General features: G+C 32.9%; 2 protein-coding genes and 1 pseudogene across 2 annotated transcripts; 1 reads left to right on the forward strand and 2 right to left on the reverse strand.

Moving 5' to 3' along the window:
* Positions 1-7,460: 7,460 nt before the first annotated feature.
* LOC148599689 (uncharacterized) lies at positions 7,461-22,670 on the reverse strand. Its single transcript, XM_088557118.1, has 3 exons — positions 16,340-22,670; positions 14,281-14,442; positions 7,461-8,577 (listed from the first exon to the last, which is right to left on the reverse strand). The coding sequence occupies exons 1-3, from the start codon at positions 22,668-22,670 to the stop codon at positions 8,450-8,452; spliced, it is 6,621 nt and encodes a 2,206-aa protein (XP_088413244.1). The 3' UTR covers positions 7,461-8,449.
* On the reverse strand, positions 22,670-34,627 carry LOC148599690 (uncharacterized). The gene is made up of 7 exons (XM_088557121.1): positions 34,530-34,627; positions 33,157-33,372; positions 26,556-26,716; positions 25,787-25,990; positions 24,816-24,997; positions 24,224-24,398; positions 22,670-23,157 (listed from the first exon to the last, which is right to left on the reverse strand). Exons 1-7 carry the CDS (start codon positions 34,625-34,627, stop codon positions 22,670-22,672), a joined length of 1,524 nt encoding a protein of 507 aa, XP_088413247.1.
* Positions 34,628-41,401: 6,774 nt separating this feature from the next.
* LOC148599691 (uncharacterized) lies at positions 41,402-43,562 on the forward strand (annotated as a pseudogene).
* Positions 43,563-72,089: the final 28,527 nt, after the last annotated feature.

Below are 72,089 nucleotides of genomic sequence, written 5' to 3' on the forward strand. Positions count from 1 at the left end.
TAGAACAAATTACTTGCATTTTATAACATTTTAAATATTATTGAGTATTGAAATTTTGTGTATCATGCACTAAGGCTGGCCAATCCACATACTTCACATGAATTAAACATTTTTTGTGATAACGATCATGTGCAATTACTGTAAATACTACTTAATGTTCTTCCAAAGAAAGTTTAGCGTTATGTCTATTGAATTTAATGTGAAAATAACATTAATAAATAACATGTGAAGGTCACGTGATCTCTAATTCGCAAACGTACATTAAACAATATTTCCGTGTGTACCATCCGATGAATTGACTACTTAAATATCTGATGGGTATATGTTGCTAAATTCTCTTGGTAATCATATGGTACCTGTAATCATAAAACAATCACAAGTTAGTTGTATGATATTCATATAATTCTCATATTTTAGTATAATAATCTTGCTATAATAATTATATGATAATTTAAATATATGATTATCTTATGACGCTCGTTTCGTAGTATTACTATGTGTTCCAAACCGAGTGGCATACAACTGACTTTAACTTGGTTGTCTCCATGCTGTAATTTGTCTATGTCGAAACTGTCCACCACTATATGCAACTTATGTGGTAGGTAGAAACAAATAGAAGCTGTTACAGTTACATGTAAAGGATGGGAAATAAAGACACAGACGATAAGATTGAAGATCAAGTTAAGATGATGTTATACTTTTCCTAAATATATGAGTTTGGGTAGTTGGTTTACACAGCTTTTATGAAATAAACAATGGATATAAGTGAACTGTGATGTGAGTATAATAACCTGATGTGTGTAAACAAGTAATGTATCTTTTAAATAGCCCCGTGCCCGTCCGGGTGTTGAAAGAATAGGCCTGCTGTAGCGCTAAGCTTGTCGTAAAAGGCGACTAAATAGTGCTCAAACCTTAGCCGGGGGTAGGGCGCTCTGCCCATAAAGCAACTGGGATGTGTGCCCCAGGTGGTGGAATGGGGTACCCCTGGTGTGTTACATGCTGGGGTTGTCAGGCTATAATACGGAAAACCTGACCACAAACCATAGTGGTGCACCGTGTTGGGAAAGATGCCACGTTCTTCGCACGTTAAAGAACTCTACTGTGGTATTTTCCCAGAGTAGGAACCATAGGGCTCCGCCACAGGAGGCTAAATTGCCCGACTCTACCCACCTCTCCCTATTTCCAGTGGCAATCAAAATTTGTCGACCCCATTGTTCTCGTGTCCCATCCCTTTTTCATTTCATCATCATTTCATGTTCATTTTATCATCAATTACATGTTCGTCGTCTGATTATAGCTGAAATATTGCTGCTCGGACGTTAAACCCCAACAAACAAAAAAACAACAAACATCTTTTAAATAGGTATTAATTCCATTTTTCGTCATTTTTTTATCAGTGATATACAAAATGTGACAAATGTTTAAGACGTTCTAAATACATTGCATATCCTGATTCAGTCAAGGTAAGTCGTTGGCACATTAAACAAATATTTTATATATATTTATATTATTTGTTCGTGACCGTCTTGCTGTGGGCCATTTGTTTTGGTTTCGTGTTACTTTTTATCATGGTCTTTATGTAGTTTAAATGGGCTTCCGTGTGCCAGTACTTCAAATGCAAGTTACATGTTATTATGCATTTAATTTTCTTTTAGTACATGAAGAACATATCAACGAAACCGTTAACTTTTAAACTGAATGATTTTAACAATACAATCACTAAATAAGATAAAACGGCGTACATACGTAATGTGTTTGATAAAGAATTGCTTGGCCAAAAGTTATTAATCAGTAGACAATGTTGACGACTTGTTTGTTAAAAACGGAACATGGTATCTGTTACATTCTGAGAGAAAAAAAAATTATATTCCAATGACGCATTTAAACGGTTCATATTCGATTTGTTTATTTGTTAACAGTTGGTGTTTAAAAGTGTTAATATATTTGATTATCAATATAGACACTTGATTACTCTTTCATAGAGATATGGCACTATCTTCTTTATTTCATCTAATCAATTAACTGATTACGCAATCACGAACAATCGGACATATTCTGTAACCAACAGTAAAGAACAACTTACAACAGTTTTTGTAAGAATCAGGCAGTAGGTGAAAGATGGTTACAAAAACATCATTTTAATAGAGTAATTTGACTATTTTCACCATCAGAATAAAGGAAAACTGAAAAGAATTTCCATATCATGCTAGACCTTTGAGTAACAGTTTCATTGAAATGCACGGAAAATAAACATTTCAATGGCAGATAATTCTGTAAAAAACCTCGTTGTTCTAACATTCTACTGAAAAAATTCTGAGCATTCTTGAGTGATATTTTATCATCAGATTGGTGAGGTTTTGACATCATGTTTCATTTTGCCTGATTCTTAAAAACACTTACACTTAATTGTTATGTCGATATACGTTATTAATCATAATAAAAGCTTTAAGTAATGGTTGTTGTTTTTTTTTGGTTTTTTTTATAAACAAAGACCATTTTGTAAAAAATTGCATTGTCTTATCCCAAGATTTATTTTCTTCAGATTTCCCAATTTTGCAATATTTCTGAAAACCTACACTTAACATTATCCAAAATAATTTTAAGATTAAAGCATGATATAAAACAGGTTGTATATAAAGATTACTTGCTGTTTTAAACTTTCTAAAGAAATATTGTTTGTCATTCATAAAAAGTAGAACGACTACTGTACTTAATTAAGGTAAATGAATTCATTAAATCAGCTTCGTAAAAGAATGATATATAGACATATCAAGTAAGTACATTCAGTGTACAAGAACTCAAGCTTGTAATGTTAATACAAAATGTAAATATGATTTTGGAAAAGGTTTTTGCACAAATATGAGGTAGAAAAATTCGCCACGACACTTTAATTCTAAATATCTGAAAGAACACATTAAATGCTCTGATAAATTCAACGAATTTAAAAATTCTAACGATTTAGTATGGTACAAACATATGCATATATGTTGTATCATATGTTCATTGTATACTATATCTGTTTCTACGATCATAACAATATCAAACAAATGCCTATTCTTTATAAATTGAAATATTTGTTTGTTTCGTAAGTTGTTTTAGCATGCTCAATATTATCAATCGGTAACATAAAAATATATTCATCAAATGAAAAGCTGACTAAGGTTATTTTTTTATTTGATTTCATTTTTTGTTTTGTGTGTGTGTGTGTGTGTGTGTGTGTGTGTGTGTGTTAGAAAGCCATGATCCCTCTTTCGACAGGCAAAAATCATATATTTGTTGCGATTGAAAGATGCATGATGATCTTATTACTCTAACGAACAACTTGCATTCAGTAGCATTAGATTCACTTTAACAATGTGACCAGAACAAAACAAACACAATACAAAAACAAAACAAAACATAACATAACAAAACCAAATAAAACATAACTACAACAACAACAACAAAAAAAGAAACCACGAACCTTCCTAAATATCCATCACTTGACTGTTGACGTCAAAATATAACATGCATACATATATTAACTTTTACATGTATAAATTGAGTATTTAGCTGTAGCTAAGCTGTACAAGGTAAAGTGTTTCCACTTTCTAAAAACACATTTTTTATACTAATTTTACATAATTGAGAAACTCAACCTATGAAATATTGACACAAAAAAAGACTTTTACACCATTTGTTTTAGACAGACAGGTTAGGTGAATATATGAAAGGGACATGAGGACGCTTAGCAAATCTAGTTTAACACATGCATGCACATTTCAGGTATATTTCACTATGTGAAAGTTTCCTTATCCACGAAATATCCGTTATAAGAATGGGGCTTTATTCATTCAAGACCCAAATTATCGCTGCATGTAGTTTGTTCCTAATAGGACAGACTAAAACATAATATTTTAAAATGATATGTATTTTTCATTTGACACATATTTAAAGCAAATGCAAATGTATTACCAATTTCAGTGACTGTGTATTGTAGTTTCGCTATGATTTGGTCGTTTTATGTACATCTTGAGCAGTTAGATATTTCCGCCATGGACGATATGATACGAACAAGTGATATGACATATTAATCGTTGAAATTAGTTGTTATATGATTTTAGGTAGTACTATACGGTTAGGTCAATCTGCATGTTGGTCTCATTTTGTTGAAATAAATCCGTATTATGGCAGAAATTTCATGTGTCATTTCATACAAAAATGCATATTTTTTCTTATTCTTATCTTTGGTGAATGTCGGTTCATGTAATTTATAAATAGTTTAGTGATTACTGTAATAAAATCCGATAGCCATAGTAACATACTGAAAAAAATATTACTGAGTTTTAGTACAAATCAGGCATGCTTTTCCTAAAATAACAGCCAAATACTATGTTTTATGAAATATCAGGCACGTAAACACTAGCCTAGTATGAAAGCATGACGGAATGAACTGGAAAAGGGGTATAGTTATAATATCCCTTTCGATTCATTTTCTCGCAATTTCAGTTCCAAACGTGCAAAATAAGGTATTTTGCAAATCATCCAGCTGATGCTGAGGAGAGAACCTAATACAACAGGGAACTGAAACGTTCCGAATATCATTCTTCATTTGAATTACACCTATTTACCATATCATAAATTACATCTGTTAATGCATAATTGCGTATTTAAATTTAAACAATATAGCCATCAAATTTCAAATTTTTAATTTTAAGTTTTACAAAGTTTTTAGCAGGTACATGTACACTTGGTGTGCGATGCAGTGCTCTTAAATGTAACAGTATAATGCATTCTTAAGGGTAGGATACTTTTTAAATTGTGTATGTTCTGTGTTTTCTTGGGAAGCTCTATTTGTATGAAATTAAAAAAAATACCAAGTTTATAAAAATTTAACATAGGATAGTGATTCTAGAGCAAATCTTATACTTGGTTTGCTCCCCCAGATTAGGGGTTATTCAGTCATGTGTTCAGCAACATGCATTTATATTATGAAGGTCTGTATACATGGCAAACATGAGAAATCTTTTTCACATACAGATTTTTAGTACACTCTGTGCACTGAAAAACAATATCTATTTGATGTTTTTTTTTTTTTTTTTTTTTTTTTTCCTAACTAATTCTCATAATTGGTTTCAATACCAAAACAAATTACATGTGGGGCTAGACAATCTTTAAAACTTCCCAAAACTTAAGGTCGGGTACTTAAAGGATTGTTTTCAATTTATTTTCTGCATAGCAATACTTATTTGAACAGAAAATGTTTGTTTGGTTAACTTTCTATTTCTTATGAGCCAAAGGACGAACATTTTTTCTTACTTTAAACTGATTAAAATAGCACATATTGCAAGAAGATACAAGAAAATCGTCCATGACGTCGCATTTGAAATTATATAAATTCAGCAAATTTGGTAGGTAAGGACTTATTTACACTAAACAAATAAATTTCTTTACACAAGTTACAATTTCTTACTCAGTGCACCTAAACACACATAAAACATTGTGGTTTCTATGGCAATATGTAGGGTTCCTGAGAACTAACCATAAGGTAGTACTATACGGTTAGGTCAATTCTGCAAATGTGGTCTTATTGTGTTGAAATAAAGCTGTTTTGAGGAAATCCGCACAAAAATACCATGTGTTTTTTTCATAAAAAGGTGAATGCTTTTATAATCCTTGGTGTGTGGAGTTTCAAGTAATTTATAAGTAGTTTAGTGATCATTGTCATACAATCTAGTAGCAATTTAAACATACTTAAAACAAATATTACTGAGATATTACAAATCAAAACTAACAACCAAACACAATGATTTATAAAATGTCAGGCACTTAGGCACTAGCACAGGATGAATGCATGCTTAGATGAACTGACAAAGGTAAAAACAATAACACCTTTTCGATTCGTTTTCGCGTTATTTTAGTTCTTAAGTTCGTTCGAAATAAGGTATTTTGCAAATCAGCCAGCTGATGCTGAAGAGAGAACCTTCGGAATACCATTCGTCATTTGAATTACACCTGATTCCTAATGCATATATCACATCTATCATGTATAAGTGAATAGTTACATTTAAACAATCTATCCCCCAAATTTCAACTTTAAAGTTTAAGTTTTACAAAAATAGAGCAGGTCACTTTGCTATGCGAAAGAGGGCGCCTTAATGTAAATGTGTAGTGCACCCTTATACCGTTTTCCACAAAGCGACGTTTTGACGTATCTTAAGCACAATAGGTGACGTAATTTAGGGACGATCGCTAGAATTTCCGCCATAAAAATGCCGCATGCTTAGCGGCAAAATTATGCATGTGGAATTATAGCGCAACATGTTTAATAATACATCACCTACTCTAGTTTGTAATTATGTTGAAATTAAACAACTTCAGTTGACATTTTGCGATAGAACACTTTCATTATGAAACGTTTAAGGAGGTAGACGTAGGGTAAGGGGCATAACTGATGAAATCAGAGATATGTTTGTATCATATTCAATTTCATCAAAGCCTCTCAAGCTTTCATTTGAAGCAGAACAAAATGAATTCAAGTTAATTAGATGGTTACATATGATTGAAATTAAATGTTGAATACAAACGTTTCAATGATTTTTAAGAGCTGTGTCTCTTACCCTAGGTCTAACTCCTGAAGTCGTCATCGATATTTTGAAGCTAATTCTTTGTTTTGTACATTATTTGACATCTTTTTCATGATTTTAAGATTAGAGAAACAAACTTTGAAACGTCAGTGCTTATTCCTTTAACGAAGAAAAAAATAAAATATAATAACATGTTGCTTGATAAATGATAGTTTTTACGCTTTCTGTAAAGTGTTTATATACCAATCATTTCCGAAGAACTTTTTTACATTCCCAGTTCAAAATCGTCGTATCTTTTTTTTGCATATCAAACTTTGAATTTTGTAAGGCATAGTGGAAACCCATGTAAATGTAAATGCAAGGCCTTTATTATGATGTAGTACAATTTATTATCATTTGCATTATTGCTTCTAAGTTATTACCGGATAATATTCATTTGCAATGAAGCGGGTGTCAATGGTGGGACAGGACTTTCCCTTCGGGGAACACATGGTGTTTTTTTTTTTTTCTTTTCTTTTTTTTTTACTGTAAGTGCTTTAGTGCTTTGTGTGACGTCCTCTCTCCCTTTTCGTCGGGTTGTATGTGTATATTTTTTTTTATTTGGTTCCCTACATTGGGTATGTATAACGTTTATGATTTATGTGTTTAGGTTTAGTCCATGTTTTTTTTTTTATTTGATTTTGACGTATTTGAATTATTCCACTGCTGACGCTTCGGTATTTTGCCGATATTATGAAATGGGTATGAGTTTACTTATCTCAAAACATATTTCGTTTTATTTTCTTTTTTTTTAATTTGGAATCAATACCAACCAATGAATGTATACCGTGCATCTTCATTTTTGCAGATACGCAACAATAAATCATAAATTTAATATAAATGAAACTACTAAAAACGTGTTTAGTACAAAAACTCTATTGACTTAGTGAATTTATCTTTATTTACAGTTGAACATTAAACAAAAGTATAATTGATTTATTTGAAAGTTCATTAAAAATAATATGAGAAAAACTACAATTAACATTATCATGAATAAAAAAGGGGCGTTTTATTCTGCGCTGTGGTAGTTTTTGAAAATAAATATTTTGGTCATTAAAGATTAAATAAAAAGTCTGGCTTCCACCTTCTTTTTAACTGAATACATTATACTACATCAGTCCATTAACATCATATTAAGTAAAGTGAAAATATATACGTTAGCTCTGGTGTGGTTGAAAATTTTCTGACAAAAGTTGTCAGGCAATTTCAGATTCAAATGTTGTCCCCTAAACAATGCATAAAAGTCAATCAAAATACATATGCATGCAACTTTACTTGTATCACGAATCAAAATGTGATTCACGGGTGAAAAGCCTACATATTTTTATTTTTGATATTTTGTTTAAATTGCCATAGTAAACAGAAATTAACTTTCAGTTTTTCATATAAGCCGTGTTTTTAGGAGATAAAAATTATATAGAATGCACTGTAATTTTCAAAGTTAAGGGAGATAACTCTGTAAATGACACTAAAATACAATAGAATCTATTGGATTTTCAATGATGATGATCTCCCAAGATCAGACAGATTGGAATGAATAATTACACATTTCATAGTATAGACTCATAAGAAGACTTAATTACAGAAATAAAAATATAGAGCCTTTTTTGGGGTGTATCACATTTTTTTTCAGATTTTGCATGATTCTTACAAAGATAGCTAATTTACAATAAGAAAAAACTTCCTGATGTATACAACACAACTTATTGACTAGCCAATAGCAGTTTTTTTTTTCAATGGGTTCACATTTACATAATATAGGTTATTCTCTTTGTGTCAAAAGCTTATCGAATAATGCATACATCAACCATTGTATACTCAAAAACATTACTATTCATTGTTACTCAGAGTTTAGTTTGTGTTTGGTCCATCATTTTCCGCAGTGTCATTCCCCATAGCAGAGCCTTGTTTTTGTCCGGAGTTTTGAAAATGTATTTTCTGTCCGACGTGTACAAGACAATAGCAGTGTCTTCTGTAAGAAAAGTAAACACAAGTTATTGAATAAGACAACAATTAAAAAAATCAACAACAACAAAAAACAATCAATAACAACAACAACAACAAAAAAAATAGGAAAAAACCGGCGTAATGTAGGGTAATATCACAATTACCAAATTGAGCAGTAGTCAAAAGGTATAGTCAGAAGGGAAGTCCGTATAACCAATGACAAAACCGGAAATTTGGAAACTACCAAATGATTTGGTACAGGCATTTTAATATGAAAGTGGGTTAAACCAACTTCTATTGCGTTAAACCTCACACTTCCATTACGGTTATTTTTTCCTGGTATAGTTCAACAATAATAAACTCGAGAACATAAAAAGAAGATAGTTGTCTAATAAAAATTAATAATTGGTCCTGTAATTCAGTTATTCAACGTCATTAAAATCAGATTTCTTTACCAGTAGTGGCACTTGAGAATATCTAATTTGCCTGAGTTTTGAATACCAATATAGTCAAATTGTATCATTTTGCTTGTTTTAGTCTGCGCAGAATTCTATTTTTTGTCGAAAACGAGGATATGTATATTTTGCTATCCGTACACGTATGGATCAAACTATCAATTGAAGAAAAAACTCACCACAATGAATTTACAACATGTACACATTAGCAAACTTGAACTTTGCACTGTGATCATTTACACAAGTGAATAAAATGGATAATTTTCCACCCGTATGTTAATTTACATTCATGCTCATACGAAAATTTGGTCATGAGAACGGTTTTTTTTAAACCCTTATGCGGACAAGAGAAAGGTACATTATTAACATTACGCTCAAACGCTCAAGCTAATATGCATGGATACTTAGTGATATTGCACAAGTGAATAAAATGAAAGACATTGACTAAAATTACCAATACAAGAGTACCAAGAAAAGAATTTTTAAATGTTTTTTTTAACTTCAAAAGGAGAACTCGATGACTAGCCCACAAGGGCACCGGGCAAATAAAGCGCAATAGGTGCACGGGAGGGAAGGGGGAGTTACTTACCAGATAAACAGGTACGGGTACATATATTTTGACAATGAAAAACTGACACCCATTTGTATACATGTAATGCATTTATGTAACCCATCCGCTAAGCAAGGGTTACGATCCTGCCCTTCCCATTGCCTGAAGGGAGGAAAGGGGGGCAAGACTGCATAAACTGGCTCACTTATTCATTCTTCATGTGAAGCAGACAGACGTGATTGGCTGACCAAAAACTAAAATTTTGACACTGTAAATGTTCAAAACAACAATGCTACCTTGTCAAAATATGACAACAGGTGTAAGGCAGAATTCAATGCACAAACCACTTACTGCTCTGTACATGTATGTTTACCCAGCAAAAAAAAGGTATGTTTATAACAACTTACTGACAGTCAGTAGCAAACGATAGATCGTATCCAATATTTGTAAAAAACCTGATCAGAGCCCCTCTTTTTTCTAATATTATTGATTCGCCCCTGTCCTGGAAAATGATGTTTCCTTTGAACTTATATTCTATAACAGTTATGTTACCATTGTGTCCTATATATACAGCTACTAAAACAGGAATCTTTTTGAGAGGTAAACAATTCTTAGAATTTTTTATTGCGTCTGAACTTCTTTCTCCTTTTTGTGTTAGAATTTGTACAAGGAATCTAGTTAGCGTTAATCAGCTCGATTAGTATAATCCGTTCAGAGCAGTGGAAGGGGTGCAGGGGTTTGGCAGCCCCTTTTTTGTAAAATTCGTCATTTTCATGTCTAAAATTGGAAAAAAAATGTAAATAATGTCCTAGCACACACACACCCTTTTCAGAGGAACCCCAGCTGGCACCCCTCCTTTCACAGTGTGGATCCGCCCTTGCAGAGGAAATTGCATTACAAGCTACAGCCTGGCACACATATACATGTAAACATAATAAAATATGAATATTGTGACAACATGCATTTACATGTACGTGTATGCACATGCTTCCATACTTCCCGAGTCGTATTTTTTTTGTTTTTGTTTTTTTTTTTTTTTTGTTTTGTTTTTCATGATTCATGGTTAAATTTGAAGTTCAAGAATATTAAGACAAGTACAATAAAAAATATGTAATTACAGCCAGTTTATGGCCCCTTCATTACATATTATAGATTATTTTTGGTAATGAGGCATATATGAAATAAGTTATATGTAATGCGATGTCAAATACTAGATTTTGAAATATTATTTATTGCTATAAGGCGTCATATATTTTTTTCCAAATTTAAATGAAATAAATGTAAAAAGAAGACATTTGGTGTACAGAGAGTATGGTTACTTATCGTGAAGTGCAAATATTTCTGAAATAATACGACCAGGTACCAAACCACCAAATAAAGACTGAGATTTCAAAAAGAAAAATATCTTGTTGGGTGTTAGAATGGGAAACTTTGCTCATTTTAAAGGCGACACTCATGAAAGTAGCTGTGATTTACGTTGCAACTTAAGAAAAATATTGTGCTTTTAATTAAAAGAATAGACATAACTAGATATTAAGAATTAAAGTTTGAACAGATACACCATCATATTGTTCTAGTTCAACACTTCCTTTTAATATATGGCGAAACTACATACACGAGTGTAGTCACATGCTTAAAACAACACTAAAATGAATTTATGTAAATGTTTCTGCATGGGCTCTGAGTTGCTAATAGTATCAGTATTCTAATTAAACTAAAACATGTATTGTACAGTGGCGGATTCATCAGGAGAGCGTCTCTTAAAATAATAATTATCACCATAAAATTAAGTCACAAGTGTCATATAACGTAATTCGTCTTATCTCGTACAACTATGGGTGAAATCAATCACCACCCAGAGTGTGTATATCTGGTGAAATATATGTCATCCCAACTCCCTAGAATGTTTACGACTACTGAAGGGAGTGTTTCGATAGATACGCATCTGTAAGTACAAATGTACCTTATAAACAGATAAATGCGGAGAAGACGTTCGCGCTCCCGTTTTATTGAAAAAAAAAAACATTCGCTCGACATTAAGGCAACAAACCTGAATTATTCGCCCCCTTGTTACACTTGTAAAAAGTAACCAAGTTCATAAAAAATCGGACATTTGGTCTGCTCCCCTAGCTGACCAACGTTTGGATACATTACTGTTGTATTATACCAATATAACGGCTTACGATTAAATATACATCTACATGTATTATATTTCCACATTAATGTCGGCGTGTATAATGAGGCAGAAAATAAGAAATGGTACGATATGAAAGATTAACGATTCACCAGAGAATAAATATTTCTAGTTATGATTCGATATGTCATGTACAGGGCAGATACCATAATTAATTCATATGCAAATGGGTGTTTCCGATCGAAAACTGTTTTTAAACAAAGAGGGGTGAGGTCAGATTATTATTGCCTAATTCCGCTCTAATTTTTCTGCATACCTTTTTTTTTCAACAGAAACTGCCCTTTGATATCCGCTATTTTTACGTGCATTTCTAAACGGCGGAATTTATGTAAATGAAACATTTCTTCGTCTCACACCGCGTTGAATTGTAGAGTAAGGCTAATATTCATAGCACGAAAAGTTGTTCTCCCTACATCCCTCTAAATGTGATTAATTGAGAGGTACATGTAATTCAAAAATTGTACATATCTGAAGTTCTATAATTTAGTTCATTTTTTGACTTAGCTGCATAGATCGAGTTCGATTTGAAACTGTAGAAACCAGAAAAGACTAAGGCTAGCAGTTCATCTAAACTAATTATCGAACAGAGGTGTTCATTGTAAATTGACAAAGATTTGGATAAGATTGTTTTCTGAAGATACATATATTGCCATTTTGTTAAAGATGTTCGAATCACAGTACATTTCAGGCAGTGTACGTACATGTATAGGTACACAGTGCAATTTGTTAAATATTTGTTTCATCCCACACGGTTCGTTGATATGATAAAAGAAACAAAGCAATATTGAATGAATGCTACTATAGAGTTTCAACCTTCAAGTGTGTGCGATGGCGGATCTAAAATACGGAAAGGGGGGAGGTGTCAGGGATTTTACAGAGAATTTCAATATGTTGTAGGGTGCGATTTGACGGACTGCCTACATATGCATCTGACTATAGTGTACATGCATGTGCATGTATTTGGCGAGAAGTTTCTGGAAATTTATTTAGCTATATTGTAGCGACGCCGTAAGGCGATATGCAACACCGTCGTGGTTACAGCTTTGTATTGTTCTAAAATAAGGCTATGTTATGATATCAAAAGAGAGTATAAGGGATAGTTGAATGATTAATTGTAATGATAGGAAAAGTTAGAAAGAAAGTAAATGACGTATTATTAAGTAAGCAACAAAACATAAAACACGAGATAAACCAGTATAAAAAAAGGAACGAATGACCGCAATATGAATTCATTCATTTATATACATGTATATTCGAATAAGCTTAAAATGTCTTATTAAACGCAAAATGAGTTAAGACGGTAAAAAAATGTCTGAATAAACGCAAAATGCTTTAGTCAGTTTCAAAGCGTCTGCTTAATTACAATGTAAGTTTAATCAGTCCAAATACGTCTGATTAAACGCAAAACACGTTTGATCAGTCCAAAAACGTTTGATTATACGTAAAATACGTTTTATCAATAAAAATATGTCTCATTAAATGCAAAATAAGTTTAGACAGTTAAGTGACTTACTAAGTCAATATTCCACTTAAACATTTACTACAAAAGACTGTACCAACAGTATCAGTCTAATTCAGTACTGTTGACAATCATTATCAGTTGCATATGGACTGTATCAGTTACATTATGACTTATCATGGTACGACCACTCAGTCGTTTTTTTTGTTTTTTTTTTTTTTTTTGTTTGTTTTTGTTGTTTTTTATTTTTGTTTTTTTTTAAAGTAGTGAAAGTAGCAGTATACAATTACCACCATTCACAATCAGTTAAATCTAAAGTCAAAACAGAGCAGAAAATATTAACAATAAAAAAATGAAAATAAAAAGAATTGTATCCAATAAAGATTATGTAAATCCAAGCAATGTGTCATGACTGTTGGGGAAAATAAGCAGGTTAAATAAAACTTATTAGCAATTGGGATTTTACTTAAATTGTCCTCAGGTTAAAGAGACAGTCAAGTAAACCTATTCAAAATAAAGAGAGAAATTATGTATATACAGTAACGAAAATAAGTCGCAAATAAAATTGAATTAAACATAATATATTTACATGACATCTTATACACACAAAACAGACAGAGAGCAAGTATTTATTCAATTTATAACAGGGAAACGAATTCGTTTCTAATATGTCTATTCATTTATCACCCATTGTTTATTGCAATGACATGTTGCAGATTTGGCTCGTAATATATCCAACTTCAAACCAATCAGTTCTAAGTAATTAGTCATTCCAAACATTAGTCTTATGTGAACTATCTCCGTACACACATTGTGTTTAATTCAAATTTAAATGATATGATACATCAGAAAAATTCAACATTCATTATGTTTTATTTTATTTTATTTTATTTTTATTTTTTTTTTTTCATTTCATGTACATTTGTATTTATTATCAATAAAAAAACATAAACAAAAAGAAGCAATAAAAAAAGAAAATTTAAATGCGAAACATAACGAGTTTAAGCTGTAAATAGAAATCAGTTGATAGAGCAGACTTTTCATTAATGTCGACAAATACTTATGCTTACCATTGAGTTTTATGGTTTCAATGTCTTGGATGCGGTTTAAGGGTATACTTTTGTTCATGCTATTTAGATGTGATCCCCACTTCAGATGTTTCTTCCCATTTGTGTCTATTGCCAGAAACACATCCCTGTCCCATCCAGTACGTGTGGACTTCGTAAAATAGTCTACAAAGAGTAATCAAGGGAACCAAGGTTATAGCGGTAATCAAAAGAATGTAATCCAGGGACAAAGACCAGACATGGAAAACAGACATACACAACAAAGAACATAAAGTAACTAACATCATACATACAAAGTAACAAAAGAAATGAGCACTTAAAACTGGGAGCATGCACCAGGTGCACCGGTAGGATAAGCGTCCTCTGCTTTACTAGAAACACCCGCCGAGTTGCTCATAAAAAGTCAAGTCCGATTTCTAAGTGTAGGTCAAGATATGAGGCTGACTTCACAGTGTCTGTAGTATCCTTTATCTCAAGTTCTTTTGGGTAGATGCGATGTATCAAATCCCAGAAATTAGGATTGTTTAAAGATAATACGTCATCTATATAGCGGAATCTGAGATTGAAGGATCTAACCAAACGATATTCTTCCTTTGTGATCAGATTAGCTAAAAAGTCAGCCTCATAAGAGTGAAGGAATAGGTCAGCAAGTAAAGGAGCACAATTTGTTCCCATTGGAATGCCAACCGTTTGTTGAAAAACACGTCCACCACACTGGACAAATATGTTGTCGATTAAAAATTCCAGCATTTCGTAAAGATCTTCCTCTGTATATTTGGAAGATGATTTGGAATTATTTCTTACAAAGTATGAGGAATCTCTACCAAGAACTATATATTTGTATGTAGGTGTACCAAAAGCATGTATCAATGATTATTGCAAGATTACAGAAATACCGAATACCGAATATAACAACGCATTGATCATTTTAAAACCACACCAAATAAGATGACAAAATACGAAGGTGAAATCATAATCACGTTTTAAAGGTGATTTGTAGATTGGTTGCTTGTAAGTTAACGTTACAAGAGGAAAGCCTGGTCATGTTAAAGCGACAGAAAATAAATTTAGAATGTAGTTAGATATTTTATTTCTTATGTATACAATCGAAATAAATCATTCGTGTAATTTACTATGGTTTCATTTTTTCGTAGGGAATCTATATTTGGGATTGTTTTTCGTGGGCGAATCAATGTTTGTTATGGCTTATTGGCCTTGGTGCAACATGATTTATGTAGTGTCAATTTTCGTTTGAATGACGTTAAGTATTCTCGGATGTTTCGATCTTTCCACTTAAAAGTGAAATTCGGTAAACTCGGGGTTTACCTTCTGTCTTAAACATAGCAATGGCGTCTGAGTTGAATTTTGATTGACTGAAAGTCTTATTCGTAATCGGGGAAGTCAAAAGAGAAGCAACAGTTTCTGAATAGATGTTTAATCTACGTTAATTACATTCGTTATCAAAATAACTTCGAGTAATGGGCAGTGTTGAGAAATACGTTTCCTCAGAAATAAATGCCGTCAAAATATTTGCTTTTTAATCTCCAGCAAAAAAAGTTTACTAAGGCATTATTCAACTGTAAATACGTAAAACTGGTCCTTGGCTTTTAAATGTATTTTATTGACCCACGAACCACTATCTCTAACAACAAGAATTGATACCAAGGACTTCAAATTAAACCACAGTATGTAATGATATCATCTTACAGCTATGCAAAGACAAATTTAATAAGAGTTGTGCTGTAATGAAGGTTTGTTATATTTGAAAATGGGAATAGTTGGTGTAGACAGTTTTGCCAAATGAAGGGCTTAATTGAAAGCGAGATCAAGGAATATTTAAGGAAAGTAAATTAGAAATCAACCTGGGTACATATATGTATACAGTCCAATAATAATTTGAAATAAACTTGTGAACATCAAATAAATAGATGTATTGAAATTATGTCAGTTCAAATCTCCTTCTATATCATGTGAATAAGATTTACTTCAGAAATACCTTCTTAACACATATTTGTCAGAGTACAGGTTTCAATATATTTTCAAAAACAATGTATGTACTTACCAGCAGTCCCTGTTGTCATCCTTCTATTGGAACAGATTGATACATCATATGAAGTCATTTTCAGGAGTGAAATATCCGGATTAGAAACAAATCTCTCAATCATTAATAACATGAAATTCAGCATGTGTTCGGCTTTTTCGTCGTCGATAATCAGAGTGCTACAGCCTAGTTCAAGCTCAAGTTTGCCGGAGTTTTTATCACTCCAAACATACAACAAAGTTTCATTGTAATAATTTCCGGACTGAATACGCTTGAATTGAACAGGACTTCTCAAAACTAGTGATGATGTCCTTGTTGTGTCTTCCATGACAATGTGATGCCTGAAGACATCATTAACCTCGCATTCATTAACGTATGATAAAATTTGCATAAATGGCATATATCCATATTGTAATGACTCGACGATTTTTGCTTTATTTCTATAGAGAATGTTTGACACAAATTCGTCTTCGTCGGTAAAATTAATAAAAAGCGGAATTCTGTTCGTGAATCGATTTGCAACAGTTCTCAAAGCAGAGAAGAACATCCGACAATCGATAGTTGTCATTAGTGTGATAATAGGTTGTTGTAGTTCCGTATGCAGTAAAATCTCATACAAAGTCGAGAAAAAGTGAAAGTTTGTCAATTTATACCGATCAAGCATTTTTTGAAGACTTTCTTTAATCTTTGTGGGGACATTCAGTTGGTGCATCTTGAAATGTTTCGGATCAGTCCCTAAATTCCCTGATGTAGAAAGAGACATAGGCATAAGATTGACGGGGATAGATGACTTCCAGTATGTTTCTAGCGCATCATGGTCTTCTAAAAGTTTTTGCTCTAAAATATCAGCTATATCTGTATGTACATGTGGTTCCGGAACTGGAATATCTGGTCGAAGGTATTGCATCATCAAAGAAACTGATGTTAAATCAAATGCTAAATGATTGAATATAAATCTGATCAGTGCCTTTCTCCCTTTATGAGCAAAAAAAACTCTTATTGGCAAATCCTTGGCTGGATCGAAAACATAATCACTCGCATTTGGTGGATGACGTGTCTTGTGTAAAAGCAGAGATACATCAACAACTCGGAAATCTATTTTCACCGAGTCAGGTTCTACAATTACTCGTTTAACACCGTAACGTATCGCATTGTCGCCCGGTAGAAACAATGTTCTTGCGGCTGGATATAAATAATGAATTAACATCACTTTTTCACGCCAATAATCGATATTGGCTAGACTAGACTTAGTTTCTACATCACCAAACATATAAAGTGAAGGATCAAATTTGTCTCGTAAGTACGCATTATATGCGCGTCTTTCGTATTGTGTCATCGAGTAAGAAACATTTAAAGCATTCTCAGTCCGCTCATTTTTTTGAGTGATTTGCAGCGATGACCTGTCCAGTTTTGAATATATTTCGTCAGCCAATGTGCGCAGTGTAATGCCATCTGTAAGCACATATACGGATGATATTTTTATGTGCAATGTCTTCGTTATAGCTTGAGTAAATGTCATGGCTAGCATGGAATCCACTCCAAGTGCTGATATCAAAGTTGATTCAGTGATCATTGAATTATTGACGCCAAATACGTTCGATGCGATTTGCCTCAAAATATTGAATACCAACTTATTTTTTTCAATGGGCGTTTTTGTGGAGAACTGTTCCAAATTAAAACGAGTGGCATCAACTGCCGTAACTTTTGATGACGTCTTGGTTTTAATCAGATTTCTGAATCGGTAGGACACTAGTGGTTTATCTTGTGATGCCAACCCTAAGGCCACCGTATCCCAGTTAAATACACCAAGAGTTATCTGTGGTATGTCATGTTTAAGGACTTCTATTAGACACCTATTGATGGTGTCGACATCGAGAGATCGGAGTCCACGTTTCCATAGAATGTCTTCTAGGGTATTGTCATCCATAGCCATACCGACGTTTAATGGACCCCAATTGATTCCTTGGGCCACGAGTCCTAGATGCCGTCGGAAATAAACAAAGGAATCTATTAACGAATTTGCAGCTCCATAATTTGTCTGTCCTGCATTTCCAAAAACTGACGTCATTGACGAATGAACAAGGAAATAGTCAAGGTTTAATTGCTCAGATATCAAGTGAAGATTCCACGTGCCTAATACCTTTGGACGCATCACTTTTTCTAGCTTTGCTCTCGTCATTGATAGGAATACACCATCGTCAAGAACACCAGCGCCTTGAAAAATACCTTTAATAGGATAGACAAATTCATCTTTAACTTCTTCAATTGCTTTTTTTAAGGATTTGAAGTCAGTGATATCAGCCTGTTTTGATACGACTAAACACTCTCGAAGCTGGCTAATTTCATCCAACATTGATAAATGTTCCTTAGAAGGTTGTCGACGTGAAATGTTCGCAATAATACCTCCGCCTTCTTTGGCAATTTTTTTCATGACTTCGAATCCCAAACCGGTTAGCCCTCCGATTACAATATAAATTGCATTCTTTCTGAAGATGAGATTGTCGGGTAACCTTATCCCAGTCTGCACGTCCTTCATATCAGTTGGCATGCTGATAATGTCAAACCGTGGAAATAAAGGATTGCTTCTGTTTTCTGATGGAAAAACGAACTTTTCTTTCCGTATCAAAGAAGATATTTGTTTTAGCGATTTTGTTATTGATTCTTTCGACAACGTATTTTCAATCTCAATACAATCTATTGTTGTTTGGTGAGAATGAGCAAGAACATAACGCTCCACCTCTTTTGCAAGAAACTGGCGTATTGCAACTATTCTCTTGACAGTCGAATTTCCTTTTATGAATTTATGAGCTAGCCTTAAGTCAAGTCTCGTCATTAAGATCAAAGAAACATCATTCTCATTTCTAATCGGTAATTTTTTCGAAGAACAAACAATTACCTTCCCAATATGCCGAGAAAGCAATAGACGTTTTATTATTTGGACATAAAACTCGTTTTCATCTTCACAGAGGATTACATAATTTTCTTTTGAGGGACATCTGTCTATCAATTTCCACAGTACCGTCATCAGACAAAACATTCCAGGTTTGTAATTAGGTAAATTATTCCTCAGCACAATGCAGGATTTCGGTACATTAATAACTGACTGAACTTTGAGAGGATAACAAGCAACAACTTCATCTCCAACATTGAAGCTGCTCTTGTGGTCAGTTTGTAAAATTGTACCAAACACCTCAAATGTAAGAACTCCGTAACCGTCTTGGGTATCATTCGTAAACGTCTTTAATAGATTAACTGCGTGTTCGAAGGTTAATGGATATAGTTCTTTGGGGTGTATATAGGCCTCGGAAACTTTAATCTTAACATTTTTATTTGCATCGTTTTCATCTATTTCTTGCAATGCATAGAAGCAATTTTCAACACATTCAAGTTTCGTACTACGTAATTCAGCAACACATAAATGATCAAACGATTTGACACGTGGTATCATTTTACGATCAAGATCTGTTTTTCGGACAAATTCATTTTCAAATATCTCATTATGTCGTATCGCCATCTCAGGTTTTTCGATAAACGCTATATGTTTTAATATATACTTTAAAGGATTTATGTTCTGTTCTGTATCTTGATCAATATCTATTAAATACAACCTAAAATCATGTTCCCGAAGGACGGTCCGAACTAGTCCCCATAACTCCGATCCAATTATATTGGTCACTTCGTTGTTAGTTACGGGTTGTGTGTTTTGTGTCACGATATAAATAGGAATATCCATATCTCTTTCGGCAAGGTACTTCAAAATAGTTAAAAATACGTCACAGTTGTTCATGATGTCATTAAATAAGACGGAACCGTCTTGTTTGTAGACACTTTTCATGTTTCCTGTAGCAAATATAATTTTACATTTTGGGGAAAATCCATGGTTCTTTACAAGGTTGTCTTCCAATGCTTTCTCAACTACATGAGAGTCATTTCCCTGCAACAATGATACTTTAAATGCATCATTCAAGTGTTCTTTTATTTCATTATTTATGTTGTTGGCCATAGACACAATAAACAACTTTTCGTCTTTAAAATCTGTATCAACTCCATTCGTTTTGCTGTATGCCATTCTATCAAACGAAACGTCTTCGGAGCCTACAAAAAACTGTTTGCCGTTTGACAAGTTAGAACTCTTATAGACATTTGCAGCTGAAGATTCTGTGTCTAAATGGTCTTCTTGACGATTTGTTTTTGACCATTCTATTTTATATGCAATTCGATTAGTTTGTAAATTAATGTCTTCTATGGAGTGAAATGTGAAACCTTTAATTTCTGCTATAACTATACCGTCTGTCTGTAGCAGCAAAAAATCATACTTAGTTTGGTCTTCAATTGATGTCAATTTGTTCATATAGGCGAGCATGTGCTGCTGGGGTTCTCTCCTTAAAGTCAGACTGTTGAAACCGGAGGGAAGTTGCTGTCCTGTCGGCTTTTCCTTCAGCAGGTTATAGGTCACACCGGGCATTTGTAAAACACCATCTAAAACAGCAGGATGAAGGTTTGTCTTGTGCACATCTTTCATTATCAAATCTGGTAGAACAATTTCAACAAGACACTCATCCTTATTTTTGAAACCGTTACCAAGTAGTTTTAGTTCCGTTCCGTACGAGAATCCTAGAACTTCTAGAGTTTTGTATGTTTCTTCTTTATGATGAACAAGCATACATCTGTTCTTAATTTTCTCAACATCTACATGATTTAATTGGTCTGTATTATTTCTGGTGATAAAAGATGATGTTCCATTTGCTATTACCTCGTTTCCTGTTTCTATACTGAATGCGAGGTTCTTGTTAGGGTCGATAGATTTTAGGCGAAACTGTGCCTCGCAAGGTATTTCAGGTGAAAGACGAAGCGGCCGATGGAAATTAAGAGAAACCTCAACATCATAAACAGAAAGTTCCAGTAAATGTTTACTAGCCTCAAATGCGACCTCAGCATGAAATGCTCCAGGAACTAATATTGAATCCGCCACCTTATGTTGGTACACGTATGGCGTTGTTTTAGTGCTAATGTCTATCCTAAATGGAACACCCTTATCAGATTGCCTTTTTAGAAAAGGGTGATTGTAGCTTCCGACAAGTTTTCCTTGTTTTCGAAGTTTTGTAGATTGTGGTTCAAACAAATGTTTTGTATTATTTGGAATGCATCTTGGGATATCTGAAATCAACATGGAAAATGGGTTTATCTTCTCCATGGCTAAAGGTATTCCCAATTTATGCATCTCTGATAAAGATTTCAAAAATTTCCTTGTTCCAGATCCCTTTTCCATTGAGGAAATATCTTGAACGTCTCCGGTGAAAAATATATTTTGTAAATGGGTTCTTAACACAGGCTTTGGACCAATTTCTACGAATATGTTCAATGCATTCATATCGGCAGATGTAATTATTGCTTGGTGAAACAAAACAGGCTTTCTAACATTGTCTCGCCAATATTTTGGCGAACCGAACTGTATTGATGCCACCTCCTCTCCAGTTACCGTAGACAAGTGTTTGATGTTTGGTTGCTTTCCTTTTAAATCCTTAAGAGAGTTTTCTAAGTCGGTTGCTCCCTTCTCTGTGTAAATGCTGTGATATGCACATTTAACATCTAGTTTAGTAATTAACATGTTCATCTCTTTTTCCTGAATCTTTTTGAACGACCGCATGGCTTCGTTCACAGCATCATCTGACCCTGAGATTGTCGCAGACGTGCTACTGTTATAAACAGCAATGGTAAGTTTTTCATCAAAATCATCACATACATCCTCAATGATCTTGATAGCTAGATTACTAACAACAAACATCGAACCTCCACTAGCAGTCGAGAGAACAAGTGACCTATAGTAAGCAACTTTTACAGCTTCCCTCAATACCAGTGCACCCGATGCATAAGCCGCAGCTACTTCGCCAACTGACTGTCCTAGAATAACATCTGGTTTTACTCCGTAATAGGACAAAAGGTCAGTAAGTCCAATTTGGCATGTAAAGATAGCTAAGTGTCCAACAAATGGGTCAGATACTGCATCTTCCATTGTAGTTAACTTTTGGTAAATCGACCAATTTGTAAAGGAAAAAAGTTCACTGTCAACCTGTTCAATTGAATTACGAAATGTTGCATTGTTTGCAATCATATCTTTACACATGCCATACCAAGTAGTACCAACGCCACAAAATACGAATATGATATTCCTTGCTTGAAAAGAAGGAGTTGAAGTTTCATTGACCGTTTCAAGTTGTTTTTGTCCTTGTTCAAGCAGATCATCTTTTGAATCAGTCACAAACGCTAGTCTATACCTAAAATGGTCCCTTCGAGCAGAGCTGGTGTAGGCAACCGATGAAAGACAATCACCACCTCGACATTCAAATTTCATCAAAAAATCATATAGGCTATTTGACAAACTGGCCATATCGTGTGCTGAGATAAATACAATATAAAGCCTATCACTACCCTGTTGAACATGTTCTCAGAAGGTGTCTGATTGCTTTCAATGGGCAACTGTTGAATGATGGCATGACTGTTTGTTCCACCAAACCCAAATGAATTAGCACAGGCTACTCTGCGGCCATCTGGCAAAGTAGGCCATTCACTTTTCCCAAGGCAGACAATCATATTGTATTTGTCAAAATCAATTCTAGGATTAGGTCTCTTGAAATGTAGTGTTGGTACGAACTCTCCATATTTCATCATCAAAAGAACTTTAATTATACCAGCTACTCCGGCTGCTGATTCAAGATGTCCAATATTTGTTTTTACTGATCCTATTTTTGTGGCTGTTTTTCTGTGATTCATGTCAGATTTAGAAAAGAACTCCCCAAGGCTCTTTGCTTCGATCGGGTCTCCCACTGGCGTCCCTGTCCCTAGAAATACCAATAAAACAAAACAAAAAAATGTATTATATTTAACTATAAACTAATAAAATATCAGTACATGCTCAAGATATATGCTGTAAACGAATTATTGTGTATTTATCATTCTTAACGCTTAATCGCCAAATCTACTTGATGTTCATGATATCGGAAAATCAAGTGTAATTCTAGTTTATCTTACAGAGTTTTAATTTACATCTGAATAATATTTGAGTCTAAACATAAAGTGCATATTATATCTACATATGTACCTTCTCATTATCTGCAAAAGTATCAGATATGTACCTGTTTGCACTCGCAAACTAATTTTATATTAAAATCTTGAGTGCATGTACAAATAATAATTAATAAAATATTTCACTATAACTATTTTTCATTAATTTTAACGACCAATCAAAGTTTACGGTGTATCATGTGTCTGGGTCCATCTTCCTATGTTGCGTGCACGTACATAGTATTGACAGGGTGTTTCAATTTCATACTTTATTGACGCTATACTTCGAAAAGAAAATAATCCATGTTAAAACGGGTCTTCTCTCCAATAACCACAATCGCAGACAAAAAGAAAATTTTCACAAACAAATATGTTTATATCTAAAATACAATTCAAGGACTATTTAATAAACACGTTGATACGTTTGTAGGGACCTTGTCAATAGTCAATCTTAGTCCAGACACGCAATCATTCATTATATAATATGAGTTATCTTCTTAAATGGGGTAAATTGCCTTAAGTACATAAACATTTGGACCTTTTAGCAAAATGATCAAAAGTACATAGCAGATGTCAACGGTACAAGAAGTAATAAACTCAATTGTTATTTTTGTTAAAGTAAATAAAGATGCACTCGGCCCTCAGATAAGTCTACAAATCACATGAAAACATCACCGTATATGTGTCATCCATTAATATAAAATATGAAAAGACGAGGTCGAAATCTGTTCAGATTTTACGTGTATACAATAGTTCGTGTTCGTCTGTTTGTATATTGCGATATCAAAACTTTTTGTAAGGCATAACTTATAAAAATTTCGATCTTGAGTTGTAAGTACATACCATGAGCTTCAATATATTGCATTGTCCCGGGATCTATTTTATTCCTTGTGTACACTTCCTTTAACAACTCCATCTGCATCTTCATAGAGGGCGCTGTTATAGGTGACATAGTTCGACCATCTTGGTTACATCCGGTAATAATTGTTCCCCAAATTTTGTTGTTATCTTCTTTTGCCTGCAAACAGTATGCCTACCTTATAAAGGGGCTTCTTTGTTCGGAGATCATTTCATTAAATGATAGTTTGTATTTGGAAGCTGTCGTTTTGTACAAGCCTAAGAGCGATACCGAAGTAATAGAATTGACATACATTTGTACCAAGGGTTTGTTTTTGTATTTTCACTATTAAATAGCCCTTTCTCATAACAGTGTGAAATCAAGTCTAATGCTAACATTTAGTGCTAATGCATAATTCATTGCCCTGCACCTTCGTACATGTATCACCATGATGTAAATATGTAATACTTTAAAGTATCATTTGTATCCAAGGATTGAAAAGTGTCCAAACAAGATCGACTTGAGTTACCCTATTTATGCTTAAAATATAGTTTCACGACAGTTCATAGAATGTAAGAAAATATACTTAATGCAGACCTGTTTTAAGGACTTCAGAATAACTATACCAGCACCTTCTCCACGGATGTATCCATCTGCCGTATCTGAGAAGGTCTGACACTGTCCTGTTGGGGAAACCATCCTGGCTTTTGACAAAGGTACATATATGTCTGGATACAAAATACTATTTACACCTCCACAAATTGCCAAATCACAATCACCTATTGAAGGAAACGATCAGTAAATTGAAGTGTCAGTTTCTCTAGGAAACAGGCGGTGGGTGAACATTTGACAGTCAAGTTTAACTATTAGTACATGTACCATGAGAATAAATAATTTAGTATAAGATTTCCTATATCATTTTGATCAAATGAGTTTAAAAATATTTTACTTTATCCCCCCCCCCCCCAAAAAAAAAAAAAAAACAAAAACAAAAAAACGAAAACGAAAAAACGAAAAAACAAAAACAAAACAAAAAACAAAACAAAAACAAAAAAACATACTCTGAAAAGGCATAAAAATACCGCACTTTTAGTAATAACCTATAATATCCAGTTCAATATATACTCAATAAAATCCATATTATATCCGCACAGGAAAAAAAATAGAAAGAAAACATGCACATGTACATGCTTATTATGGTATCACTGCCAATGTTATCCATAATTATCTAGTATAAATTGATCTATTTAATAAATTACTGCTTGGTGAAATGAAAGACAGAGGTGATGATGGTGATGTATATCCAATTACTCATGCTCAAATGGACTATCTTAACAATCAATAAATGATAAACGTATACTTGAAGAAAAGGTGAAGCTGTGAAAAAAAAAAACTAAAAAAAAAGTTTTCTTTATTATTTATTATTTCTTTATTGGTAATAAAATGATAAAAAACGATGCAATTTAATTCAATCAATATGAACATTGTAGAAAAAGATGTATACTGAACAAATAATACATGTATAAGTAACTAAATAAATAATTAAAAAAAAAAAAACAAAGGACTACCTGTTTTCAATGCTTGTGATGCCAAATGTATTGCAACCAGGGACGAGCTACAGGCTGTGTCAATTGTCATGGATGGTCCTTGTAGATTGAAGACGTAAGAAACTCTAGCCGATATGATGCTCGGGGCTGTCCCAGTTAAAGTGTAGTTATTAGCAACAGCCGGATCATCAGATGTAGAACCTTTGTAGTCGTCATTCATAACACCTAAAGAAGATTAAAATAGGTACATGTATGTGTACATCTGAGTGAGTTTTTGACTAGTATGCGTGTGATCTTAAAAAAAAGTCCCTGCAAAGTATGTGCATGCCTAACAAAAACAGGAAAATGCACTTGTACTGAAAAGACACCTTGTATATTTTTTGCACGACAATGAAATAAATCACTCGGGAAAATTAGTATCACATTATATCAGTCTATAATATTTACCATATAATTGCTTTTAATAGCTTTATACATTATATATATCAACGTTTACCGTTTGTCTTGCAGATTTCGATTAGATATGGATGCCTGACGTGCGGCCTACATGTATGTACGTAAAATTCATATTTTGCAACATGTAAAGATGTGATAAAATAATGGTATACTAATTTTTATCGAAAATTATGGCTTTTAATAATAAGGAAGAATTTCCAGTCGTCGTTTGGGGTTCTCATGCGTTCTTCTATGCTTACAAATCAGAGGTTTTAGTTCAGGGTTTATAAACTCACAAGATGCTATTATACATTGTCTCGTGAGATATCATGCCTAGTCTCACGAGACAGCATACCTATGTAAACTCCAGTTTTACTGCTGTTTATATCTGATCTCCGTATGCCACCGTCCTCCAATGCCATATGTGTACATTCTAAAACATATCGCTGTTGAGGGTCCATCTTTGCAGCTTCCAGCTCACTTATTCCAAACATTTTAGCGTCGAATTCGTCGTAGCTAATAAAGTTGAAGAATAAATTAAATATACAATAGAATAATGTGATAGACTGAAACTAGCCAACAATTGCTAGCGAACTATTATATGGTCATATCTGATAACCAAAAAATCAAAGTAAACCATAACGTACCATCAAATTGTAATTGTTTTAAAACCGATAATAAAAATATTTCAATTCAATATGGAAAGGTTATCTATAAAAAAAAATCAACATTTCACGAAAACAATTAATGAGAAGCCAGTCAATGGAAACTTTTCCAACTGTAAAACAGGGGGCACCTCACTTGGACCCAATTTTAAGGGCCTTATTTGAAATAGTGCCAGGGGGTCATGGGGTATAGCGTTATAGAGAATATATAAAGAATTTTAAGGTTCTTTTAGTCATACCGATTATTAATCTGCGGCCTTATTGACAATTTAAGTTACAGCTGGGCCTCCATTTTTTAAATTTCCGACATCCCGGCAAAAAAAATCAAATTTGTCTGATTTCGAAGAAAATTGATAACTAGGTTCTTTAGGCCCTTTCGTGTAATATTAATCATCTGACAATCTGCGTCTCAGAAATAGATCCGGAAACGGGATGCGCCTTCTACACGTTTCGTGGAAACCTGAATTTTAAATATTTTAATTCTCCTGTCATAAAACTTCCTGAAAATGTCCGCCCTTTTTCTCAAAAGTACCTTATCCGACTGAGAAGGAACTTTTCAAGAAGTTAGAACATTCTTGGAAGGATGCAGAACTTAAAAAAATGGCCGCCGGACTGAACGTTACCATTTTTACACCGGGAATTTTGAATTCTTATATTAAAAAAAAAGGCTGGTCAGAGTTCCACTAAACTTGGTATAATTATTAAGCTTAATTGTCGAAACAAAATCCGAAAAAAAATTGCGTGCGTCTCGGCCGCAATTTCAAAATTGCCACCAACGCAGTCCAAAATTCCAAATTTCCGATTTAGATAAAAATTGAAAATTAGGTTCTTTAAGCCGTCCTGATTAATAATCTGCGGCTCAACTGTTAATTTGAGTTACGTATCGACCGCCATTTTCAAAATGGTCGCCACCGCGGTCGAAATTTCAAAGTTGTCAGAGTTTGATGATAATTGAAACTTAAGTTATTCAAGCCGTCCCGATTAAGAATCTACAGCCCAATTAATAATTTGAACTAAGTATCAGCCGCTTTTATTCAATAGCCGCCACTGCGGTCAAAAATTCAAAGTTGTTCAATTTCTATTAAATTTGATATTCAAGTTCTTTACGCTGTCCCAATTAATAACATGCAGTTCAATGTACGATATGTTTCTCAAAATTTCATCCGGAAACGAGAGGCGACTTTTACACGTTTCTTGGAAAAGTAAATTTCAATTATCATTATTTTTTATCGGCGAGCTTGTCCACATGTTTTCTTGCAAGTGCTTGGGAGATTTAAAAGGAACATTCACGGAAGTTAGATCTCATCACATACATGTAAATGTGTTCCCGTAAAAAAATCAAAGGAGGGGCGATTCGACCGAAAAGGGGGATAGGACATAATAAAGGACATTGCGTTATCTCGAAAACCTAGGTAGCTAGGAACTTGAAAATTGGTATAGTGGTAGAGTTTAATAAGCTGTTAATATCATGCCAAAAAGTTAATTGATATTTTATGTTACCATAGTAACGAAAAAACAGGAACTTTTGACCGATTTATGCATATTTTCTATAGTTTTTCCAAAGTTAAGGAAAGGGACTTGGAATATCTTTACTTAATTTAGCATATATATATATATATATATATATATATATATATATATATATATATATATATATATATATATATATATATATATATATATATATATATATATATAGAACCCTCCAAATATGATTAAACACCTGTTGTCCGATTTCGATCAAATTTGATATGTAATGACGTCCCAATTAATAATATGCAGTTCCATTAACATTATATGTCAAAAACAATTCAAAGGTGGGGCGCTTTGGCCGAAAAAGGAGGTACGTCATAATATAGGACATAGCGGCATTTCGGGAAATTAGGTAGCCAGGAACCTGAAAGTCAATAAATGTATATTAGTAAAGTTTGATGAGAGTTTTATTAATTGTAAGAAGAAAATGAATCGTTAATTTTAGGGTTGTCATGGTAGCCAATTTCCCCCAAATATCGAAAACCTTTAATTATGTAAACTAAGAGACCGATTTCTTTGAGCCGCAACTCCTCTGAAGGTCGAATTTATTTGTGATATGAGGTATAAATGTAGTGCTGTGTCCTTAAATTTGTCTTTTGAAACAATCTTTTCTCTACGGAAAACCCGATTTTTCGGGATTATATCAAAATTTGAAGACCGTCATTGGTCCGTGCGTTACATGTATAAGGGTGCACTTTACAGTTACATTAAGGCGCACTGTTTCGCACACCAAGTTACCCCCGAATTTGGTAAAACTTAAAATTAAAAATTGGGTGGATATAATGTTTAAATGTTGTTAAGCATTTATACGTAGACAGATGTAATATATGTAATGGTAAACAGGTGTAATTTAAATGAAAAATGGTATCCGGAACGTTTCAGTCCCCTGCCGTATTAGGTTCTCTCCTCAGCGTCAGATGGCTGATTTTCAAAATACCTTATTTCGCACTAACTTTTAGAACTAAAATTGTGAGAGAATAAATCGAAAAGGGTATTATCATTTTAACCTTTTTTCCACCTACTTCATGCATGCTTTCATCCTGTGTTAGTGTCTACGTGCCTGATATTTTATAAAACATAGTATTTGGCTGTTAGTTTTGAAAAGGCACGCCTGATTTGTACTATAACTCAGTGATATTTTTTTCCAGTATGTTATCGTGGCTACTGGATTTTATAACAATAATCACTAAATTACTTATAAATGACTTGAACATCCACACACCATGGATTTAAAAAAATACGCACTTTTTTTATGGTAAAACACTAGACATTTCTGTGCGGATTGCCTGACAACAGCTTTTTTTCAACAAAATGGGACCAAATTTTCAGAAATAACCTAACTGTATTGTACTACCTAATACGCTTTCGCGCATGCTTAATCGACGTACTGTTCGAATCATGTGTACATGTGTTACACGAGTATTCTTAGTTTGTTATTTTGCTTAACTAAACGACATCCACCTTTGTTCTGGGGTGCAAAACTGTCCAGACCCGGAAAAGCGTAGAACGTGCCGAAATAAACATCCCCCTTCTATGTGTAAACATCTGCGCCAGAAGTCCGGACTCCTACCCCTTCTTATGTGTACACTGGCATGACTGGTAAACCCCTACCCATTGTATTGAGTATAATTTAAGAATTTATTATGCTCCTTTTAACTGGGTGAATGGAGCAGAACTTTCAGAAAATTAAAGGGTGTTCAACCCAGCTATTCCTTCCCTCCCACCCCATCCCTCCCAAAAAAAAAAAAAAAAAAAAAAAACAACAAAAAAAAAAAAAAAAAACGACTGGATCATCAATCACAAACAAACATTTTCACACATTTAGAATGTGTCGAAGTAAACCTTCCACCTTTTTATGTGTAAAATAAATCTGGACCACAAATCCGCGGTAAACCTTCCCCCTTTTTTATGTTTTAAAACACCTGCACCCAAAGACAAGCCCAAAGTCTGGACACTCAAACCAGACCAAGAAGACTTTCTATAGCGTTCACATAAGCCAAATTCTCCAATATAAAAATTCAAGGTTACTCTCTTGCTGCCCACTGGCCATGGAGTGAAAACTTGGGCGAAGCCTCATGATAACCAGGAAATAGTACCAAAGGAAAAGATAATTATGTAAGGAAGGGTTAAAAAAATAAGTAATGTGAATAAAAAAGAAGAAAAAAAATTGGCTTACATGCGGTAGAAAAATACACATCTTTGCGCGTTAATTGCGCACGCAAAAAAAAAATTTCCCTGAAAGGTTAACGATCAACTCCTCTTAAACGACCAAAGCAATTCGAACAAAACTGTACACCATTGATAGATGGTCGTAAATCCTTTACAACGATTACTGATTTTGTATGGAACAAATTAGTACTGTGTCTACACTTTGCTCAATCGACCGCCATTTCGTAGGCATCCCCTAGTTGATAAATAACTAGACTTTCCTTAGTATGATTGAACGCGTATTTTGGAATACCAAAAACAGCTCCAATCTGTTTTGAAATGACCATCTTCCAATATAAGGTGCCCTCATTCAAAAAAAAAAATAAAATAAAATTCATCTGAATGTTATGAAAATTAAAAACAATATATGATTTTATTTTAACGAATGTTTCATAAACAGCTGAATGAATAAAACTTAATTTGGTAGAAAGTGGGGTGCTAAGATTAAGTGAATCTAGCTGTCAATACCAGCCACGGAAGCCAGTCGCCACTAACTTTGCCGTCAATAAAATTCAACAGAGGTGCGTTCAAAAGTTGAATGAATATATATTTAAAACGTTAAATAGGAATAAAAATACACTCGAACTCGGTTGGCTCGAACACCCGCGATTTCTCTAACACAATTCAAAGTACCAAAATTTTCTCCTATATAATCAGTATAAATAACCTTGGATTTCTCGAACTTCGATTTCTCGAAAACTCGAACTGACTAGTCGGTCCGTTCGGTAATAAATCTCAGAGAATAAACCTAACTGCATTGTCTTAATTAAATGCATATTCGAAATTTGAGGTTTGATATTACCTTTACCCGCGCAATAATTTTCGTATACTTCGAATAACATCCATATTTGAAACTACAATTTAAAAATAAACTTGACCTTTTCTTATTGGTGGTGTGGCTTTATCATAAATATTTCAGAAAACTAAACAGAAGTATGAATAGAAAAAAGGTCAAAACAAAAGAAAAAGAATACCTCAAATATCAACATGCTTTCAGTCACTTTCGAAAAACCTACAAGAATTAATTACAAATCCGATTAAAACAATAACAACAAATATTAAAAAATCCTGTCATTTCTGTTCCAACTTCGAAATCAATGGCTGGGACCAAGGTTCATTAGTCCATTTTGGGACCGGGATGAGATTTTAGGCCTACATGAGGACTATCCATTCCCAAAATAGTGGGATTTCCATATCAAATTAAAATTCAAATAATTTATTTTTCTAACACATTTTCATTAAATGGTCATGACACAATAATAACATGATAACATATCTTCCTCTGTCGTTGGGGAAATTTTAAACATTATTTAAAGCACTATTTCAAATAAGGCCCTTAAAATGGGGTCCAAGTGAGGTGCCCCCTCTTTTACAGTTGGAAAATTTTCCATCGACTGGCTTTTCATTATCTTTTTCGTGAAATGATTGATGTTTTTAATAGAAAACCTTTCCATATTGAATTTAAATATTTGTATTATCGATTTTAAAACAATTACAATTTGATGGTACGTTATGGTTTACTTTGATTTTTTGGTTATCAGATATGACCATATAATTGTTCGCTAGCTTCAGTCTAGCGTATTATGTCGACTGTCTAAGTACGTTTACTTATGGTAACAGAGATTGGGGTTATTCCAGCTTAGAGCCCCTATGTCGTTGGAACCCCGTGAAATCTCCCCCTTTTTTTAAATTGTTGGATCAATTCCTGAACTTTAAGTCATACTATACTCGGCGTCACATAAATAACATACTGTTAAAATTTGAATAAAAATACTTTCTACGACTTTATTGACACCTACCGTCGTTTAAATTGTCTTAAATGACTTGCTCATTCCTTTAGCCAAACGGCTTCTCCCTAAACAAGTCGCTTATTAGCTTAAATCATGCGTAACAAATCCTTACGGGAAAATCCCATACTAATATCCGCCATGTTGGTTTCTACGGGACGATTTGTTTACAAACAAAGTTCGTAAGTTCCCGTCGAACTCCGGTGACAATCGTCTGCTAGATCAACTTCTCGGTATTGTACGTTGTTCGCGTAAAATAAATCCGAGATATCCGAAATAACACCGAAATGCATTCTGGGTTCTTCGGTTTTTGGACAAACCATTTAAACGTAAACAACATCTCCTAGCAACCCGATCACTGTAAACATGGCCGACTTTTTACAATGTAAATATTGGCACCGAGAATTAAAATCTGACCGGAATTTAACGATTCAATGTTTAGGGAGAGGCCGTTTGGCTAAACGAATGAGCAAGTCATTTAAGACAATTTAAACGACGGTAGGTGTCAATTAAGTCGTAGAAAATATTTTCATTCAAATTTTAACAGTATGTTATTTATGTGACGCCGAGTATAGTACTTCTGTTCAATTATATTTTATTGTTTATGAACCAAAATTAAATATAAAAGGATATCGTACATCAAATCGTTCTTGAATGAAATTATATGCATTTTTTTCTATCGTGTTTGCAATTCTGTAAATGTTATATGTAGTTTTTAGACGCGTGCCATTTGACAGTATGTAATTTCAGTATTACTAATTACCCTTCAACAAGTCCAGCTCGACGGACATAGGTTTTCCCGGGTTCATCGAAATCTGCCGAATAGAAATGTTCCAAATTCCATCGTTCCTCGGGTATTTCTATCACATGGTTTTCACCGTTGACAAGAACGCGCCAGAACTCATCTATATTGTTAGCACCTGGAAATTTTCCGCCAACACCAACAATTGCGATCGCATCATCAGGAATTTGGCTTGACCTAAACAATATAGGAAAATACACTTGTATTAAATCGATTGTTTGTAGTAGAATGTCATTGTTAAAAAAAAAAAGCTTTTTACACTTCACATACTTATATGCTCTCGAAGGGAGCGTTTATGGTTGTATTATCAACTTGGTTCTGTATACTTATGGCAAGAAAAAGCATCAATATCCGGTTTGTACCTGCATTTGCGTATCTTGTGTATGTGCGATTGAGCGCTAAACCAGTCTCGGAAAATATTTACTAGTTTCGATAATTAAATACTAATCGAATCATAGTTTTTTTTCAATACAGGGTAGGCCTTATAGTCTGCAGTATGGCTCCCGGATGTTAAAGAAAATTACGTCATCAATATTACCCATAATTATCGGGTCATAAAAATTGCGAAACGAAAATGAACCAAAACGAAACGAAAATAATCGATAAAGGAAAGAATTGAAACGAAACAATTCGATGAAATGCATCAAATCGTAATAAAAGCATATTTAAACTATACTAAATGAATCAGAATGCAGCGAAAGTGAATACAATAAAAGAAATCTTTTAAGAAGTTTCGCAAATTTTAAGAACCATAATGTTTACCAGTGCCGGACAATTCGACCCAAAGACATTTCGGACCACGAAAACCAATAATTCTATATGAATGCCGGACATTTCGGCCAATAGACATATCAGACCATGACAAATAGTATAATGCTTTAGGGCAAACATATATCATTACAAAATTTACCATACTTTAAGGTATAACATATTAAATAAGAGCTGACAAAAAATTTGTTTTTATTAATGTTTCTTCGGGAGCGTTAAAAGGTTTCATCATCATATTATATATAATTCTTTTGACACTTTGATGCATTCGTTTGGATTAAATTTTAAAAAAAAGATGTGAGCTAACCTCAATTAAGGATACCTTGATCCATATTGCAGTAACCCTAATGTCGAAATAAAGAAATTTGTGAAACAGTGAAAGGATGTCTTAAATCAATGCCATGAAATGGAATATCAATGTGAAAATTGTGTAAAGCATAAAGTACTAATGGTAAGTAGCTGTACAGGAATTGATAAAAAAAACATGTGTAGACTGACGAACGGAAGGACAACATAATAACTATTTATTCCCGCCAAGCTAGTCTAGCATTTACAAAATTACATACCAATTCAGATTGTGAGCAAGTTGATCTTTGTGCAGATCATTCGAGTGATTTCTAGAGCCATCCAAGACCCCTGCATCATCTTGCGTCCGTTCATCCATCTTCAAAACGATACATATACTGTAAACCAAACTCTCATATATAGTTTGTGGTTTTTGACAACACCAAAATTTTGCTAAGAATAAATGTTTAAGGAGGTACATTGTAGACCTAGTGTAAGGAACATAACTCTTACAAATCATTGGAACGTTTATATAATACATTTTACATCGATCACATCAAAGCACCATAGTAAAATTGGATATATTTTATTATATTTAAAATCAATGCTTGATGGGCTTTGATGAGATTAAATATGATGAAAACATATAACTGATTTCACTAGTTATGTCCCTTACCCTAGGTCTACCTCCTCAAATGACCAAGTGTATGTCAAAAAGCAATACAGCTAAACAAATGTTTATTACGATAGACGAAATGCATCACACGGAGTAGCACTTAACTAAAAAACAGTGAAAATTCACTAGCTCATGTCCATACATATAGATCAAAGTCATGCAAAGTATTTGCTATTGTTTTTGACGCTTACAACTTCCGCGGACAACGCCTAGCACAAGCACCACAAATATCAAAAAAAAAAAATATCTGAGAATATTATTATTCAAAGGTATATGTAACTCCAATCAAGGTATCTAATTAAATAATATAATGATGTCTTAAACATTAATAACAGTTATGATTTTTCATAGGCTTAAGTAATTTGTCAAATGGCCTGATTTAAATTCGTTTATAAACGGGCCCCCCCTTAGAAAATTGCAATTTCAAAAATTGTTGAAAAATTATTCAAGATACCCTCAGAATGCAGGATTTGAGGTTTGATATTTCAAAATTTTCTTGGGGAGTGTGGGGGGCATGCCCCAAAACCCACCTTGCAAATTTGGATCACTTCGTGATCCTCACCGGTGATCCTGTCAAGATTACGTTTCAATACGTTCTCGTAGATGCTTGTAAACAGCTACCAGGGTTACTGTTCTTGATTTGTTTTTGTTTTCATTCTTTTAAATTTAAAGACGATATTTGCAAAGCATATCAGTAAAATATGAAGTAAAAGTTGGTTGAATCGAAAATACTAGGTTATGCACACTAAAATAATTATTTATGTAATATTTGCACCAAATCATCCTATTATACACTCTGCCATGTCACCTTTTCAATTTTTTGATACTTATACAGTTTTCCAAAAAGTTTAAGGAGAAGTAAATCAAATACTGAGTATGTAGCGAATAAAACAAACCTACTTCATGTACCTAGATCCCAATAATTAATTTCTTTCTTCAAATATGTCATATACATATGTACAATTCGAGCGGGATTGATAAAAAATGTGTTACTTGTACCCGTACCAACTTTATATTTCCACAAAGATTCAATTTACAGGACATACGTATTTTAAAATTGATCAAGATATCTAGTAATCAAGATTTATTCATTCCACATAATGAAAGATCATGAACATTTCTTTTTTCGCTGTTTCTGTTTGTCTCATTTCTACTTGATCTTAATGTATTCTTAAACTTGAAAAAATAAATAAATGTTGTAATTATATACTGGATGGTGTAGTGGAGGTTTACGTAAGAAGCTGTAGAGAATTGATTCTGCAGTGTACCCAGTGGGATTATCCGTACTAGCAACGGGCAGATACAATATTGTTTAGAAATAAAATCTAAAAAATGGTCACTCTCCATGAACTATAGTAAAGTACTAACCTAAAAAAGGTTCAACTTAATATAATTTGAAAAAAAGTTAATCCATACATTTTAGACATCTTTTTTCCCAGTTATTGTAGTTTTAATAGCATGGGTATTGTGTGCCCGTCCTAAAATGGCGATAATGTAACATTTTAAAATTTGAAGTGATCACTTTACACGTTTTAAGTTTTAAGTACGGTTGTAAAGGCTGAGTGAAATACGACAGACATGTTGGAAAGTATCAGCAATTCTAGGTCGGTATTTTACCTATTTATTAGTTTGCTTTTTTTTTGTTTTTGTTTTTTTTTTTTTACATTTGTGGGGGTGGGGGTGGGGGAGGAAAGCACTATTAAAAAAAAAAACGGAAAATCAGTATAATTCTCACAGCGGTTAGATTTAAATAATGGAAATTAACATAAACTTGAATACTAACTGTTACATGTAGACAAACAAAAGAAATATGTAGCTGTTCAGCTAAGAAATGTGCAAAGGGCGACGCTACATGTGTTTCGTCTTTGCAATCTGTCCAATATGGTCATAAAACAAATCGTTCCTTATATAGGGGCACTTTTGGCGGGAAAATGTTCCGATACTTTTTTTCCTTTATAACGAGGTAAATTTCATTTCCCATGACCGGGGTCAATTGAATACAGGCCTACAGCTGCAGACGCTCGTTTTTTCTCTTGCTAACCGCTGCAGATGGGCCTTTCGAAATTATCGAAAATTACACAAATCATACGTCACGTGATTATAATCGGATAACGTTGCGTTAAGGAGGTAGACCTAGGGTAAGGGAAACAACTCTTGAAATTAGTGATATGTTTGTTTCATATTCAATTTCACCAAAACCTACCAAGCTTTCATCTGAAACAGAATGAAATCAATCCAAGTTACTTTGATGCTTACATGAGATTGATGTAAAATGCTAAATACAAACGCTCCAATAATTTTGTAAGAGTTGTGTCCCTTATCCTAGGTCTACCTCCTTAAATCATTCACATTTTCCCGACTTTGCATTTTCTTAGAAGGCCAGCTGCAGCGTCTAGAGTGAGTTTCAAACTCAGACTCTGTTTCAGAGCTTGGGTCAATTGAAGCTTTTATTTCTGTAGGATATGATTAAGGACCAAAATGAATAGGTGAAGAAGAAACACTATTGTACCCTTTTAATGCATGAACTACTTATTTTGTATGATTATTACATGGACTGCAACCTAACTAAATCAAAAAAAAACAAACAAAACAAAAACAAAACAAAAGAAAAGAAACCTGTATTTAAAAAAAAGATTCGCAAACGGTTGATTAATTATTGGGGTATAACGCCCGAGCAGCGATATTTCAGCTATATTCAGGCGAGATTCACAAAAGGGAACGTTCCTATGATTTTGGTATAAACATGTTATATTCTTTTAACAAAAAAACTTGTAAAACTGCTACTCTAATGTGTCAATTAAGTACCATTCTGTGTAAGAATCAGGCAAGGGGTGGCACATCATAATTCTCAATCTGGTCATTTTTGCCTCAGACATATTCAAATACATCTAGAAAACAACTATGGAGGTATTTAAATTTATCCTGAAGCATTGGTGACTTAGATATTGTTTGACTGCTTATATAAGGAAAAAGTTCGGGATATTTTCCCACTATTTTTTCATAGTGCATTTCAACTAAATTTGACCTATTAATATCTTGAAAACGCAAACTTTGCAAACACTTTGACAGTAATTTCTTGAGGTTATGAGATGTAAGTAAGTGGATAACGAAATAAAATATCTGTACTTTTTCGTCATGTGCCACACCTTATACACATTTTGCCTGTTTCTTTGACGGAGAAGGACTTGGTTACAATTGTATAATATGAAGTCACAACCCCCGAAATAAAGGCCCCGATAAAAAAGACATTTCTCCGAAGTTTGGTTTTATCTCCATACAAAATCATGAGCATTTCTTTTTTTCTCCCAAAATTTCGTTTAAACAATGTGCATTTTCATAGTATAGTTGTGAGAATTTCATTTCGTGCATGCAAATTAATAATGATCGTGCACAACAAGCGATCACTTTGTGCCATGCTTGAATGCCTTGAGTGGCGATAGGTATCTTACATTAATAAGTAGAGACACGTGGAGTAATGTCAAAATGTGTTGTTTTCTACTATTAATACTATAATCTTACCTTTAAATTGCATACTTTACCGGCCTCCTCATTATAAGAACAGGGGTTTTAAAACGTATCGAATAATACTACAGCTTTATTACTTGTGATACATATACGCACTGACGGGCCAATTGAATTTGAAACATTTCAGAGGAGGAGGGGTCACAATAACTTGTCCATTTACTTAACCTACGTGATTTGAATGAAGCTGCAACATTTAATTATCGTACTGGAATTACTTGTAAATCATGACAGCTAAATGCAAAAAATATACAAGTTAAACAAAAATAATACTGTTGAGTATACATGCAAAGAAGATGAAACATGAAGATAAATTATATTTTACACATTTTAAAGTCAAAGATTAATATTCGTTTTTTAGTTACGAAGTTGGTGCGGGCACACTGGCTATCAAACTTTTCATGTTTTTTTTTCTAGTATGTTTTATGTATCAAAACACGGCTTAAATAAGAAGGATTACATAAAAAAAAATATGAAATTGTTAAAAAGAAAGAGTAATCAAGGGAACAAAGTTTATAGAGAAATCAGAGGTCACCTGGCAAACATATTAATGCTACATGTAAGAAATGGATAAAAGGTCTCAGTCGTGTATTCTTTTCCCCATAGGCTTCTAAAGTATACCTTAAATTTTCATGATTTTTTTTTAAATAGACAAGGATTAATCTAACTCTTGACCATGTTTTTCAATTAAGGAAATGTCAAAAATAATTTTTAGGTCCATTTTAGAAAAAAAAAGGCACGAACGTTGGTACACCAGGACAGGTCAAACTAAAAATAGACTTTTCTACTTTCACTTTTATTTTGAGTTCATAAAATAGACCACTTTTCTGAAGCATTATTTTTCCATGAAAATATTGTTTTTTTTCTCAAAAACAATTTGTTTTGTGTGTCATAGATTGATATTTACCCTGTACTTGTGATGATAGTCATTTGCCAAGAAACAAAACAGGAAAAGGCAAAAAAAAAGCGTTCTATATTTTTAGCCGCCATGTTTTATGTACACCCGATCAGGAATATGTAATACAAGACTGATACCAAAAGAAGAGGAGTCTCTGACTTAAAAAATCTTTAAAATCCTGAACATGGCCAGCGAAATTCCTTAAGCCTTATTGTACAGCATTTACAAATAAAACGTTCATAGCAATTAATGTAGAACAATTAACTGCATTAACAACACTAAACGTGTTATATAAATCACACACCAGGCATTAAATCAAAAGTGGCGATAACGGCAATACATTGTAGTCCTTGCACGGATGCTTCATCTGACATTAAAACTGACTTAATGAGACCTTCAATGAATTAAAGATGACAAGATTATGTCTTAAGAATAACATTTAACTACTTTCAGCATTTTATATTTAGTAAATGTATGGTTGTCTTGTGGTTGTCATTCCTGATGACTTCTGTATTTCCACTGCGTGCTCTGAAGATGAACAATAAATATTTTAATGAACATATCAATGAGAAAAAAAGCAAGAATAGGATGACCGTGAGTATATTATATATATTCTTTATAACCATGGTGATGCATCTTCCCCCTTTTGCGGAAATAGTAGTCTCATCAATGATTTAAATGCTTCATACGTAAATTAGAATTTTCAAGACAAATTCTTGGATTTTCGATAAATAATCTTATCTATTTTTGAGATAAGTTCTTTAACTTTCAATATATAATCTTATTAATCAGGTTATCATTTTGAAATGGAACCCTCAAATATTAAATTAAAACAAAAGTGACAGATATCGGCTTTCGCTATCTTCTTTGGGAATTTTAAAAAATAACTTTAGTGAGCGCTCACATAACCTACGCATTTACAAATTGGATTGTCAAATAAAAAAAAATATTTTGAAAAAAGTTTAAATGTCCTTAATTTATGGAAACGAAACATAAAGAATGATATGTTCAGATGATAAAAACTGACACAATTCAATATCTATAGGTTTTATAATATGTGAAAGTTGAATATCGCAAAATATCAACTCAAGTAATTCAATTTCAATATAAAAACATGCCTCGGCGTGTTTGTTATGATGTTAAAATTGACAAAAAAAGTGAGTTTGTCCGATATTCAATTTTCACAAGTTATAAAACATATTTTTCTTATATTCCTTTGGAATTATTTCGCTTAACTTTCGGCATCAGGCATGGCGGCAATTATTACGATGGTTCAACTATGCTGTCGTGTCTAGAGAACAACGTTAGCGACGTAAAACATGGCTTTGACCACTCAGGTTGTATAGAAAATGATACAGTCACATATCAACCAATCGTAACGTCGATTTTTTTGTATATCGCTAGTTCGTACCATACCGTTCTTCGTGTGATATCACAAGTATATAGCCGTCCAAGAAGTAAACAAACGACCGAATTTCCCGTTTGCCACAAGGCTTTGTCATGAGTATCTTTTTAACCACTCTGCTCATCAATGTACAACAGAGACACACAGCAAAGGACATAATTAACCAAATTAGTACGTACAAATCAATAGAGGTAAATGAGCAACTTCCGAATTCAAATTCTATGCAGCATGGTTCACGGTACTTGGGACTTTTAGAAAGGACCTTTTGGAGAACTTCCTCTTTTCGTAGTACTTAAATCTCCCGTAATAACTTGACCTGAAGGTCTATATTTGAAAGGAGAGCTTTCCCAAGAATAATTAGTTAAGCATTGTTGTTGAAATCGAATATCATGTAGCAAAATTTTAACCTCTGTGGGGATTCGAACTCCAGTATTCTGTGCTATATCGTCAACGATATATGTATTACCCCCTCTCCTCTCGATATATCACTTTCCTTTCGGATATATCACCCTCTCTCCTCTCGATATATCACCCTCCCCACCGGAAAATAGTGTTGCGGACCCGAAAGCGTTCCGGATTTTAAAATTTATTTTTACTTCCGTAAACACCAGACGACAGTCAGTCAAATTCAGTCTGTTGTATTTTCTTAATTATGACGACGTTCGCCGACGTTGATGAGGATGATATACAGCAACCTCTAGCTGGCAAAGATTCAAAACAAACTAAAAGAGCAGTTGAACGTTCTGTGAAAAGTTATTTTGAAAAGATTTGGAACAGAAGGGTGTCGATTCAGCTTTTGAAACTTTCACCAAGCCAGACCTAAATGAGCATTTGAGAACTTTTTACGCTTCAGCTCGAAAAAAAGAATGGTAAATCAATGAAAAAGAACACACTAGTTTCTCTGAAAGATTTTATTAGTATCTGAAAGATGAACTTGAAATAAGCCTGAAAAATGACACTACATACACAACACCTAACAATGTGTATTCAGCAGTGGTTGCTGAACCCAGTAATCAAAGTCTAGGATCCATTGTACATAAACACTTATATATCCCGATGATTTGAACAAATTATGACCCTTACAATGTGGCTAATAACCCAAATACACCAACCGTATTAATAAACAAAGTCTGGTTTGATATAATGATGCATCTGTGTAGGAGGGGAAGTGAAAACATGGAAGAAATGGCAAGAGACACCTTTGCAGTACATATTTGTATTCTAGATTTCATTGGAAAAAATGCACATTTATTTATTTATTTATTTATTTATTTAATCAACACACGATATTTAGTATCATACATACATTTTGTAATTATTTCTGTATGTGTCTTTCTATAGATTCGATTATCAGAAAAGAATATAACAATAACTCCACAAAATTAATTTGCATGAATTTGTGTGAATGCTTGTAGACCTATAAACATATCTATAAAAAAGCATATAGACAGTCAATTTATTATTTAAAACCTGACCAAAACTGCATCCTCTCCGTAAAAATATTTTTTTCCAATAGAAAACAATCCAATTATGAATGTATAATTTTGATTTCTTAAATTCTGTTTCAGGTCAAAGATGAGACGGTTGAGAACCATGAGGCCAATAGAAATCTGAACGACACCATGGGAGATGGAAGGATGTACGAACAAATTGGAAATCCAATCTGTCCAGTCGCCTCGTTTACGAAATACATTTCAAAGCTGAACCCTGATAACAATGCGCTATGGCAACAAACAAAAGACACATTTACTTTAGATGTATGGTATACAAAGTCACCATTCGAAAAAAAAACACTCTCTCGTCCATGATGTCGAAAATATCGATACTTGCAAAATTATCGCTTATATACACCAACCACCCTAACCGCTGAGATGGACAAAGCTAAAATTGACACTCGCAATAGTATGCGAGTCTCAGGTCACACAAGTGAAACATCAACTAAACATTATACCTGAAGGCTCAGCGAAAAGAAAAAAAAGGGAAATATCGCATTGTTTAAGCGAAACCTTCATAAACAAAGAGTGTACCAGTTCAAAGGTCAGTAAATCGTCAACTTCTACCGCAACATCTGTAATTGTGCCTGTAGTCAACGCTTAAATGTTGAAAATGTTTTACCAAATGACTTATCAGAACTAAATTTCCTATTTGCAAATGAAAATTTACAAAACAGTTTCTTTGACAATTCTATGGATCAGAGCATTTAAAACAAAGCACCAAATCAGGTTATGGCGACAACTTCAAATCAAATGTCCGGCCAAGTCCTCCCTAATCAATTCAACCCGATGCAGTTTAACAATCTTCCGGAATCCAGAAACATGAATGTGATGCCATATGTCTCGAACAATATTTGAAATGTGAATTTTCACTTTCATTTGAGATCAACTTTCTAATTTTCAAATTTGTTATCTTTTTTTTTTTTGTTACTTTATTAAATTGTTGAAAGATAATTTGTATTTTCTTTCAGTCAATGACATGTTAACGATATATCACCCTCTCTCCTCTCGATATGTCACACACTCTCGTATTAAGTATGATATAGGACTTACTGCCTTCAATAGGGGTGTTACGCTAAGCATCGACTTCGTCCCGGATGATACATTTACCTCGTGTGATTCTCTAGCGTAACATCCTCTACTACAGACAGTATGTGTATAATACATGTATGTTATTTCAAAAGCCTAATTCAACCCTGGAATGGTTCGGAATGTCGCTGTTCAGCATTCAGGTAGCTTTCTGTTCTATATCATGCTTCCAAATATGCGTCTACTAGAATAATAGTACTTCTGCTTTAGATTTAGTTTCTGCATGTTGATATATTTTTATGCTTAGTTCCCTGCTATATTATTATGTTTTAATATGTGCATACTATGCTTAATTTGTGCTTGATTGTAAGTACAGCTGAGCGTGTATGTCCTTGCCTTGTTTTATGTCATGTTATTGTTTTATGTTTGATCAACAGCTCCTTAGAGCTTGTGTTTGTAATTATGACATGCCGAATCAAATAAAGTTTTCTTATTTTATTTTCTGATCCTATTTTGTCATGGTCAGAAAAGTCTTTGGGTCGAATTGTTCGGTACTGTTAAGCAATATAGTTCTTATGAATTGTGAAACGTCTTAAAAAGTAATCAAGGGAACCAAGGTTACAGCAGTAATCAAAAGAATATAATCCAGGGACAAAGACCAGACATGGAAAACAGACATACACAACAAAGAACATAAAGTAACTAAAATCATACATACAAAGTAACAAAAGCAAATGAGCAACTCGGACTCCACTAAAACTGGGAGCATGGACCAGGTGCACCGGTAGGGTAAGCTTTTTTAGAAACACCCGCCGTGTTACTCATAAAAAGTCAAGTCTGGTGTAGCCGAAAAAGGAAATGAAAACTATGACAGGTTGAATAAATCAGTTTCCATGGCGCAGATGGGTACACCGTAATGATCCATGAGTTCAGGATGACGACTTTTTGTAGTGATGACTTCAATCTTGTAGCAACATAATCCTAATCCTAATCCAGAAGCCTATTTGATAGAATTCTAGCGCATTACAAAAAGTCACAAACGGGCGGAAAGTTGACCATTCTGAATAAAAAGTCAACACGTTTGTCGGAAAGTTTGGTCAACAAACCGTTTATAACCTTTCTCGCTATGTCATCACTGGTGATATGAACATAATTTCGAATAAGACTCTCAAAAAAGGTAATATCGGACTGCTCAAAGTTCAAAGAACCACAACATGTAAACAAGGTAACATAATTTCACAATAATAATGGTAACAGATGGTTTATATGAATCTGTAAAACATGTTGGAAGAAATAAGAACCAGAACTTGACTCACTATCAGAAGTGGCAAAATCAGGTCTTTGGTATGAATACTGAGTAATGATCGACCAAAATTAATATTCAAAGACGTATAAGCTGCAAAATTTCTTTCCTCTCTTTATAAGAAAGATGTTGTTGGTCCTGCGAACAAAGCTTTTAACAACATTGTTTTGCAAGTAAAGCGCATTACTACGAATTTGTAACTAAAGAGATAGATTAGGGTAATCTTACATACAAATGAAGAACGTTCGACAATTTTGGATACTAAAAACAAACTGAAGATCTTTTAGATAAGCTGAAATGTAGTAAACTCTATCAAATGTTTGCCTTTCAAACATTATGTATAAACTTGGCTGTCAATAAATTGAAAGCATTAAGCAGCAGCGGTGGAATTGATGGCAAATTGATTGTATTAGGTTATAATTCGACATATTTTTTCTAATACAAAACAAAAAAGACCAAAAGTGCTACACCGAGTGTGCTAGAGTTTTTCCTCGACAGCATATTTGTTATTTTCGGAGCCAACATTTTTTAACTAAGTATAAGCATGCCAACTGTTTGTTTATTCTGATAAATTCGATTTTCGTCAAATCCTGTGCAAGACAAACTGTTTAAGATGTCTGATATCAAAGAGTAATCAAGTCCTCTAAATGCATAATCATAAATTTAAAAAATGGCTTCCGTTTAATTATTCACCAAACAAGAACAACTACTACTGACACAGCATCTTCCGGGTCATATTTATATCTTCACTGACTTTCTTAATTATTTACTTGTATGTTGTTTTTTTTTTCATCTTGAAATGTACAACTACCAAACAAAGTTCAAGACTTTTTAAAACTTTTGGCTAGGATGTACATTTTTTCCTTTTCTTTTAATTTTCACTTATATTTTGTGTATATCTTCTGTGGCAATTTAATGCTGCCAATTTTTTTAAATATACCGGAAATAATGAATCGTAATGGAAACGAGAGTTCAAACTTGTTATAAAACTTGGTCTAAACTACCATTTATTCTGATTTTATTGATTTCCAAATAACTGAAAAAATACAATATTCACGAAATGCGCAAGTCTTCTTCTTTTGAAACTAACTGGAGTTACTGTTTAAATTATTAAATTGATATGTATAACAAGGGTAGCTATGTAAATAACATATGATATATCTAATGTATTGACTTGTCATCATCATTATTATGTTCCCACTATTGCGAGATAGTAATGATATTAAAACAAAAAAAAAAAACAAAACAAAACAAAAAACAAAATAATCGAAAACTAACAATTCATGAACTTTTTGTACATAAATATGAAAATAAAGACAAAAATTAGCAAAATTACTTTCCGTGTGTTACCAAGTTATTAGACAGCAGTACAAATATTTAAAATGTTTTATTATAATTGCAAAATATATTATTTTATATCCAAACAAAACATATCAAAACGGAGTATTAGAAAACAATATTCATATGATTCTTCATACTAAACTGTAGTCTAGAAGAAGTAATCATACTTCTTATTTGAGAACAAAAAAGTGTCAAAACGATAGTATGCCATATTCCCTTATTTAACTCACTTTTTTGATTTTTTTAAATATAATTTTTAATCGTTAATTGTCATTTAGATTTTTGTATTCTTACATGTACATGTGGGTATTTGAAATGCACAATAACCAAATTATTTTAAATTAAATGTTCGCTTTTCACGCAGGTTATGCCAACATCCTAAAAGTCCAAATACAAACAAAACTTACTTTCTCATCTTTCGATATTTTTTTTAATTTTTGGTTTTTAATTCTTCTTGTATGCAAATTTTCACTTTTTGGGTTGTTTAAGCTACTGGTGTGAGATTACGTCTTGAAACATGTTTATAGCATACCCAAAGTTTGCTGTATCTATATGGCTAGTATTGATAGTCTCTATACCATGCAATTACGGTTTGCCATGTAGTCAGTGAGTGTGAAAATATTTGTTTTTTGTTTGTTTGTTTTTGTTTACTTGGTTTTTTTTTATAATAAAAAAATCCAAAAAAAAATCTTTTTAACAAAAATCTTGGAGAACAATGGCCAGAATCAAAATGAAGCCGTGGTTGAAACTTGTTTATAACTTGTTCCTTTATTTGATGAATTAGTATTGTGCATGGTATACATCGTTCATGTTAAAAGACGGATGATATTTATTGCTCTGAACTCATTTTTCTGTTAATTCAAATCCGCTATTCTTCATTTTTCCCCACATTATAAATCAGGTCATATGAATAATCTCAATTGTTAATGTTCAAAACATATAGTAAGGGCAGAGTCAAAAGAAAGTATCTCTTCATATCACAATTGAAGTTTAAGTTTCTGATATATATCTCACGATTTAATCGAAAACACCATTTCCAATATTGTTCAGGCTGAATTTGTAAAATGAAAGCTATCTAAACAGATAAACAGATTCCCTATTCGACTTCAAAATTGGGTAAATTCAAACAAACGTTCGCTTGAACATGGTAAAAAAAGACATTTTATTTGATATTAAGAGACTGTTAAAAGGGTTTGGTTTAGGCAGGTTTCGGATTATGAATAATCGGTTTATACAGTTATCACTGCACATATAATCAAATCATGCATAGTTTCAACCACGGCTTCATTTTGATCCTGGTTTTGCAAGATTTTTGTTTAAAATATTTTTTTGTTTTTTGTTTTTTTTTTTCATTTTTTCATTTAAAAAGTTCTACTGGATTTGAAGAATTTTATTCAGTATATAACATTACTGTTAGGATCAGGAATTGAAGTAAACACGAGGGAAAATGTGTAGGAAAACAATGCAGGAACAACAAAAGAAATCACAGCAATAACAATTCTAATGAAACGAGAGACTGAAAAGGTATATGCCTGAAGATGAATGACACGAACTCCACTGATTGAATAGAATGAACCATGACCTTTTAATTGTTCTTTTTAACAGAATCACCGAACAAACAATAACTTTATAGTTATCATATAAGACAATTAGAAAGATAAAGAAATAAAAAATAAAAACTCAATTGTCATTTCTATTTATTTGGGATGAAGATTTGCCAATACATTAGTCCACGTTTTGTTTTTTGTTGTTTTTGTTGTTTTTTGTTTTTGTTTGTTTTGTTTTGTTTTGTTTTCGATTTTTTATTTTGTTTGGTTCTTTGTTTGTTTTTTTTATTTTGGTTTGTTTTTTGCTTTTTGCTTTTTGTTTTTGTTTTTTTTGTTTTTTCTCCCTTTAGTCTTATTATTGAGTCTCATTAATTTGAACTGCGATACTATTGGCTTTCGTATTGCGACGAAACAAAATGCCTTAATTTTCAGATGAAGGCCATTATGTAGCCACAATGGCAAAAAAGGTATACAATGCGTTGAAACTCATTTCCATACATCGCATATTTATCGTACCAAACTAGAAATGATGTAATAATATTCATATTACAGCTTTAATATATGGATAAAAAGAGTTTTGAAATGTAACATTATAAGTAGTTTGCATTTTAGCAAAAAATTCTGGTGATTATTCAAAATAAGATTAATTATGACTAGTTCATTTATTTTTGGCAAACACCACAACTAAAATGTATATCATACTGAACTTAATAATATGCTTGTTCATCACAATATTCAATGATATTCGTTTTATCTACTATACTTTTGGTCTTACGGTAGTGTTGGGTTTAGTTATTTGTGACATATCTTACTGCATATGTATGAGTTATCTTACAGTTAAATATCAATATCGTTACCATTTTAGACAAAGATAAAATTTTGAAACCAAAAGGGTAAAAATAAATAAGCATGACATTTTTTCTTTCATTTTGTTTTCTTTTATTATCTGTTCGGTTATACTTGGTTTGAATTTTCATAGAATGAACCATGACCTTTTAATTGTTCTTTTTAACAGAATCACGGAACAAACAATAACTTAAACAAAATGACCAAAACATAGAATAGTGAACACGGAGACAATTGACATACATGGTATTTACAACACAATAATATTTAACCAAACTAAGATAATTGAAAAGAAAACATACAGTTCATAAAACAAACTAAATTACTTGCAATATGAATTCTCACAAAGTAAACATAAATTTTCAACAAATTTAAATTGAAAAATAAAACAAAACTCAACAAAAAGCAAAAAAACATCTGATGCTCCAAATGCTTATCGTGTCCTGACCTGGCGGCGATACTCACCATATGATAACTGAGGTAAGATATGAAAAATTTAAAGGTCGTTCGGTTGTTATTCAAGTAATCAGACTTGAATTAAATTGAAAATTGTGTATTCCGTAATTGAGGTCATCATTTTAGAATAGTCCATTTAGCTGTGAATACGACCATTTAATTTTTAAAATTTTAATTTTTTAATATCTTTTTAATTTTAAAGAGTAATCAAGGGAAAAAGGGCCATAGCGGTAATCAATGCAATCCAGGTACAAAAACCAGAAATGGAAAACAGACACACACAACAAAGAACATAAAGTAACTAAAATCATACATACAAAGTAAAAGAAGCAATGAGCAATTCCGACTCCATGGGCCAGGTGCACTGGCCGGGTAAGCGTCATCTGCTTTTCTAAAAACACCCGCCGACTTGCTCATAAAATGTCAAGACCGGGGTAGACGAAAGAGGAAAGGAAAACTATGACACGTTGATCAAATCAGTTTTCATGGCGCAGATGGATTATTCATAAAGATAACACATTTTATGGAATACATGTACAGAAACGATGTGAAAATGCTACCCTTATTAAAGAAATGAGAAGTGCTGACATAACTCGTGTTGTCATTACCATAGCCAACATTGTATCTTCCTGCCCATTATAGTCATAATTCAAAACAAAATTTAGTTGGATAAAAATATTAAGGACAAAAGTCGTGAACCTTCGTAATTTGTTTGCATGAATTCTGAAGGTGATTGATCATTACAAAATAAATTTATCTTATATATATATTTAAAAGTTGAAATATCATTCCACGAATTATTTATGTATTTTTTTTCGTATATAGCATAGTTATCAGTTGACATGTTACAAGTCCATCTCATATACGGATAGACCTTTGATAAGTTTGATCAGTGTTACAATCTATGTAACAGTGATCTAGTTGATTTGAGCATCACAAATATAATCAGATTTAGTCAAATTTGTGCAAAAAACAGCAATATTGAATTTATGAACTATCTATAAAAAAACGAAAGAAAAAAAAAACAAAAAACAAAAAACAGAAAACAAAAACAAAAAAACAAAACAAAACAATACTTTCTCTCTTGACCTTTTTAAATACATGATATAAAGAATATTATATGGCCAAATCGATATCACAACTCGACCAATTTTGATCCCTGAAGCATGCGGCCCTTAGAGTCTGATATTGGTATCTCGTGAATGATATAGCATGTGATACGGATTTTGTTCTATATTATTCTCTATATGTTAAGTCTATGCTTAAGAATCGCAAACAAAGAAGAAATGTTAGTTATAAGACAAAGTTTATTTTGGAACAATAAACATTTATTCCTAAAACACTCGAATCCTCTCATTTCCATCCTTTAAAAAAATACTTCTAAGATGGGAAATGTTTCAACCTGTAAATGTTCACCTTGGTTTTTTTTATTTTCGATATTGTCAATTATTAAGGCATCAAGACAAAAATTAAACTTAGACTCAGAATCAACAAAATGACCAAAAAATAGAATAGTGAACACGGAGACAATTGACATACATGGTATTTACAACACAATGATATTTAACCAAACTAAGATAATGAAAAAGAAAACATACAGTTCATAAAACAAACTAAATTACTTGCAATATGAATTCTCACAAAGTAGACATAAATTTTCAACAAATTTCAATTGAAAAATAAAACAAAACTCAACAAAAAGCATCTGATGCTCCAAATGCTTATCGTGTCCTGACCTGGCGGCGATACTCACCATATGATAACTGAGGTAAGATATGAAAAATTTAAAGGTCGTTCGGTTGTTATTCAAGTAATCAGACTTTAATTAAATTGAAAATTGTGTATTCCGTAATTGAGGTCATCATTTTAGAATAGTCCATTTAGCTGTGAATACGACCATTGGCGGTTTGCCATATCCTAGACCCCGAATGAGTCCGAGGGCGTTCCCTAAATTTTATATGTTTAAGAGTAGGTCAACCGCTGAGTGTTGTTAAAACATTTCGGACGCATACATTTTGTATGAACAGTTGTGCATTGTATATGCAAAAATTATGTAAATAAATACCATCTATCTTATGTGACCAAAAATTTCACAGGGTCACTTCATGAAGGTCTGGCTGTACTCTCGGCTTGATGTATTAGGAGTCGGAAGTAGCCATACAGGACTTTCTGTTGCATATTTCAAACCCCAGCGCGCTAATTAATATGCAAGTGAATGATACGATACATGTGAGATATATTAAATTTACATCAGTATCAACTCTCACAGAATTACAAAAAAAATTAATCGTTAAGGTAATTCCTACAGAAGTTTTATGGTCGTCATCATGAACTCGTGGATCGTGATCGTGTATCCATCAGCACCATGAAAACTGATTTATTCAACGGGTCATAGTTTTCCTTTCCTCGTTTGACTTTTTATGAGCAACTCGGCGGGTATTTCTTGAAAAGCAGAGGACGCTTACCCTACCGGTGCACCTAGTCCATGCTCCCAGTTTTTAGTGGAGTCCGGGTTGCTCATTTACTTTTGTTACTTTGTATGTATGATTTTAGTTACTTAATGTTCTTTGTTGTGTATGTCTGTTTCCCATGTCTGGTCTTTGTCCCTGGATTACATTCTTTTGATTACCGCTATAACCTTGGTTCCCTTGATTACTCTTTTACATTAAAGCTGTATAATCTTCGAATAGAATGATAAATAAAATTTCACTTAAAATTTACACAAGTCGACTGAGGGAAGAGCCTTAAATCTCCATTCATTTCATAATCCTATTTTTTTTAAATATTTCCCTGCAAGCATAAATATCATGTTTTTTTATTTCATAGTTCTTCACCTGGGCAATACTTGGTTTAATACAACTACTATAATCCCGAAAATGAACTATTATATACATGTACAAGTTATCGCTAGTATGTTACATGCATGAATTCTTTCAGTATCTGTGTAATTTCACTGAAGACGCAATTGACACGCGTGTCACATATTGTCTGTCGCCTAAACTACCAAAATAGATGTCTGAATGCATGTATTGTATGTTTAATTTTGAAAACCTAATTAGGTCGGGGAATCTTAGTCCTGATTAATGTTTTATGAAATTATGACTTACCTAAGTAACATGAGTAAGGAGCATTTAAGTGTACAAATAAAACATACATATAAAATGACGTTTAAAATGTTACAATGTTACATACAATTTACTATGTATTTGTTGACATGTAATAAATTTGCATCAGCAACATCTTGAACTATTCTTTATATTGTTACATAAACAAATCCCTTCTAATTACCTACAGATCAATAACTATACTATTTTAAAATTTAATCATGGCATCAGGTAGTGAAAATGTGATAAATGAATATATCAAAAACACTCAATGTGATCTCAAGGCCATTTATGTTAAACTTTTTAATTTAATTTATGACACTTGTCACATAACAGAAAGGTGATCTGTTGGTTTAATGATCACAACTTTCAAAAACGATTTTCTCAACAGTGTGTAAACAGGGAGAAAACTAATTACTTTTCTTTCTTTCGTTTTTGTAGTTTCTTAATGAACTGGAGATTTTTGTAGAGAATAAAATATAGAAATTTTAGAGACAGTAAATGATTTATGTCAAGAGTCATTACATGTATGTAAATGTGTCGATCATTCTACATGCTGATGATACATTATTATTTAAAACTGCAGAGGGTTTGCAACGAACACTGACATACTTGAACGATATTGTGATGTTTGGAAAGTAAGAATCAATACAAACATACTAAAGTTGTTCTTTTTTAGAGGAAGGGAGTTCAAACGTGTTCAAGGTTTCAAGATATATGGAAACACCATAAAAGTATTGATCCATATTCTTAATACAAAATTGTATTTAATTGAAACGGAAGATTTTGCGCTACAAGAAAAAAAAACTTCTAATCAATCAAGAACAAATATCTTTATATATTTTATATACATCATTCAATAACTTAAGAATCCCGATTAATCTCCAACTAAAAAATGATTCACTTGTAAAACCAACTTTATCAAATGCCACTGAGACTTGGGGTTTTGAAAACAAAAATAACCTTTAATTTCTATTCTGTTTTATAGAAAAATTTAAATTGGAAACTTATTTACCTAGGATCAGCAAGACTGAACGAATGTACATAGCCAAACATGCTCAAATATCAAATTTCCGATAGAAAGTGGATGATGGTCTGGAAAACAGAGACGAAACAGAGTTTGCCATCTTTGCTACGATGGTTTTTATGAATTTTACTACATTTTTGTTTGTTACATTTTGAATATAAACTAAAGGGGATGGTGTCATTGTGTAATGTGCAAATGTATAGAAACGTAGCAATCTTTATAAGAAAAATATGACGATTTCTGTATGAAATGTATACTGAACCTGTATGCTTCCTTCTTTATGTGATTAAGGAGGTCGACCTAGGGTAAGGGACATAAGTGTAGAAATCAGTGATACGTTTGTAACTTATCAGTCTCACCAAAGCCGTTCAAGCTTTCAATAGAAACAGAATGAAATCAGTCCAAATTACTTTGATGCTTACATGAGATTGATGTAAAATGCTGAATACAAACGTTCCAATTATTTCTAGGAGCTGTGTTCCTTACCTTAGGTCTACATCCATAAGTGAGTTTTATATTTGTACTGTATATATTGTGTGAATACATGTTTGTTTATAACTGAAACATACTTTTGCACCCACTTGTCTGCTTCTCTCAAGATACAAGGTGAAATATTTCTAAAACTTCTTGTAAAGTCACATATCAAACAAATAACAACTTTAGCGTATCAGTCAACAAAACTCTATTATTATTATTTTTTTTATTGTTGCGGTGTTGTTCAAAGTTTTGCAACTAGACATCAAATGTAGAACATCCGCAACACATTTTGAATACACATCAAGTAATACTTATAACATATCTTAAAATAAACCTATGCCAAGCACAATGGTTTTGATGCAAACAATAGTGTCAACTTCCTTTATTTAGACTGTACGACTAGTTCAGAGCAGGGTTTATTCTAGAAGTAAGTCGTTCTCGTTCTTTCTATCAAGGGATGTTCAATCAATTGTCAGGCGTTCGGAGATCGTTTTTCATACACCAACATGCAAAGTGGGGATATATAGTGATGGGTGTTCCGTCCTTCCGTCCGTCCACATATGCGTCCTTTCGTTACATATGGGGCATATCTATATCTTAAATTCTTCAGGTCTTTTTGAAATGCCTAAAATGTTTTTGTTTACAAAAATAGTAGTTAAATGTATTTATTAACTTTGACACTACAGAAGTTTTATGGTCGTCATCATGAACTCGTGGATCGTTATCATGTATCCATCAGCACCATGAAAACTGATTTATTCAACGGGTCATAGTTTTCCATTTCTCGTTTGTCTACCCCGGACTTTTAGAAAAGCAGATGACGCTTACCCTGCCGGTGCACCTGGCCCATGGAGTCCGAGTTGCTCATTTGCTTTTGTTACTTTTTATGTATGATTTTAGTTACTTTATGTTCTTTGTTGTGTATGTCTGTTTTCCATGTCTGGTCTTTGTCCCTGGATTACATTTTTTTGATTACCGCTATAACCTTGGTTCCCTTGATTACTCTTTTATAAGAAAATTATGATTATTCTGGTAACCTACTCATGTAGTAATTACTAGCTTTATCTAACTTTTTGTATGCAAATAAATGTATAGATATATGCACAAATAGTCATTCTATGGAATTCAAAAAAACAAAAGCAAGTGCAAAATGGAAAAAAAAATTAAATATCATTAAAAAATTTTTTTAAAAAAGGAGAAAACAATTTTTATTTTTAATTTTTTCAAATGAACATACTATGCATCAATAGATGGTACCTATATTGTATGATACAACCATATCATCTTATATATATATCACCATGGTAATTACTTACATGTGTATTGTGATTTCATTAACTCTTATAATATGTGCCAGGCTGGTTAAACAGTATACTGGCTAAATAGCGTAAATACTTATTTTATGTTTATCTTGATTTTTCGTATATGATTTATTCTAGTGTCATGTTGAAGACACATACACGTATCTATTAAATTGGTGGTTTTCTGTCCTAAGTACACCCAGGAATCTCGAGTGGTTTTTGGACGCACTGATTCATTTTTTTGAAATACATTGTACATTTAGGAGCGGAACCGGGAGAATTCTGAAAAGGGCTTAAGAGGATTTCAGGAGAGGGGTTTCAACCTATTTGATATCAACACAAATTTGTCGAAAATGTATCTAGAAATTACATTGTTAAACGTTTACAAAAGACATTCGGTTCTCGTGAAACACTGATTATCTGTCTAAGCAAGCAATAAAAGGATATAAACAGATTACATCTGAGGAAAGTAAGCAAACGAGAAATGATCTACTAGTCGCCTCTCTCTTTTGAGAACTTGTTTGCTTACTTAATTCCCTGACATCCAAGACAGCATAAAACATATAAACAAAAATATCCACTCTGTACTCTCTATACTGTTAAACTCTCCATGGACATCAAAAGCCGTGACAAAGGCTTGTAAATCAAGGGATTTCTGGAGCGCACACCTCACTCAGCGAGTGGAGTATATTTTTTTATCACCTTCCGACATTCCATTTGTCTGTACTTCTGGCTATTTCTCCGAATTATTTCACCGCAATAATGTTTCAATTTCTATGTATTCAGATTGGACACATTTTCGGTTGGTGTATGAAATCAGCTATATTGTCATACCCTTGATGTATCGTGTATAGCACAAAAGTTTTCACTTCATTTGTCGGCTACATTTAGACAAATTCGATTCCACATAGTCTTGACTCACATTTACTGTTTCTATTTTATGATAATTCAAACTACATTATATGGTATTTGGCAGACCTTATTAGATATATAACAATTGTGTACTTGAAAGTACATTACCATAATTGCAGATCTTACCTGCTGTCATTTTTCCTAAAATACCGAAAATTCCTCGTATCTGTATAATCAAATTCCATCTATTCTTAACTTTACTCATGAAGAAAAGTATAAGGTATACTTCGTGGATGCTTTAATACCTTTATTTTACACGATTTTCGGGAGATGAAATGTTCTCAAGTAACCCAGCGTTTTCATAGAGAACTGGATGTTGACATTACTCGGCGAATCGGGACGTAGACTTGAGGAGACAAGTTATTATTCAACTATAAAGTTACGACAAATCAAACGTTAAGCAAACTGTTTTCACTACTTATGCAGTAACTTCTTTTTCTTCATTTTTCACCTTATTTACACAATTAACCTTCTCCCATAAAACGGTTTATTGTACAGAATTGGGTTGCTATATTAATAGGTCGGATAACGTTTCAGTAAGTTCTATTATGTTCTTGCAGGCAGCTACCACGGTTACTGTTCTTGATTTAGTGGCTGTTTCTGTTTTTCGTCGAGATTTGATGATCCTATTTGCATATCAGAAAAAAAAATCAAGTAAATTGGTTTAGAATGAACACAAAAACAAAACTTATGTACATTAAAATAATTGATTGTGATATATTTGCGTTAAATCATCCTATTGAACAATTCTGTCATGTCTCATTTTTTGCTTTTTGATAAGGCACAACATTTTCCAATCAACTCTTGTCAATACATGGAAAATGTCGTAGGCACTGCTTACTATTGTACACTTACAATGTAAGGACCAAAATCTGGTTACTACATGTACCTACATCCCAAAACCGTCAAACTAAATCCATTCCTGATCAGAAAGATCAATATTTATAATTCGAGCGGAATTTATGACCCGAACCAAATTTTCCTTTTAACTCAAATATCATTTTCCACAAATTGTCATTGTTGCAGATAACTGAAATTTCAAAACTGATCAAAATATGAAATAATCACGAAAGTTTATCTAATATAATATAATAAATAGACATATTTATTTTCGCTGGTTCGTTTTGTTTCGTTTATTTCATTTCAATCCGACTACAATATAGGTTTGAAATCACTTAATCTTTAAAAACTTTCAAAATGTTATTTCTATATAGAAATGTGGAGTTCTAAATAAAAAGCTGAAGTGATTGGATTCCAAAGTATACATAACGGGATTCTCCGTTCCTGGAACGGGCGAATACGATATTTTATTCGAAAAAATCTTTTGGAGACAATCAGGTCAAGACTATTATCTGAATATAATAACATTAAATCCTATGATTTTTCAACACTGTGTACTTCTATTCCCCATACTCACTTAAATCCCGACTTAGACATTATACACCGTTGGTTGTTCAAAAAAAGATGGTACACCTAGATTCAAACATATAGTTCTTGGTAGAGATTCCTCATACTTTGTAAGAATTAATTTCAAACCATCTCCGGAATATACAGAGAAAGATTTTTACAAAATACTGGAATTTGCAATCGACAACATATTTGTCCAGGGTGGTGGACGTGTTTTTCAATAAACGGTCGACATTCCAATGGGAACAAATTGTACTCCTGTACTTGCTGATCTATTCCTTCACCATTATGAGGCTGACTTTATAGCTGATCTGTTCATATCACAAGGTGATCTGTTGGTTTAATGATCACAACTTTCAAAAACGATTTTCTCAACAGTGTGTAAACAGGGAGAAAACTAATTACTTTTCTTTCTTTCGTTTTCGTAGTTTCTTAATGAACTAGAGATTTTTGTAGAGAATAAAATATAGAAATTTTAGAGACAGTAAATGATTTATGTCAAGAGTCATTACTTATGTATGTAAATGTGTGATGATACATTATTATTTAAAACTGCAGAGGGTTTGCAACGAACACTGACATACTTTGAACGATATTGTGATGTTTGGAAAGTAAGAATCAATACAAACATACTAAAGTTGTTCTTTTTTAGAGGAAGGGAGTTCAAACGTGTTCAAGGTTTCAAGATATATGGAAACACCATAAAAGTAATGATCCATATTCTTAATACAAAATTGTATTTAATTGAAACGGAAGATTTTGCGCTACAAGAAAAAAAAACTTCTAATCAATCAAGAACAAATATCTTTATATATTTTATATACATCATTCAATAACTTAAGCATCCCGATTAATCTCCAACTAAAAAAATGATTCACTTGTAAAACCAACTTTATCAAATGCCACTGAGGCTTGGGGTTTTGAAAACAAAAATAACCTTTAATTTCTATTCTATTTTATAGAAAAATTTAAATTGGAAACTTATTTACCTAGGATCAGCAAGACTGAACGAATGTACATAGCCAAACATGCTCAAATATCAAATTTCCGATAGAAAGTGGATGATGGTCTGGAATACAGAGATGAAACAGAGTTTGCCATCTTTGCTACGATGGTTTTTATGAATTTTACTACCTTTTTGTTTGTTACATTTTGAATATAAACTAAAGGGGATGGTGTCATTGTGTAATGTGCAAATGTATAGAAACGTAGCAATCTTTATAAGAAAAATATGACGATTTCTGTATGAAATGTATACTGAACCTGTATGCTTCCTTCTTTATGTGATTAAGGAGGTCGACCTAGGGTAAGGGACATAAGTGTAGAAATCAGTGATACGTTTGTAACTTATCAGTCTCACCAAAGCCGTTCAAGCTTTCAATAGAAACAGAATGAAATCAGTCCAAATTACTTTGATGCTTACATGAGATTGATGTAAAATGCTGAATACAAACGTTCCAATTATTTCTAGGAGCTGTGTTCCTTACCTTAGGTCTACATCCATAAGTGAGTTTTATATTTGTACTGTATATATTGTGTGAATACATGTTTGTTTATAACTGAAACATACTTTTGCACCCACTTGTCTGCTTCTCTCAAGATACAAGGTGAAATATTTCTAAAACTTCTTGTAAAGTCACATATCAAACAAATAACAACTTTAGCGTATCAGTCAACAAAACTCTATTATTATTATTTTTTTTATTGTTGCGGTGTTGTTCAAAGTTTTGCAACTAGACATCAAATGTAGAACATCCGCAACACATTTTGAATACACATCAAGTAATACTTATAACATATCTTAAAATAAACCTATGCCAAGCACAATGGTTTTGATGCAAACAATAGTGTCAACGTCCTTTATTTAGACTGTACGACTAGTTCAGAGCAGGGTTTGTTCTAGAAGTAAGTCGTTCTCGTTCTTTCTATCAAGGGATGTTCAATCAATTGTCAGGCGTTCGGAGATCGTTTTTCATACACCAACATGCAAAGTGGGGATATATAGTGATGGGTGTTCCGTCCTTCCGTCCGTCCACATATGCGTCCTTTCGTTACATATGGGGCATATCTATATCTTAAATTCTTCAGGTCTTTTTGAAATGCCTAAAATGTTTTTGTTTACAAAAATAGTAGTTAAATGTATTTATTAACTTTGACACTACAGAAGTTTTATGGTCGTCATCATGAACTCGTGGATCGTTATCATGTATCCATCAGCACCATGAAAACTGATTTATTCAACGGGTCATAGTTTTCCATTTCTCGTTTGTCTACCCCGGACTTTTAGAAAAGCAGATGACGCTTACCCTGCCGGTGCACCTGGCCCATGGAGTCCGAGTTGCTCATTTGCTTTTGTTACTTTTTATGTATGATTTTAGTTACTTTATGTTCTTTGTTGTGTATGTCTGTTTTCCATGTCTGGTCTTTGTCCCTGGATTACATTTTTTTGATTACCGCTATAACCTTGGTTCCCTTGATTACTCTTTTATAAGAAAATTATGATTATTCTGGTAACCTACTCATGTAGTAATTACTAGCTTTATCTAACTTTTTGTATGCAAAGAAATGTATAGATATATGCACAAATAGTCATTCTATGGAATTCAAAAAAACAAAAGCAAGTGCAAAATGGAAAAAAAAATTAAATATCATTAAAAAAATTTTTAAAAAAGGGAGAAAACAATTTTTATTTTTAATTTTTTCAAATGAACATACTATGCATCAATAGATGGTACCTATATTGTATGATACAACCATATCATCTTATATATATATCACCATGGTAATTACTTACATGTGTATTGTGATTTCATTAACTCTTATAATATGTGCCAGGCTGGTTAAACAGTATACTGGCTAAATAGCGTAAATACTTATTTTATGTTTATCTTGATTTTTCGTATATGATTTATTCTAGTGTCATGTTGAAGACACATACACGTATCTATTAAATTGGTGGTTTTCTGTCCTAAGTACACCCAGGAATCTCGAGTGGTTTTTGGACGCACTGATTCATTTTTTTGAAATACATTGTACATTTAGGAGCGGAACCGGGAGAATTCTGAAAAGGGCTTAAGAGGATTTCAGGAGAGGGGTTTCAACCTATTTGATATCAACACAAATTTGTCGAAAATGTATCTAGAAATTACATTGTTAAACGTTTACAAAAGACATTCGGTTCTCGTGAAACACTGATTATCTGTCTAAGCAAGCAATAAAAGGATATAAACAGATTACATCTGAGGAAAGTAAGCAAACGAGAAATGATCTACTAGTCGCCTCTCTCTTTTGAGAACTTGTTTGCTTACTTAATTCCCTGACATCCAAGACAGCATAAAACATATAAACAAAAATATCCACTCTGTACTCTCTATACTGTTAAACTCTCCATGGACATCAAAAGCCGTGACAAAGGCTTGTAAATCAAGGGATTTCTGGAGCGCACACCTCACTCAGCGAGTGGAGTATATTTTTTTATCACCTTCCGACATTCCATTTGTCTGTACTTCTGGCTATTTCTCCGAATTATTTCACCGCAATAATGTTTCAATTTCTATGTATTCAGATTGGACACATTTTCGGTTGGTGTATGAAATCAGCTATATTGTCATACCCTTGATGTATCGTGTATAGCACAAAAGTTTTCACTTCATTTGTCGGCTACATTTAGACAAATTCGATTCCACATAGTCTTGACTCACATTTACTGTTTCTATTTTATGATAATTCAAACTACATTATATGGTATTTGGCAGACCTTATTAGATATATAACAATTGTGTACTTGAAAGTACATTACCATAATTGCAGATCTTACCTGCTGTCATTTTTCCTAAAATACCGAAAATTCCTCGTATCTGTATAATCAAATTCCATCTATTCTTAACTTTACTCATGAAGAAAAGTATAAGGTATACTTCGTGGATGCTTTAATACCTTTATTTTACACGATTTTCGGGAGATGAAATGTTCTCAAGTAACCCAGCGTTTTCATAGAGAACTGGATGTTGACATTACTCGGCGAATCGGGACGTAGACTTGAGGAGACAAGTTATTATTCAACTATAAAGTTACGACAAATCAAACGTTAAGCAAACTGTTTTCACTACTTATGCAGTAACTTCTTTTTCTTCATTTTTCACCTTATTTACACAATTAACCTTCTCCCATAAAACGGTTTATTGTACAGAATTGGGTTGCTATATTAATAGGTCGGATAACGTTTCAGTAAGTTCTATTATGTTCTTGCAGGCAGCTACCACGGTTACTGTTCTTGATTTAGTGGCTGTTTCTGTTTTTCGTCGAGATTTGATGATCCTATTTGCATATCAGAAAAAAAAAATCAAGTAAATTGGTTTAGAATGAACACAAAAACAAAACTTATGTACATTAAAATAATTGATTGTGATATATTTGCGTTAAATCATCCTATTGAACAATTCTGTCATGTCTCATTTTTTGCTTTTTGATAAGGCACAACATATTCCAATCAACTCTTGTCAATACATGGAAAATGTCGTAGGCACTGCTTACTATTGTACACTTACAATGAAAGGACCAAAATCTGGTTACTACATGTACCTAGATCCCAAAACCGTCAAACTAAATCCATTCCTGATCAGAAAGATCAAGATTTATAATTCGAGCGGAATTTATGACCCGAACCAAATTTTCCTTTGAACTCAAATATCATTTTCCACAAATTGTCATTGTTGCAGATAACAGAAATTTCAAAACTGATCAAAATATGAAATAATCACGAAAGTTTATCTAATATAATATAATAAATAGACATATTTATTTTCGCTGGTTCGTTTTGTTTCGTTTATTTCATTTCTATCCGACTACAATATAGGTTTGAAATCACTTAATCTTTAAAAAACTTTCAAAATGTTATTTCTATATAGAAATGTGGAGTTCTAAATAAAAAGCTGAAGTGATTGGATTCCAAAGTATACATAACGGGATTCTCCGTTCCTGGAACGGGCGAATACGATATTTTATTCGAAAAAATCTTTTGGAGACAATCAGGTCAAGACTATTATCTGAATATAATAACATTAAATCCTATGATTTTTCAACACTGTGTACTTCTATTCCCCATACTCACTTAAATCCCGACTTAAAGACATTATAAACCGTTGGTTGTTCCAAAAAAGATGGTACACCTAGATTCAAATATATAGTTCTTGGTAAAGATTCCTCATACTTTGTAAGAATTAATTCCAAACCATCTTCGAAATATACAGAGAAAGATTTTTACAAAATACTGGAATTTGCAATCGACAACATATTTGTCCAGGGTGGTGGACGTGTTTTTCAATAAACGGTCGACATTCCAATGGGAACAAATTGTACTCCTGTACTTGCTGATCTATTCCTTCACCATTATGAGGCTGACTTTATAGCTGATCTGTTCATATCACAACTCATACGTTATGCAAGAGCTTGCCGAAACTACGCAGACTTTTTGAATTCGCTAGCACTCTAAAAAATAGGCTTCCGGAACAGGGTTATGTTGCATAAGATTGAAGTCATCACTACAGAAGTTTTATGATCGTTATCATGAACTCGTGGATCGATATGGTGTATCCATCTGCACCATGAAAATTGGTTTATTCAACGGGTCAAACTTTTCCTTTCCTCATTTGTCTACCCCGAATTTGAACTTTTATAAGCAACTCGACGGGTGTTTCTAGAAAAACAGAGGACGCTTACCGTTGCACCTTGTGCATGCTCCTAGATTTTAGTATAGTCCGAGTTTGCTTTTGTTACTTTGTATGTATTATTTTATTTACTATATGTTCTTTGTTGTGTATGTCTGTTTTCCATGTCTGGTCTTTGTCCCTTGATTACATTCTTTTGATTACTGCTATATCCTTGGTTTCCTTCATTAATCTTTGCATACTAATACCTAATTTGAAAAAGACCTTCCTGTAAATAATGTCTTATATGGCAGATATGACCACCCTAACAAATGCTACGGCGTACCAGTGATGCTTAGGAAATATTGACACAATGCGTAATTAACATTAAACGAAGAAGTAAGTTTTTTTTTACCTATCCTAGTGTAAAGCATTGAAAACTCTGAGGTAAAGAAAACATAATTTACCCTACCGGTGCACCTGGTCCAAGCTTCCAGTTTTTAGTGGAGTCCGAGTTGCTCATTTGCTTTTGTTACTTCGTATGTATGATTTTAGTTACTTTATGTTCTTTGTTGTGTTTGTCTGATTCCCTTGATTACTCTTTCTAAAACATTGGAATAAAAATCACTGTTTTAAAACATGTCCTGCTTGACTATGTTTTTTTTCAGGTAACAACTTTAACAAAAAAGACATATCAGTCATATAAACTAAAGCCTTATATAAAATGAATCCCTGGAGAAATTATATTGTGAAGATATCAACGTTCTGTTCAATCAGTTCCCATCGAATGTTCAATGGAAACAAAGTTTAGTCAGTTAACCAAGTGTTCGATACCGACTCGAATTTCCAAAGCAATCGAATGCACTATCTTCCCTTCAAAATGTCAAGATGGACCACGTGCACAAACTGATACAGATATTCCGTCATGCCAAGAGTACTGTGTGGGTATGTAACTGCAATTGTTTTTGGTTTTTGTCTTCGTTTTTGTTTTCTTTTGTAATTGCCTGTAAAGTGAAATATTAGGATTCTGATGGAAGCACTTACAGTACCAGAACCGATCCGTGCAACAAAGTTTGCTATCGGTAATCGATTACCGATCAGTTTCTGGTCAGTCATCGATCTGTCAAACCGATCAATTAAACAGGTGATCGCATCACGTGACCACATATTGTTTTCTGTATTTTACGAGTTTTGTTGTTTTCTTTGTCAATTTTTCACATATTTACATAATGCAACAGATTTAAACATCAATTAATACTTTTAGTTTTACATTTTTTAATTTTAAAAAGATCATCAATCGTTTCACATAACAGAACTGTGATAAGATCTGTCACCGGTCATCAGTCATCGATCCGTCAAATCATTGCGCGGATCGGTTCAAGGACTATTCAATATATGTTTAAGAATACAGAAGAAAATGCAAACGATACAAGACGATAAACACTTTTTAAGAAATCGTTTAAAACGTAAGGAACAAATAGTGATGGTAATTCCTTTGATGAATTCTGTTATTTTTATCTCTTATATCAGTCTTATCGACACATGCAGGAACTGTTCATAACATATCAACCGTAGATGGCTGCGTTAAATATACTGTCATATAATATTGTGTAGCACCTTTTGTGTTAATCTAATACTGAGATCATACGAAGTATCGACAGTAATTTTGTGGCTAGGTACGTAGTGTTTTGACGGATAGGTAAAAACATTTCCGTAGAGAGGACATTTGTAACTTGAACGCATAATATAAATATGTTTACATTTATTCTTATGAAACTTTTTTTCAGCCGTTGTTCAGACGTGTTTACATAAATTACAAACTCAAGCAGACATTTTTGGCATCTGTCGTATCTTTCCAAAGAGGAAGAGTACAGAAAATAAAGAACATGGTTGTGTAAGCGAACACATAGAAGAGAACAATGGAATTCAAACTGGGTGTATGATTCCCACTGCTTCTCTGTGGCTTTTTTCTTCAGTATTTGCATGTTTATGATATGGAAGTCAAAGGTTAATAACAATGTTGGAAAAATTACAGAAAACGGAAAAGAAGATATCAGCTTCTTACAAAATTCTGCTAATAAAAAAACACATGTATATCAACAACAAAAAATGGAGTGCCGAATAAACATGTGATTAACTCATATTATGTGTGCTATTCAGTATTGACATTGTAATGTGACAACACAATGTGAATACTCAATGATATAAATAAAAAAAAATGCGAAACTATTTAGATAAAAAACATATTTCATGTGGTCTTTATACTGTGGCCTTTTCAGCATCAACTCGTGATTGATATAAACTTTCCGTTAGATTATTTACCATTCTCATTCCATATTACCCCTATCCTGAAACTATCCCTCAATCCATATTGCCCCAATCCTCATTATTTATAGAGAATTCCAATTTCCCCATAGAAAAATTTCGTTTCCGAAATAAATGCCTATTGCATTTGCACTTTATTATCAGCATGCTTAGTATATTTGAATGAATGATCTTTGTAATGATTCGCATAAAGCATGTGCATGCTTTTGCAACAGATAAACATAAATATAGTGAATAAAACACACAGTAGAACATTACGTTTGAAAGGAGGTATTTACAGAATTATGACATTGAATTAATTTTATACATCCAAGCACCTTTAGGGTTGTTCCAAAATTTTAGGAGTTTGTTTGAAGTTAAAATTAGATATATTAGATATATATAATATTCATTTTCTTTAGCCCTCATATTACAACATTTGTCCGATGTAGCAAAAACAATGTCTTAAATACATGACAAATATATTATCGTACCAGAAGACAAAGCCCAAAACAGCACTGTTTTGTCTGCAAAACGTTTTACATCCAATGTAAATTATCAGTTGTGGACGTAGAAAATAATAGCGGTAATAATAATTATACTGCTTCCACACTCTCAAACGAAGAGAAATAGAAAACTACATCTGTGTTATCTTTATGTCTTTCTACCAAAGACGATGATTGAGATCTACCATCTATGTCCCGGATTCCTAATTTCCACATGAATCCATACAAACAACGATACATAGCTGGATCTTTACCACCAAACTTGTTTTTAAACTTTTAACACATCGTTTAGCTAGATCCTTTAATCTTAGTTTCCGCTATATATATCACGCATTATCGTTAAACTATCCTAGTTTCGGGAATTTGATACATAGCATCTACTACAAAGAACTTGATATAAAAGATACTGCAGACACTGCGAGGTCAGCCATTTAATTTTCCCTACACTTTGATATCAGTTGTAAAAGAAAACTAATGACCAAACTATACGACAAACCCTGTAACTTTTCATTCCGTATTGTAAACTTTCTCGTCAATGACAACACCCCTGCAGCACCCGCGTATGCAGTTTTCATACAACTCACAACTCATACGTTATACCAGAGCCCTACGTAACAACGTGGACTTTTTATATCGCACTAGACTTCTTACAATTAGGCTACTAAAACGGAATTAAGTTCCTAGAAGATTGAATTTCTCACTATAGAAGTTTTATGGTCGTCTTCATGAAGTCGTTGAACGTTACGTTACGGTGTATCCATCTGCATCATGAAAACGGATTTGTTCAACGTGTCATGGTTCTCCTTACCTCTTACGTCTACTCTTGATTATATTTAGCGACTTATTAGCAATTATTTTTTCTGGAAACGCAGAAGACCATGCACCTGATCCCAGTTTTAGTTTTACCTATGTTTGTATTATTTTGGTTATTTTATATTCTTGTATTGTCTGTTTTCTTTTTCTTATCTTTGTCCCTGGATTGCATTGTTTTGGTTTCCGCAAGAATCTTGGTTCCTTTGAATATTGTTTTGAGTATATTGTGACTGACTAGTTTTGGAACAAATTCAATTATCTAAGAGTAAATTTATCCCATCAGACCACAGTAAAATATATTCGTAAAATGTTTGTGAATACTTTACAAAGCACAATATTCGGTCCAATTGGTCTATATTTATTACGTTTTAAATCGGTTTCAAAAGTTCGAAGCTTGAGCATTTAAGTACAAGTCCATATAAAATTCAGACACTGCCTATGGCAAATTGATTCCTCATCCAAAAAAAAAAAAAAAAAGGATCAGATGATATTTTGCCTATATCTGCTTTTTTATGTGACAATAGTCCTTTCTGCCTTTACATCTGTACTTTTGAGAAAACTACTTTAACCTCCCTTTAAAATCAACCAAATCAAACGAAATCAAGAACGATAACCCTTGCAGAGTGTCAATTTCATGCACGATCTCAAATTTTATCTCAAAGGCGCAATCCCCAAATAAAAAAAAACTAAGACAGTTTATGTCATCTATAACGGTTTCTTATTAAAAAAAAAAAAAAACTGGGTTTGTCGGGATTTCGACCTCCTGTGTGATTTTTATAAAGATTGCTACTTATTGGGATACATTTCTAATACAAAAACGAATTAAATGCAACTTACATAATTTGAAGTCTCTCCTTCAAATTATGTAAGTTGCATTTAATTCTGCTCATGAATTTAATATTTTGTCACTTCAAGATTATTTCCATTATATATATTTTTTACAGCTTTTCAAAATTTCCTAGTCCGATATTTGAGCATAGATCAAACCTATCATATCAACCAGAACATCGATAACGTCCATAAAATGTGATACTTGGTATCACAAAAAAGATGACGCTTACCCTACCGGTGCACCTGGTCCGTGCTCCCAGTTTTTAGTGGAGTCCGAGTTGCCCATTTACTTTTGTTACTTTGTATGTATGATTTTAGTTACTTTATGTTCTTTGTTGTGTATGTCTGTTTTCCAAGTCTGGTCTTTGTCCGTGGATTACATTCTTTTGATTACCCTATAACCTTGGTTCTCTTGATTACCCTTTGGTACAAGCGTGTCACCACTAAACTGTTCATTTACGTAGATGTTTTTTTTAATAGTCTGTATGATTGGATTTTTTTATCGGACTGGTGACATAAAGAGAAATTTCTTTGAAAATAAATTTCGTTTACACACAGCTATTTGTCTATTGTCCTTTTTTTAAAGTGTCCGATTGCAAGAGTTGAATCCGAATTCGACAGATTTCTGAAGTTCGTTGTTTTGTTGTAACTTCTCACCACTGTCCAAGGTTACGGAGATGTATGAGTGCTCCTGTTTAACCCGCCAACCCCACAGATTTTGTGTGACTACCAAAGCCAGGAGCCTATAATCCTTTGGTTGTCAATGTATATGTTCAATGTTGTTTGTTTGTTTGTTTTTGTGTGTTTTTTTGTATATTTGTTTCGGTTTTTTTATTTATTTTTTTGTTTGTTTGTTTGTGTTTTTTTTTTCTAAAAATAAATTCGATTTTCGTTCTTTTATAAATAGTTTGATGTCATTTATTTTAAGTGATTTATAAGCTTGCTACATATGATGAATTTACCCAATATTGATGACCGTGTAGTGACCTTTAGAAGTTTACTTGATCGTTGCCTTGAATTTTGGTGGATTACTATCTCATTGGCAATCATATCACTTTTTTAAAATGAAGTATCCTGAAAATATTCATTATTACAGAATGTCATTTTTCCCTGTGAATTAGCATTATTTATGAAAATAGGTGTGATTAATTGAATGATGACAAGGCTGTGCCATCAAATAGCAAATATTTTGTTTGTTTTTACGAACGAATTTTAGCCTTTGGATTTTGTTTGTGCTTTTTTTAAGTCCTACATGTATATGTTACTCGACTAGAGGTCGAACAGACGACCTCCCCCCAATTGAGTCGATAAAACGTAAACGAGACCACCGTAGTCGGAAATGTATCCTATATATATTATAAATGTCATTTTGTTTATAGGTAAACAGTTCAAACCGTTCATTGTTGTCATGACCTCGTAATTGTGGTTAATTTCACATGTCGTATGTGTGCAACCAGCTATCGTTATTTATAACATTATTAAAAAGCTTTACGAGATTCATTTTAATTAATTCCGCACTGACGAATTTGTTTAATATCCCGAAAACACAGATGTAAATATGTAATGTATGTTATTAAGTAGCAGTCTTAATAAAATCAGACAAGAAGTGATTCTTGCATATCGAAAATCTAACTAATTCACTTTCATTTCTTATTTAGAATTAGTTACGGGCCAAATAACCAGTCATATTTTTTTTTTATTTGGGGGTTGCACTTTTGAGATGAAATTATAATAGATTATACTTGAAATTAGCACTTTGCAAGATTTACCGTTCTTGATTTAGTTCGATTTAGTTTATTTAAGTGGAACATAAGTGTATGATTTTATCAAAAGTACATATCTAAATATTGAAAGAACAAAGTTACGAAAAAAATATAGCATATGAATAACATTATTTATTCGATGTTTTTTTTTTCTTCACCATGACTCACTTTAATACGGACAGTGTTTGAATTCTATATGGGCTGGCACTTAAACATTCAATTGTGTTAGAACAATTGAAATGTTTGCCTGACCCATGGGAATGGGATGTGTGGGGGGTACAGTAATTTCAATTTTTTTTTCATAATATAGCTGATCTTTTCGATTATTTCAGAGACGAATGGATGTTTTGTGACGAGATTTTCATTATTTGTAAAATATGCTGCGAAATTGTTATTTCCGTTAAGGTCAGTATATGTAGTAATGCTATACTGACAAGTAGTGTCATGGAAAGAAAGGAAATCAATTAACAAGGGTCCCTCTATGGACATCATTTTTTTTCTTTGTTAATTTTCAGCAAATGAATTCGAGTGCTAAATTGCTGAACAGTATTTCAACTTCGCCGTTCGAAAACTACTTTATAATAGTTGATTTCTTTTTTTAAAGTATCAATAAAGATATACTTACATAAACTTTATTTTTAACATTTTTGTCTGTTTAATTTTGATAAACAAAATACCTTCAAGAATTTATTTTCCTCGTTTGGATTTTTAAGTAGCAGGCTTTGTAAGAATCATGCAAATCTGAAAAACGTGACACAGTCCCAAAAGGCTGCATATTCTTATATTCGTAATTAAGTTGTTTTTTTTTTTCTTTGTTTGTTTGTTTGTTTGTTTGTTTGTTTGTTTGTTTGTTTTTTTTTTTTTTTGGGGGGGGGTCTTTACTATGTAATGTGTAATTATTCATTCAAATCTGCCTTGGGAGACAATCAAATAATCTAATAAATTATATTGTATGTAAGTGTCATTTAGTGAGTTATCTCTCTTAATTTTTTAAATCTAAAGTGCATTCTATATCCTTTCTACCTCCTAAGGACACGGGTTACATGAAAACCTGCATATCAGTTTCTGTTTACTTCGATATTTTATACAACATATCAAAAACAAAAATATGTAGGCTTTTTACCCATGAATCACATTTTGCATGATTCTTAGCTGGAGTGCTACTATTTATTTTTAACTATTATGTTCACTTCATAAAATTGAGGGGATAGGTATTAATCATCAGTTAAAGAAAAATTTACATATTGTTCGCTTATGACTTTTACAATATGACAAAAAGAAAAAAAAGTGTCTGTCAGCAGAATTATGTTCATTTCAAGTAACTTTTGAAATAAATAAGAAATATATCATAGCTTTAATTGTTTTCCCAACTCTGTCAGCAACGTGTCTGACTGTTATATAATAAAGTTGAGAACATATGTTATGTCTTTGAGAACTTTATCCTACTTAACTAGATAGTTCGTGTATCTATTTTTTGTAATATCAAGTGGAAACAAGGGTAATTCAATAAGCAAATTTTATACAGATAACTAGAGTAGTTTATGAGAAACTGTAACGGACGATGGACACTATGCAATGGTCTTGTTTGTGTTTACTAGGAACATCGATTCGGAATACGTAAAAAAAAACTTGTTGAGAAAAAGTACCATTGAAAAGGCCAAAATACATAATTTTGAAAAGCGTTATTTACCCTCCACAAAGAATAAAACTTAAGTGGAATGTTAAATTATTAGTTAAAATCATTTGTTTTGTTTACTTTTTTTTGGTTAATTTGGCTTCTTTTTATTGAACTTCGGCATAGGAATCTTATTAATTATAACAAAACATGATCCTTAATATAACAATTCTACAAATGACGTAGAAGACACAAAAAAGAACCTTATTTTATTTTCATAAATTGACAAACGTCAACTAGTTCCGCAAGATGGTTAAATCCATGACATTGCTAAGGATATACATTAACATTTACTGTCATTTAATACAAAAACAAAAACAAAAACAAAAACAAAAAAATTTGAATAACATGCAGTTTGTGAGGCACAAGTTTAATAAAAAGAATTTTGTGAATGTTAAATATACAACATAAGACAAAATACCAAATCCTCTTGTTTCCCCAAGAGTAAAAATAATACGTGTTACTAGGCAAGTGCTGATGTAGTTAACAACAAGGTGTGGTATTTATCACGGTTTAAAATTAACAAAATCTAATGGATTCAAATGAATAAAGCATATTTTGCTTCGTTAGAAGAGAACCCTGAATATTGGGGATTCATTGTAAATCAGACGTCTTCTGAAGTCGTCTGAAGAAAATATGATTAAGTATTTATCTAAGGTCCATATGTATAGTATATAATGCCTAATACCCCCTATACGATTTTGAAAACCGCGGAAACGAATATTTAATAGTTCAACTATTTTTTTTTAAATCGTGCAATTGCTTTTATTATTTTTCTTTATTATTTGGCACAATTAGGTTATCGTATCTGAAATTGGTAATTGAACATATATATATGGGCAGAATTTTGTATTGACGTACAATGCATGACGAGTTATTTTCTCGGCATGCCGAAATACATCAACGATATATGTTTGTGTTCCACAACCGGTTAATGTGGAAAAGTAATGTGAGGCAATATCGTACCAATTAAAACCCTCGTTTTGCGTCGATAGAGAAAATGCTACTCAATTCACTCAAGTTACTTGCCCCAATCGAGTCAAGGACATAAGATTTTTTAATAGAAACATTTCGCGGTTCAATTACATTGAACCGTAATGTATAACAATATGTCGATTTTAGATCGATGTGATTCCTAGCATTCAATAAACCCCGTTTTCAACGCCTTTTGTAGTGTATATACAGTATGTTTAATGGTGCGTAGGCTAAATAAAAGAACATTATATGCCAGTAGCAACATATATGTGAAATATTTCATACCACCTACTACTATTGATATATTTTAGGGGCGATATAAATCTGTTGTCTGTGGCTCTTTGAATATAAGAAAAAAAGTTGGATTGCTATGAGTATTTTTTTCAAGCATGACTAATGGTTTGCACATTGTTGCAGATTTCATCATAGGGTATGATTTTATAAATGGCAGCAAGGCGGTAGTCACGCTATGAGCATGAATCGATCACTCTGTCGAAAAACATACGTGTTCGGCCTTTTGGGTAAGAATTGTGGTATTCGCTGTAATGTGCATTAAATTGCTTTTCCACTTGTTTGTTTGTGTGC

This window comes from Perna viridis, chromosome 13 (assembly GCF_037379345.1).
Source record: "Perna viridis isolate PV_CMFRI_1.1 ecotype Kerala chromosome 13, ASM3737934v1, whole genome shotgun sequence".
Taxonomy (NCBI): domain Eukaryota; kingdom Metazoa; phylum Mollusca; class Bivalvia; order Mytilida; family Mytilidae; genus Perna; species Perna viridis.

What these genes read in the sequence shown, in the direction of transcription:
- LOC148599689 (XM_088557118.1), bottom strand. Translation starts at nt 22,670, where the DNA reads ATGAAATTTGAATGTCGAGGTGGTGATTGTCTTTCATCGGTTGCCTAC. An exon ending in GATGACAACAGGGACTGCTG is followed by an intron (nt 14,443 to 16,339) that starts GTAAGTACATAC and finishes TACTCTTTGTAG; the next exon opens with ACTATTTTACGAAGTCCACA. An exon ending in TGAAACCATAAAACTCAATG is followed by an intron (nt 8,578 to 14,280) that starts GTAAGCATAAGT and finishes CTTTTCTTACAG; the next exon opens with AAGACACTGCTATTGTCTTG.
- LOC148599690 (XM_088557121.1), bottom strand. Translation starts at nt 34,627, where the DNA reads ATGGATGAACGGACGCAAGATGATGCAGGGGTCTTGGATGGCTCTAGA. An exon ending in CTTGCTCACAATCTGAATTG is followed by an intron (nt 33,373 to 34,529) that starts GTATGTAATTTT and finishes TATATTGTTTAG; the next exon opens with GTCAAGCCAAATTCCTGATG. An exon ending in TAAAACTGGAGTTTACATAG is followed by an intron (nt 25,991 to 26,555) that starts GTATGCTGTCTC and finishes AATCTTCTTTAG; the next exon opens with GTGTTATGAATGACGACTAC.